The sequence below is a fragment of the Archocentrus centrarchus genome, chromosome 1 (assembly GCF_007364275.1).
Source record: "Archocentrus centrarchus isolate MPI-CPG fArcCen1 chromosome 1, fArcCen1, whole genome shotgun sequence".
NCBI lineage: Eukaryota > Metazoa > Chordata > Actinopteri > Cichliformes > Cichlidae > Archocentrus > Archocentrus centrarchus.
Genome location: NC_044346.1, coordinates 8,590,485 through 8,660,365, shown reverse-complemented (window position 1 = coordinate 8,660,365; position 69,881 = coordinate 8,590,485). Strand labels below are relative to the sequence as shown.

Sequence of the window (69,881 nt, the reverse complement as noted above, 5' to 3'; positions counted from 1 at the left end):
TTTGGATTAGGCCATGCCTTGATTTCAACTGTATTTATGCCTCTAATTGCCTCCTCCTGCTACTTGAGTTTTAATCTCTTAGAAGGAAGAGGCGCCAGGAGCGAAGAGTCAAAACAAATCAAGGTTCACTCCACATCTTACAGCAAAATGCTGCTGAGTCAGAGGGTTCTGATTTCAATTAAAGCCAACATGCAAAGTGTTAGGGAAATGACTACAAAAGAAGCAGGATTACATCTGAGATTCAAAATTCTCATTACCAAGGGACCAAATGACATGCAGAGGATCTGCAATGAAAAATAGATGTTAATATTGTGTATCATATAGTAAACTGAAGGATACAATATCCATGATAAGCAGAACAGCCTATCCTGTCCATGCAGGTTCTTTCTCACGCAATTCATGTTTTGCACAATGAGGTTATTTCAGTTCAACAAGTTAAAGTCAAAATATACAAGGTATAAAGTCACCAATTTTTAAAAATCATTTCCCTCCTGTTTTCATTTTATATATGTTGCATAACAAACCAAACTATGAACAAAAAAATGGATGGGATTAAAATCAATACATATACATGTAAGTTAGAGTACATCTGTAGCATCTGCATACTAGGGTTTAATATTTTTCCCGAAAATGACATGAATCAAATCCCGGGAAATGACGAGCCATTTCCCGGGAATCCCGGGAAAAAGTTTATTTATTTTTTTATTTTAATTGGGCCTTCTGTAGCCTGTGTCGGCCTTAACCTATTCTGATATTGTAGAGGTAGCTTTCCAGCTATGTCCTGTTATGCCCAGTAGGGGGCAACGTCGGCTTGATTAACGCAATAAAACCTACATCTCGACATTCGAGTGCTCGAGCTATGCGGTGTTGTATCGTTCCTCAACACTCCCTTAACAAATATAATTCGAATATTCCTCCATTGTACATGGAATTATACCAAGATATTTTACAACTGCTGGTGCAAAACAATACGGTTCATCTCCACAGCATTGATAAAGGCTCAGCCACGCTGTCGTGGCGACATCTGTTGCGCTATATCTCCACCAGTGGAACGCTGTAATAGTCATTGAAAAGTTAACTACCGTACTACACTATAATATGGCATAACAGGGCCTTGAGTAATGCACTACGACTTGGTCATTGCCATTCTGGCAACAGCAAATTTATAACACCGTGTCTAAGGGTTAAAGTAGGTTTGCTGTGAATCGTCTTTTGAAAAACTGGCCAATCCTTATAGCCTAAAAAATATACATTTTACTCAACTCCATTTAAAAAGCAAAATATGTTAAAGCAATCTATTTCATGATAATTTCTTCACACATTAGGCCCATATCCTAATTCATGATTGTTAGTAAGCGGCTGCAAACGAGGAAAAGAAACACTCGAAGTTACACAGATATTTCTTTATTGTTCAGGGCAGGCATATTTTATAGGCTATATAATGCAATATAACAATATATAATAATATAAAATTATATAATACAAAATACCTTAGGGTAAACACATTGCCTACGATTTCAACAAATTAAAGAGGAAAAAAGCACAACTGTGTAATACCTCTATTAAAACGCTTGAGATGAAGGCTGAAACCTCAAACGGAGGCTGAACGTGCCTGAAATGAAGAGTAATGCTTTTCGCATTAAACGAACCCTTCTCTCAATATTTCCTTAAATTTAACATTCTGAAGCTTTCTTTTCTTTCTGAAAGTCAAATCGACGCGCGCGACTTTTTTCCCGGTTTCCCGTCTAATGTTTCCCGGGAAACGGGAAATGGTTCTGATCGCATTTCCCGGGAATCCCGGATCCCGGGATTAAACCCTACTGCATACTGCACTTCGGTCAGATTTTCAGGGGATAGTTTGTCGGTTAGTTACTCATCATTACAGGATACTTCAGCAGCAGCAGCAGTTTGTACCTGTTGGTACATCATTTTTTTTTGCCATTGGAGCATCAATCAATTTTTGAATCAGTGTCTTTTTGTATGGAGTTCACCTGGGCAACTGGTCCTATGGTTTATGTTGTCCTTGTTAGGATTCCACAGTCAGGGAGTTTATTGACACTGTAAGGTTACCCCTCTCTGTTTTACTCACCCAGACACCATATTGTCAGAACATTTTTTTTTTGTTTGTATGTTTTTCTTTTGTTTTTGTTGAAACTTGTATTATTTATTGCAGTTTCTCCCTCAGGTTCTGTGCAGCTCCTTTCTCACACAATTCATGTCCTGCACAGTGAGTTTCAGTTCAAGCAGTTAAAGTCAGCATATACAAAGTATAAAATAGTCATATTTTTCTATCACGATGGATGAAAGCAGTGGCGGTCCTAGCCTGTTTGGCGTCCTAGCCAAGGGACATGGGGAAAAAAACATGGGAGGAAAAAAAAAAGAGGCAGTTTTGCGAGATCTCGCAAAACTTTTGAATATTAGTACATACGTTTCGCGTTAATCTTGATATGGCAGTGTCAGTGAGGATGAAAGGTTTGGCGAGAGACTGCCAGCAAAAGTCGTCTTTATTTATAATTCAGTTTTGTTACTGTTGGCCGTAACCACACCAACAGTACAGTTTTGGCGTGGTGGCCTTCGGGAGGTTTCCTGAACAGGTCAGAATATTTTTTTGCCCGTTGTACGATCGGATAAAAGGCCTCTCCAAACCAAGCTGAATTTTAGCCCACCTCTGTTTATGCCTGTACAGTTTTGGAGTGGTTACGGTTAACAGTAACCGCTGAATTATAAATTAAAGGCGACTTTTGCTGGCAACCTCTCGCCAATCCTTTCAACGTCCTCAGGAATGTTGCCGTATCAAAATTAACATGGAAAAGCATTCGAGATCTCGCAAAAGTTTTTAATATAAGGTCATGCGCTTCCACATTAATCTTGTTACAAACACATACAGCGCTGCCCCGCCCCCTTCTCCTCTCCGCTGTCTGTCAGACCATGGCAGAAAGCTACATGCACCACACAGCAGGCAGAAGGCGCCCATTACCCCACAAGAGGAGTAGTGCGGTAGGCGCTGCTGCGGCGATCGCAATGCGTTGGGGGGAGGGGGGCGGTCATGCCGCCCTAGATGAAAAGCCGCCCTGGGCGGCTGCCCATATGGCCCATATCAGAAACCGCCACTGGATGAAAGGGACTTGAACACTCTGATTGATTCACTGCCTTTATTGATGCAAACTAAGACCAGATTGCTGGTTTCTTTCCAAGATGGCTCTTTCATCGTGGAAGGCTGGCACCTTTCTTTCTTCTTTGGTTAGATGGTTGGTTATAGGTTAAGCACCTGAATTTCATTTGTTCTTTTTATCTGTTAATGATTAATAAACTGGCTTGGTTAAAACTGTTGCTGTTTTGGTCTCTCTTCTTTGTTATTTCCTAAAACGAGCCGGGCATAACGAGCGGGAGCTAAATCTGCAAAACCCTTGAATGTTTTCCTCCTGCTCTCGATGGAGAGGGTCGCATCTTTCTCTCTCTCTCTTGCCCTCCCCTTCCTAACCTGCTCTGCTGCTTGCTGTGAGTGCCTCGCTTTCACATCAACTGAATAAGAATCAATATGGATCTGGCGGTCCGTGTATTTTGCGGCCAACGGATTTTCGTTTAGGAATCAGAAAACTAAAATCGGGAAACGAGGCGTTTCCCGATTTTAGTTTCAAAGTTTAAAAACGGAAAACGGAAAACGAACCGTTTCCTGATTTTCGTTTCAAAATGGGAAAATAAAAAAATGGAAAACGAGCCGTTTCCCGATTTTTGTTTCCTGATTAAAAATTTAAAAATGGATTTTAAAAATCCGGCGTGGAAATCGGATTTCTCATTTTTCTTCATTTTTGTATCTTGACCCGGAAATGATCGAACTCTCGCGGCACACGCAGACATTGGCGGTACGTTTGATTTGATTAGGAGCCATGATTCACATATACATCTAAGAAGACATGTCGTTGCACGAATATGCAGATTTTATTGCAGTAAGCAGAATAAATGGCAAGTGTTGTAGCGAAATCGCATCAATGTTATGCACCCACTTCGGAACAAGACGGGGTTTTTCTGAGAGGAATGTGCGGAGATGGTGTGCTGAGCAGGGGCTGCTCACACAATTCTGTTCAGACAGCCAGCTTGAAGTTGAAGTCGCTGAAGGTATTGCTGAGGTAAGTTTTTCATTGTTATAATTATTTTTATGATGAATGCTTTTTGTGAAATATGCAATGGCTACATTAATATAGCTAAAAAGCTGACTACAAGCTAATGGGAAGCCAGACATCAGTCGTATGCTACAATTTACAGATTCAATTAAATGGCTAATACACTGTTAGCCCTGCGAGAGACTGGCGACCTGTCCAGGCTGTAACCCACCTCTCACCCCTCTGGCAGCTGGGATAGGCTCCAGCTGCCAGAGGGGTGAGGGTGAGAGTCTCCCACATTGAACTGGATACGTGGATAAAAATGCATGGAAGGACTATACACATAATTTATCCAAATAATATATTTCACTTGTCACATTATTAACATGATAAGTATTAACAGTCTTACTTCTCCAAACATTCCACTGGAAATGTAAAGTTATTTTTAACAGTATTCTTCCCTATTTAGTGCCTCTATGGATAAACTGTCAGCTTCTGTGCTTAAACTTTTTTTTTAAGTCACTATGTTGGGCTTTGCAAACATAACAAGCTTCCCATTTTTTTTCTCCAAGCATGTAGTGACCTGTGAAGTCTGTCTTCCCCCCCCCACTTCTAGACTGGATCATCTTTTGGTCGAAAAATGATGACTGGATATCTTTCTGCAAAAGGCATTAAAGCTTCTGAAGGCAGAGTGGGCAAAGTGTTGAGAAGCATTCATCAACCCTATCATGCAGCAAGACAGCAGGTAATGTTAAATACCAGTTTTCCAGTAGAGCACTGGTGTTGAGAATCTAAATCTTGCAAATATATTGAGTATTTATAGTTTGTTTGATTTTAGGGTGCCCGAAATCTCAACCCCATACCCTACAATGCAGAATACATGGGTCATAAGCTTCACTTAGATCAAAATGAAAAACTTGTTATGTTTGGAGTGACCCATGTCATGGCTATTGATGGTTTCAGCAAGAAGATTGTCAGTCATTCCACCATGCCGGTAAAAAACAACATCATCATTTACGAGGATGTGTACAGGTAAAATAACCTGACTACTGCTACTAGTATTCATTTATTCCTCAGTCTATTATTGCTCCGTCCAGTTTTAACTAAATACTTTTTTTATCGTTACTTTAGAAGTGGCTGGGATGCTTGTTAGGTTTAAAGGGTTTATGTTTGTGTGTTTTATCTTCAGACCTGCTCTGCTTTCTTGTGGACTGTGGGATCAGGTCAGAGTTGACTGTGGGAAGGAGTTTTACCTGGCACTGTTCATCCAGGAAAGGCTGGCACAATACAGATACAATTGTCAGAGGCAGCCCTACATTCAGACACCTTCTACAAGGGTAACAATGTGGTGGTAAAATATTTTCTTTTTTTTGTAAACTCATTTCAGATGAGAATAAGCCGAGTCATGCTGTTTTAAAATATGCACAGAACCATGTGATTGAGAGAATGTGGTCAGAGGTAAATGCCCGAGTCAACTATCCTCTGAAGACTGCTTTGGTACAACTGGTGGACATGGAGGAACTGGACATGGAGGACAGCACATCCAAGTACTGTGTGTCAAACTTGACATGCCAGATGGCCAGGATTGGTATCACTAATGTTGTAGAGGCATGGAATGCACACAGAATCCCAGGTATGATTCATTCCTTTTTACTGGCTCTGTTACAAGAATATTTTCTTCACAAAGCAATTTCAATTTAGTTTACCACTCTGTAGTAAATTTTGATATGAACTGCATTTACAAATGTGTAGCTTATTTGCATATCTGTATATTCACTACTGACTGAAATTTTCAATAGATGGGGCAGCTTCAATTTCTAAAATACCTCATCGATTTGTTCTGAATTATTTGGGTATTTTGCTATTTTGTGTAGATTTCCTTTTATTGTTGTATTTATATCTAGATCTGTTCAATGAACACATAATCACCCCTTTGAAGCAACACTAAAGTAATAAGATAAGCTCATATTTCTAAATGCTGTGAATCTGTTGCAGTTATGTTCACTTTACTATACCAAGTAAATTTTAACTCATTCATTTGTAAACCCTTAAAACACACTTGTGTGTCATGCAGGAAAAGGAATACCAAATGAACTGGCTAAAGGGGGGTGTCCTGCAAAAATTGCTGAGGAACTTCTGCCTAATGGTGCCGCTGCAGCTGACCTGTATCAGCAGGAGGTGGGATCAGCCTTGAAGAGAGATTCCATTTTTGGACTGGAGCCTTTCTCCTCTGAAGAAGCCAAACAGTGGACTGAAACAGAGTTTGGTTCTCATTTTGACTTGTTTTCACTTTACCAAAACGTGGTTCATCATAACTATGGACCCTTTAAAGATGCTGTTAGGTTTCTTATTGACATCACCAGATGTTGTGTGTGATCCATTAGTGGTATTCAATGAAGAAACGAGTAAACTTCTCCAAAAAAAATTTATTACAGAGAAAACTACAAGCTGTTTCAATTTATAACAGTTCAAATAATTTGTATTTACAATCTTGTTTCTGATTGTTGGCAATAAAGGAGAACTTGCAATTCTCTAATTCTTTTTTAAAATGGAAACACCCAAGCTTGTATATCATTTAAACAATGTAACATTTAATAATTACATAATGAAAACCGCAGTTACCGACTACTGTTCCACTCCCAAACCATGTTATAAACATCAAACTGGGCTTGAAACCTAAGGACAACCAAGTAAAAAAGACAATGTGATTACAGAGAAAACCACCCATCAAACAGGATGAGGAAACGTGTTACTGATAAGCTGCAGAGGCTGCAGGTTAGTATATATGCCAACACTACCCAAGCTGATTTTATAAAAGGTTCCTCTGTAGGAAAACCTGGTCAATTAAGCTGGTGTGATGTTGGCTTGAAATACAAACTCTGCACCCTCTTTAGCTTTGTAGTGACAAATGCCCATTTATATTCAATGTTAGATGAATTACACATCTATATCTCTTTGAGGAGAGAGAGAACAGCATGGAGACCCTTAACTTGGTGTACCCTACGATCAAATTCTTCAGCTCTGCATTTCAGACAGTGATCTGCAGTTAACAGCCACTGCTCCACACATGTTCGGCATCCAACTAGAGACTCGCAGCACGTGGAAAACATGGGTTCCTCCATTAGAGCTACAAGGTTTTAAAAAAAGAAATTGATGCAGAAAAATATGTGCCAGTTACTTTAAATATAAAATAAGAAAATTAAACACATTTATATTTGCTGTAATATGTAATGCATACCTTTGCAAACGAGGCAGGCAAAGGCATCCTTTACAGAATGCAGGTGGGCATCAGTCACTGCTTTGCGTGTGTGCTTTGCAAGCTCAGACAGCTGGTTTATTGCTGAGGTGATATCTTGGAGGCTCTCAGCAGCTTGCTTTAGTTGGTCAATTTTGCCAATGACCTCTTGTATACTCATACTGTCGTCGGCCCTTCGACTTAAATGTAGAACGACAAAATAGTGAAATCGCCAAATGCATGAATATTTTTCTTATATCTGCCTATGAGGCCTTCAGTTTTTCTTTTAAAAAATATTTGTCAGGTAAAATGACTTATACTGTTTGCCCTTGTGTAGAGAATTAGTTTGACTTTACATACATTACCTTGCTTTAGCTGTTCTTCCATTCTGGAACTCCACAAAGTCATCCTCAAAGATTGCATAGATTTTTCTGGAGTTCTGTTTCCAGTAATGGGAACCTTAGGAGAAGACAATGTATTTCTATATTTATTAATTTTAATGGTAAAATGTAAAAAGCAAGTTTTTGATCACTTAGCTTACTTCTTGTGCCCTCCGAGTCTACTATTTCATTTCCTTGGCTGTCTGTCAGGGTAATCACCTCATCACAGCCCAAGGCATCCTTCACCTTCTGTGTTATTCCTTCCACATTTGCTTCAGCTTCCAAAAAGCGAATGATGACTGTTTTGGAAGTACTGAGCTTGTCATTTACTATTTTGGCAATATGGATAGCCCTGTGGAGGAATTAGATCATTAAAAAAATAAGATGAAAAAATATGGCTGTAGAGAGATTTTACTAGTAAAGACAAGTTGAATATTTAACAGCTAACCTTTGGAAAGATCTTGCTGGGAACAGGTTGCTTGCTCGTGGCGTTCCAGCTGAAGGCCGTGGTGTGTCAGTCAGAGCAGAAGGTGAGGGTCGGTGCATGAAGGCAAATGGAATACCAGTAGTGGGTAGGGATCTGCTTGCAGGAAGTGGACTATGAACTGGATCTCCATGGACCTCATAATGACTGTGATGTGAAAGATTTAGGATGGAAAAATGTCCTGCTGGCTCTGGAAATATTGCAGTGTTTGCATCATCTGTAATGTACAGACTACTGCAATTAACCTGTTTAATTTGGCAAAATAAAAAAAAAATTATAAAGTGCTAATTATTCACAGATTTTATGTTATTTAGAACAAACATCTGCACAAAATAATATTGGAAACATTCAATTCTAAATCATATTTCAATGTACTTTAAATGTTTAGACATACCACAAAGTTACTTTTAGCTAACATTAGCATTTACTCGATCACATGCCATTAAGCTAACCAAGGCTCCGTAAAGCCAAAATAAATATTCTTATATATAAATCTATCAGTTATAAGTTGAACAGTTACGGCACCTGAAAAATCCTGCATATCTTGTCCACAGACATGTCATCTTCCTTAAGTGTAACACGTCTGCTTTCTCGAAAAAGGACATAACTGCCCGTTGCCATCCCGCAGACATCCAAAATACACTTGACAACGATGGAAACTGCAGCACGCCCTCTACTGTCATGAAACTGTCAAATGTATGGGGACAACTTCCGGGTGAGAATTGGGGAAAAAAATAAAAACTCAGAAATCCGATTTCCACGCCGGATTTTTAAAATCCATTTTTAAATTTTTAATCAGGAAACAAAAATCGGGAAACGGCTCGTTTTCCATTTTTTTATTTTCCCATTTTGAAATGAAAATCGGGAAACGGTTCGTTTTCCGTTTTCCGTTTTTAAACTTTGAAACTAAAATCGGGAAACGAGGCGTTTCCCGTTTTTCGTTTTCTGATTCCTAAACGAAAATCCGTTGGCCGCAAAATACACGGACCTCTGGCAAACTGGGCCCTCAACACCATTGATCGTATTTTCTCCACTATGAGATCAGGGAAAGGGGAGCCCGCATGTCCTAGTGGAACAGACCCCGTTGGATACGTAGTCGACTCGTGGAGTGTGTGGAGACCTGTGTGTCTTTCAGCTCTGTTGGATGAGGACGTGGAAGATGTATACATATTCGGCCTTTTGGTGGCGGGACCTCTCCTGTCTGGGCTTTACCGGGAAATTAAGAGAATCTGGGCAGCAGTTCGGCATTTGGCGAGACTGCACAACCAGACGGATGGGCTATGCAGAGCCGCACAGACTCAGACTCAATACCTAAAGGACCTGAGCCGCAGGCTGGATGCTCGCAGTCCAGCTGCGAACGTGCTCGCAGGTGGAAAGGATTAGATCTGGAGATAAGGGTACGGTTCTGTACAGCGAGGTTGGGCACTGAGCAAATTTGGACCACTGGATATACTGAGAGTGTCCCAGAGAAACTGAAGGCTGCCGAGAAAAACAACAAGGCAATCTGTCCCAAAACATTTGTATTATCAGGAATTCAGCTCCCTAAGCTGACCTTGAGGCTGGTAATCATATCTCTCCGGGATGACATGACAGCAGATGCACTCTCCCGCCCCTACCTTCCTTTTGTGATTTGTGTGATCTGGGACCTGGACTACCACGACCACTGACGCACGTCCATCACTATCAACAAACTGTTTAGGCGGGAGCTAGGTCCTGGCTCCACAATGCCCTGACCCTCTTGTCTTCTGTCACCCCACCATGTTGCTATCCCAGGCTTTGAATGTGCAATATGCTTTTGCTGAGGTGGGGTTTTTTTTTTTGGAACCTTGTAAGGTGCTCATTATAAGCACAGTACAAAATGAAATTTTTTTTAACATAACTCTCCCACTGTTTCTGTTTTCCCTTTCCTGGGATTGATTGTGCTGGCGGCGCCCCTAGTGGCTGCGGCTGCAGACACCCATCTTCCCTATATTAGTTTTGTCTGTCCTACTCTTGGATGGTTGTTCTGAACGAATTCCGTTGTATGTATGATGATTAATTTCATTGTATGTATAATGACAATAAAGTTCTATTCTATTCTATTAAGACTGTCACTGTGGATCTCCCAAGCCACAGTGACAGCCTTAAACAAGTTTCAGTTTGAGTAAGATCTGTGGGGAAGGTTAGCTTTCTGGTAAAGTTCTAAAATTTGCATATTAAAGATTAACAGGAAGTATTGGTTATACATTATGCAACCTTGGAGATAGTTTTGACTGGATAGCTTTATCTTGTGCTGTCTGGCACAACTTTCTTGCTTTTTGTAACAATTTGTGGAAATAAAACTTTGAAACGAATCCTGCTCAATTCCAGTGGATTATTTAAGGAAAATGGATTATTTTGATTTTTATGGATTATTTAAAAAAAGTGGATTTAATTGAGAAAATTTCCAGCTGGAGCCGGGGCCACCCTGAGGCTAAAAAGGTAAAAAAGGGGAACCCGAACCACGACCGACACTATGTCATTTTGCAAGTTCATAATTAAACTAGTTATATTATTACCCAAAAATGCCTATGTATATGTGTACACAGACCACGTAGCCATGTGTAGCCATATGCATGTTTGGCTACATACCTACCCATATCAAAGCACCCGAAGATACAGTTTACCCAATCCTCTATAGATCAGAGCTTAATGTACATGTATCTACAGTTCAGTAATAACAGAACATTCTATCTCATTCGTATTTATACACATTATTTATATACTCTTCATATTTTTTCTTGAATTGTGCAATATTTGTACTTTGCTTAATTTCCTCATCTAAACCATTCCACAAACGCACTCCCCAAACTGATACACACATACTTTTAAGATTGCTGCAAACACATGGTTGTACTAAGGTACATTTCCCTCTCAGATCATACCTCCTCTCTCTATTCTTAAAGAAATTCTGAATATTCTTTAGAAGCATACTGTTTTTTGCTTTAAACATCACCTGAGCAGTTTTAAATTTTACTTAATCAATAAATTTCACAAGTTTTGATTTAAAGAATAGTGGATTTGTATGTTCCCGATACCAAACATTATATATCATTCTTAGTGCTCTTTTTTGCATTATACATATTTTTTGTAGAGAACTTTTATATGTGTTACCCCAAACTTCAACACAATACTTTAAATATGGCAATAACATTGTACAGTAAAGAGTGTGCAAAGTTTTATTATTCAAGATATTATTCAAGTTTTTCCTAATAGCCCTGTAATTTTTGCCATCTTATTACACAGGCGTTTGATATGGGGTTTCCAACATAGAAGCATATGTTGAAAAACTTGTTCAATCCGTACATTATTAATTTCCAAATTTACCATTGTGTTAATTTCTTTATTTCCAAACAACATAAATTTTTTCTTAGTTAAATTTAAAGATAATTTATTTCTATCAAACCAATATTTAAGTTTATCAATTTCTTTTCCAACATCCTCCAAAAGCTGTTTCAAATCATCCCCAGAACAAAAAATAGTTGTATCATCTGCAAATACAACAAAATTCAAAACATTAGTTACTCTACATCCATCCATACATTCGCTTCCGCTTATCCTGTTCAGGGTCGCGGGGGGGCTGGAGCCTATCCCAGCTGTCATAGGGCGAGAGGCAGGGTACACCCTGAACAGGTCGCCAGCCTGTCACAGGGCCAACACAGAACAACCTTTCACACTCACTTTCACACTGTCATTCACACCTATGGGCAATTTAGATTTGCCAATTAACCTAACCCCAGTAAGTGCATGTCTTTGGAATGTGGGAGGAAACCGGAGTACCCGGAGGAAACCCACGCAAGCACGGGGAGAACATGCAAACTCCACACAGAGAGAGGGAGAGGCCTGGGCCAAGGTGGAATCGAACCCAGGCCTTCCAGATGGTATTCTATCTGTGAGGCAGCAGTGCTAACCACTGCGCCACCATGCTGCCCTAGTTACTCTACATATATATCATCAGAGGTGGGAAGTAACGAAGTACAAATACTTAAGTAGATTTTTCAGGTATCTGTACTTTACTTAAGTATTTATTTTTCTGAGTACTTTTTACTTTTACTCCCTACATTTTTACACAAGTATCTGTACTTTCTACTTCTTACATTTTCAAACAGACTCGTTACTTTTTAACACGTCAGAGAGAAGTTTGCATTTCCGGTCAGTGCGCCGTCAGTCATCAAACGATCTGAGCCTAAACGGAGGAATAATAACACATAAGAGACAATCGTACTGGCGTATCCTCCATCATCGGGGCTTATCTCGTACAAAGGGATTAAATACGCAAACCCATATAATTAATGTATCATTTATAGCGCTATAATCGGGCCGGACCGAGTCTGTAAGTTGCGCTGCGGCACATAAACAGCTTAGCTAGCGCTACTGAAGAGGAGCGAGCATGAAGGGAGTAACGTGTGGCAGGTAAATGCAACGTTTCTAAATGCTCAACAAATATCAGCAAACACACAAAGTGTGTGCAGTTTGTCACACAGTGTGTCTGCTAGCTAAAAGAAGAGCTGCTGCATTTCAGGGAGAGCAAAGAGAGAGAAGTTCACTCAGAGATGGAGAAAGGGGACAGGAGAGGAAGAAGAGAGGTTAGAATTAAAGGTAAGGACTGGAAAATAAACTAAGTATGCTGACTTTGATTCAAAGATTGTATGAAAATACTGCAGTTTAGTGTGTAACAAGCAGGTTAGCTTGTTGTACTGTATTTACAGTAAAGCTCTGTGTTGGACTGGAGCACAGTGTTTGTGTTCATGGTCAGAGTTACATCAGTGCAGCAGAGATGAGTTTGAATCAAAGCTGCTGATGCTGAGATTCATTCACTGAATCCAACATTTCTACAGCCTGTATGCTGTCAGTGTAGGGGATGGAGATCAGCTCAGAGAGCTGTGAAATACTGGGTTACATCTTTGTGAATTCAGTTCATCCACACAGAGCAGTAAACCTCAGAGCAGCAGCGGCAGGTCAGCTGATCACAGCCTGCACACCAACATCATTTACTGCAGCTCACAATAGAAAGTTGTGATTCTTCTCCCCATGCAGAGCCACTACAGCTGATCTTAGGGTTCCTCCAACTTCTGAATCCCACTGTAACCCCTGAGTATCCTCATGTTGGTGTTTAGGTGGAGGCACAGTCACCCTCTACTATGGAGGACACAGAGAACAGAGCTGTGTTTAAATTCCCTTTCACAGTTTGTGTCCTACGTAACAGATTCAAGCTGAGTGCATTCATTAGGATTAAAATTTAGATTGGAATAATGTTTCTATTCTCATGTAATATTATTTTATATTATTACAATAATATATAACGAGGTTCGGTTAGTTTTACACAAAAATAGCAGGTAGAAACATCCTCCAAAGAACTACTTTTACTTTCTTACTTTGAGTACATTTCAGAGCCTGTACTTTTTTACTTTTACGTAAGTAGAGAAGTTGAACCAGTACTTCGACTTTTACTAAAGTATTTTTTAACACAAGTACTTGTACTTCTACTTAAGTACAGAATGTCAGTACTTTTGCCACCTCTGTATATCATTAATATACATAATAAACAATTTGGGACCCAATACTGAGCCTTGTGGAACACCACAAATAATATTCAAACATGAAGATTTGGACTGACCAATTTGTACATATTGTTGTCTATTATCAAGATAACTTTTCAACCAATTTTTTGCCAATAATGTTGACCTGGCTGATCTAAAACCATATTGACTTTCCATTAAAACATTGCTTTTTTCATTGAAATTCTCGAGCCTTGCCACAATTTCTCCATTATCTTAGAGAATTGTGAAAGTAAAGAGACTGGCCTATAGTTATTAAAATCATGAATATTACCAGCTTTGTGTAACGGAATAACTTTAGCTATTTTCATTCTCTCAGGGAATGTATCTGTTCTGAATGATAGATTACACAGATATATTAAAGGGGGACACAATTCCATCAATTACCTTTTTTATCATATCAGTATCATCACAGTCTGTTGAAAGTTTATTTTTACATTTATTTACCATTTCAATAATCTCTCTTTCTTCTACCGGTTTCAAAAATATTGAATTTGGATTATTAAGTCCACAAAACTCACTTATACTATTCTGCTCAGATGATATATATATTTCCTTGGACCCACATTAACAAAGAAATGATTAAATCTATTAACCACCTAATTTCTATTTGTAATAGGCATATTATTTTCTATAAAATAATCAGGATAATTAGCTTTGGTTGATTTATTTCTAATAATACTATTTAGTATATTCCATTTTCCTTAAAACTTAAGGGACCTTCTTGGCCTGCTTGTGTAGCAGGACTCCTGCAAGCATTGGGGGGGGGGGGCTCGTTTGCCAATCAGTGACACTGGTAACACCTGGGCCCAATGAGTGCCTGTGCTGTAAGTTCTCACAGATCAGTTGATGTGGGGCTTTCCTCCTTGAGACACTACTTTGGTTTTTGGTTTGGTTTCTTGCAATTGACAACATTGTATACAGAGTACACATATTATGGTTAGTTTAAGGTCTGCCTCTGTTCCTATAATTTTAAATAAACAACTTTTTAACTAACACTTGTGTGCGTTTTTTTTTGTTTTTTTTTGTCATGGCCGTACGGCCCGGTTTATGACACCAGTGTTTCTCAAACTGTGGGGCATGCAGGGTCACTATAGGTGGGGAGAAAAGTCCATCCATTCTCTTCTGCTTATCCTGTTCAGGGTCGTGGGGGGCTGGAGCCTATCCCAGCTGTCATAGGGCGAGAGGCAGGGTACACCCTGTACAGGTCGCCAGCCTGTCGCAGGGCTAATGCAGAGAGACAAATCTATGGACAATTTAGAGTGACCAATTAACCTAACCCCACTAACTGCATGTCTTTGGCCTGTGGGAGGAAACCCACGCACACATGGGAGAACATGCAAACTCCACACAGCGAGAGAGGCCTGGGCCAAGGTGGAATTGAACCCAGGTCTTCTAGATGTTGTTCCAGCTGTGAGGTAGCAGTGCTAACCACCAGGGAGAAAAGTTAAATGTTGGACATTGGATTAATTCTCAGGCTGGAACAAGGAAACATTAATTTCAAGCTTATAGTTAGGGCTGGATCAGGTTATGGTCAGGTATAGTTATGCTGCAATACACCTAGGCTGCTGGTGGGTTCCCACAAGGTGTCAGTATTTCTTCTTCAGTTGCCTCTTTTCATTCTGTGTTCATACAGCACTCTGCATTTAATCAGTATTTAACTCTGGATCTTTTCCACAGCATGTTTTTTTTTTTGGTCCTGTCGCCTTCCTCTCACCACCAGCTGGTTGTGGGAGATAACTGCCCCTCCCTGAGCCTGTGTCTGCCTGAGGTTTCTTCCCGTTAAAAGGGAGTTTTTCCTTCCCACTGTCATCAAGTGTTTGCTCATAGGGGGTTGTCTTATTGTTGGGGTTTTCTCTATATTATTGTACAATATAAAGCATGGTGAGGTGACTGTTGTGATTTGGTGCTGTATAATTAAAAATGAATTCAGTTAATTGAATTGTTGATCAGTCCAGATTGTTCTCTGCCCTTTGCCCTATCAATGGTGTCAAATAGCCTACTTGTCTTCCTGCTGCTTCAAAATGTGTAACTAACAGGACTCTGTATCTCTTTATACCCACAATTGTATTTAGTGGTTGTTTTCTGAAAAAATTCTAAGAATTGAGAAATAAGAGACTTGAACATATTTTCACATTTAGCATTTGTATGGGGGGAAAGGTTTACAGATATTTACCACATATTTACATATTTCGCAAAGCAAAAAGTTATTTAAAACATCAAATACATCAGTTTTAGGCTACTTTTTAATGTCTCTGTAGTGTTAAGTTGGGAAAATTAAACCAGTCGATGTATGAAAGGAATTTGTTATAAAAAAAAAATATGCAGAATAATTTCCTGTCAAATGACTAATCATTTCGTTGTTTCTGACTAAACGAAGCTGATTGTCAATAAAAGGATGAAATGAAAATCTGCTTTACGCAGCAAGATTTATGTGGGCGGTGCTTAGACTCAGGTAAGCTGCTCACAGGTTGAACGGTGTCACACCCGTTATTAGTCCTCCCCTTCAGAGAGGGAAGTGTTTATCTTGGGAGTGATTAAACCAAAGATGGGTGACAGGTGTTTGCAGTCCTGTGTTGAAGAAACTTCCACTTCAACGATTCGATTTGATACCAAACACTGGAAAAAAGGTAGGCACTGCCTGCCATTAGCTTCATGATGCACTTTAACGGATTCGGTCCTTCTGTTTAAAACAAAGTCAGCTTATATGCACGAGGGTGACAAAATTAAATAAATGAGCGTACAGATCTGTCCTTGTGCGTGCGCGTTTCCATTTGGACAGTTAATGGGGTTTTTCTCTGCAAACGCGCTCCCGTCCTCCAAATTCACGGCCGAGACCTTTTTTTTTTTTTCCAGGAATTAGGTTCAACAAACATAAACATAAACTCTGCCGACTTCCCAGTTCCAGACCCGCTGATCGGAGTTAGTCCAATCAGCCCTGAGTATCTTCACTTTGAGTGGAGCTCCAATTTAAACGGGCAACGGGTATATAAAGCGCAGAGCCTCCATTTCAATTCAGTGGACAGAGAAATACCTCAGTGCTGAAAGGGATATTTATCTTAACCCTCTATACCATGGCGTTGGTAACAAACCACTTTTTGGCCCTCACACCCCCATTTAATTATTTTTTTTTTAAGTAAATCAGAAGTTCACAAAGTCTGATGATGAGTCTTTGAGTAATGAATTTGAGGTAGGTGTGGTTTTGAGCTTTTGTCTGGAACAGTTCTTTTTGGGGCCATACTGTAGCTGACTTGCACTTACTGCCAGCAGGTGGTCAGATTTCACTTTTCAACATGTTTAAAATTAAATAAAATTGCTTAAAAAATATCTGCAATGTGCACGAATATGTTTAAAAAAAAAAAAGCATATTTGATTGAGTGAATAAATTTTTTTTTGTCTGTATTCATATACTAAAATGTTTTTTTCATTCATTGCCTCAAGGCAACATTGCACACTTAAACCACTTTTATTTGAACAATGATATGCTTATGGATGGAGATGTGCAAGGACGAATAGTTATCAACATAATCAGCTTTTTGTGCTGTATTATCTACTATTGCTTACAGGAAATGGAAGCACATATATTCTGTGGGTGTACGCAACATGACCAAGCAATTAGGCTGTGACCACTTCTAATTTTATGCTTCCTAATTTTGAAATCAGATGTCCCATCTGATGACAATGAGTGGATGAGGCAAATGAGAGATGGAGGTCAAGGTTCCCAGCAGTTCTCCTGTGGTTCCATGGGGCAAGTCAGGGTGTGGGCCCCTGGGGTCTGCTGGTGGTCAGGGATCCAATTTTTCTTGACCCAGTCATGGAGACCCTGCTAGGGTATCGTGTAGGGATGGCACGATACCACTTTTTTATGTCCGATACCGATACCGATATTTTACATTTGGATATTGGCCGATACCGATATAAATCCGATATTTAAAATTGATCCAGGCATTTAAAAACATTAAAAAAAAAAAATGAAGTCAACAGTCTCTCTCACAACAAAATCAAAGTCTTTTAGTTGTCCCACATACAAGACTAAGGACCAGGGTGGGCAGAGCTTTTTAGGCAGTGGCACCAAAGCTCTGGAACTGTTTACCACTCCAGCTCCATTTAGCTGACTCTGTGGCATCAAAAAATAGTTGAAAACATTTCTGTTTAACAGGCTTTCTGGTTTCTGACTTTATTTTTATTCTTTTTCTTTTAATATGGTAATGTTATTTTTTTAACATAGTGTTTTCTGGGGGTGGGGGGGTGATATTGTGTTTTAATTATTGTACAGCGCTTTTCTGTCTGTGAAAAACACTATATAAATAAACTTTACTTACTTACAACAATAACTATCACCTGAATCCTGTTGCTTCTGTGTGAGAAGGTGATGCTTATGGCATGTTGCAAATTTCATTAGGGCTGCAACTATCAATTATTTTAGCAATTGTGTATTCTATTTATATTGATTACCCAAGTAATTGGATAAGAAATACTTTTTTCATATTAACAGTTCATCTGCATATTTTAACTTCTGTACTGCAGTTTTTCCCTGTGTGAAACAAACAGGGTGGATGGAGCAGCTACAAAGTTCTCTTTTCTTTACTTACTGATCAGGTGGTTGATGAAGGACCTCCAGCTGTTTCCCAGTAAAGGTTTAATGGAGGTTACAGGGACTAAAAGGCTTCTTTTGGACACTAGAAAAACATTTCCTTCTGCTCCATCTGAGCTGACCGGCTCCGCCTCTTTCCGCTTGTGGAGACTGACTGCACGTAAATCAGCTGACTGCTGCTGTTGCATCATCAGTGTTCATGTGAAAAACTAGGGGCTGCGTGAGCGCAATCTTGTAATGCTTTATATTTACAAGCATTCTCCTAAATACGTTTCTACTGCATTTCTATATTTAGTCACAAATCAGGGATTAAAGTATCAAAAATATTTTGACGGGGAAGGGGTTCTTCCGGTACCGGACGGTCAGCAGTGCTAATAGCTGCACTTGCTAGCAGTATGTCCGGGAGCTGAAGTAGAGAAAAACATGTCAGCGATGATCGCTCAGTGTCAAAGGGAATCCGTCGCAGCGACGGAGAATCTGAGGGGGTTGTTTTCTATCTCCTGATCCCCCACTCCATTCCAGTAGGTGGTGGTAATGCAGCTCTAAGCTGGTTTGGTCAACCGTAAACCGACAAGAAGAAGAAGATGACTGAGCCCTGTAATGCAGCTAATGTGAGCGAAACGTTATTTAATGTACCGGATTACATTTTTTCATTTTTTTCCGATATCCGATCCAGTAATTTAAGCCAGTATAGGACCGATACTGAATATCGGATCGGCGCGTCCCTAGTATTTTTCCAGGCAACAGTGAGCCAGTCAAGGGGACTGTGCTGGGGCACCATGGTGACAGTATCACCAGGTGAAGGGACCACCAATCTTGAGCCAGGGCTGCAGCATGGTCTGATTTTTATAGTTTCACAGAGTTTTACATCTAACTGAAACAAAGCAGGGTGGCATTCTAAGTCTTTCAGCTTGCTTGCCAGTGTGCCCTGTGTCATACTTGTTTTTCTTTAGTTTTTTTCGTGATTTACTGCAATCCGCACACACATGCACACCCTACACCACTCTACTTCAGTTGTTTAAGTTTGTTTAATAAATAATGTCCACCTGATTGTCATGGCCTCATGAACCAGCCACACCCAACTGCTGTTTTAAATATTGCCTTTGCAAAGGGTAGCCAAACAGCAAAGAGGGGATAAAAGGGGGCTTGTCCTTAAGAGGGCAATGGGAAATGGCTTGTTTCAGACAGTGGATGAGCTGCAGGGTTACACCAAGGCCTAGTATGAAAGAATTATTTTGAACTGTGAGTAAGGCAGAGCAACTCTAACATATTCAAAGAATAGAAATATAGAGCTTGAAATAAACATAGCAGACCCCCTTTGTGGCTCTTGTGTCTTGCAGAAAAGTAGCATATTGCCACACATTTTTCACAGTTTAAAGTATTTAATTATGTTAATTGTTAAATTGTGTGTGTGTGTGTGTGTTTTGTTGTTGTTTTTAATCAGAATATGTGCTGAACAAGTTCTTGTGATAAAATGACTTTCCTTTCTGTGTAGTCTTAATGGACAGCAAGAAGAGACACCTCAAACTCATCGTCATCGTGGCATCGGTGATACCCATTGTTATCTACTTCATTGCTAGCAAGCTGTTAATGTATAGGCACACTCCTGCTCACAAGAAGCCTCCAGCATCATCAGCAGAGCAGCACTGGGAGGATCCTGGACCATATCATGTGGCCTACCAACGAAACTACAGATTCATCATGGATGACACGCCAACGTGTAGGACCACGACTCCTTTCCTCATTCTGGTGGTTCCTGTTGCACCCAGTGATGTGGAGAAACGGAATATCATCCGGCAGGCATGGGGAAATGAGAAACTGGTTCTGGGTCAGCAGGTAGAGACTGTTTTCATAGTGGGCCTACCCGGGGGAGAAGAGGCTAGACAGCAGCAAGAGAAACTACAGCAGGAGAATCAGCAGCACCATGACCTGATTCAGAACAACTTTCTAGACAGCTACCACAATCTGACCATCAAGACTATGGTCATGCTGGAGTGGCTGGCTGCACACTGTGGTGAGGCTTCCTTTGTCATGAAGATTGACTCAGATGTGTTTCTCCATGTCCCAAATCTGGTCAAACTGTTGCTGGATCCTAGTACAGCTAATCAAAACTATATCACAGGGCTGGTTTGGTGGCATGGCCCTGTTTTAAGAAACCCATTCATAAAGTTCTACATGCCAAGGTCTGTGATTGCTGAATCAGAGTACCCCCCATATCCTCTGGGCCTAGCCTACGTCATGTCACTCGATCTTCCAGGGAAGATCTTGGGAGTCTCACCTCAGGTCAAACCGATCTACATTGAAGATGCCTATTTGGGCATGTGCCTGAAACGCCTGGGCATATCTCCTACTGACCCCCCTGAAAGAACTATGTTTCTCGTCAATCCCACACATCCTCTGAGCAGCTGCAGTCTTTCGAAGGTGATAGCTTCAACAACAACAGGAATCTCACAGATGAAGAGCTACTGGGAGAGGGTCAGACAGGGAGTTCACTGCTGAACTTTATCAAGTTTTTTCCAAGCCTGAATTTTGACTTATTGTTATTGGACCTTAGATGTGGCAACCTGAAACTGGCAGATAATAAATAAATAAATAATAAATAAGGCATATTCATTATGTGGCAAAATGGAAGCACCTTTGTTGCATGGTAGGATATAAAAAATGCCAAATCTGATCATCAAGTCAATAGCACTTCAAAAGAGTGAGAGATCCTTTGAAAGAGTTGAACATTGTGGCACCTAGTTTGTAAGAGGCTATTTGGTGGGTGGACTCTATTGAAGGTACATAGCAGACCTGAGCCCCAGGGAGTAGACGGGACTCTCTGGAGTCTACACTCTGGCAGTGGTGGAGATTTAAGGCCTTTACACACCGGACGCGTAAAATTTGTGCAAATGTTTCATGCATTAAAAATATTTTTCAGACTCATCTCTTCTTCATGCAGTTGTTCACACCAAACACATAATTTCACAGGATGATTTATTTTTGTCTGTTATGGAGGAATCTGAGGGACACTAATGTGAAGAAGGAGGAGAAAGACATAAGGAGTGGCCAGGCAGGTGGAAAAAATAGGAAGAGGTGGAAGTATATGGATGTAATGCCATTAGTTGACTGGTTTATTCAGTAACTCACTAACTATGCAATTTTGAGCTGATCTGTTTGCTCCTCACTGCATAAACTTTTCAATTCTGATTCAGTAGCACATACAACAATCTAGATGATAGATGAGGAAGAGACAGGAACAGCAGAGGAGCTATCTGATAAAGCAGAGAGAGTGAGGTGGAGCGAGAGGAAGAGGGGGCATGGTTTGATGAAGAGTCTGTCATCCAGGCAGGTAGATGCTGTGTGAAACCTCAATTTAAAAAACTGTTAAATTCTGAAACATTTCACCATTTATCCATAAGGCTTTGTCAGTCAGAAATGAAGGAAATGAATTACATTTTTAAAAAAATATGCTGTTATGAAAAATTGCTTTAAAATATCTTTTATTATGTTCATGAGTTGAAAGAAATAGAGTTTAAGCATGAAACATGAGCTATTTTGTGTTTACGTTTTTCTTTTTTTTAGATATTTTGAAATTTCACAGTGCAGTTTTTTTGTATGAACAATGAAACTCCAAATTAGACATTGAGTGTTTTCCCATGTACAGCACAAACACTGGAACTAGATACAAAGAGTAACTTTTTTTTTTTTAACATGTTCAGTGTAAACAGCAACACCACAAAGAACCTCACAATATTTTTGAGCTGTAAAGGGACAGTGCAAAGCATTTGTAAAGGTAACCCACGGTGAACATGGGCATACGGCCAGGGCAGTTGTCCAGCTGATGAAGAGAAGGACTGGAAGAAGGTTTGTCGTGCGCTCAGAGCCTCTACTGATGCTCTGTTTCCTCTGAGGCTTCGGATGGGAGCAAGAATACTTTCTGCATCAGCATCTTCACCTGGGCCTCTGCGGTCTGGATGCTCAGAATTGTTCAGGAAATTGGACAGATAGCTTTCACAATACTGTCAGCTACATCAGGGCAGACTTACAGCCTTCTGTAGTATACCCTCCAGTGTTGGATGAGACTTCCAAAGGCATTTTCAAGAACCTGGCGGGCACTGGAGAGGCGGTAACTGAATACCTGCCTAGCCTCCTGAAGGTGGCGTCCTGGATAAGGTCGAAGGAGGGAATGGTTTCACAGGGAACACCTCATCAGCCACATCCAGTATAGCACTGATCCCAGGTCTGGTGTAGAAGTTAGAGGAGAGGAAGGTGGGACATGGAGGTCATCTGATTGAAGGGATTTTCCAAGATGGGAATTGGCAAAGATGCCTCCATCGCTGTTGCTGCTAAAACTATCTGTTTGTGATATTGATATGCTGCAGAATTGGCATCTGATCAGATGTCCTCATTATGTTATTGCTTTAACACTAAACATCAAAGGAGCCATAAATGTCACACGTCTTAAAAAATGCTTTTTTATTTTTTAAAATGATTTCACATGGTCACTTATCAGATAGCAGTGTGCCTCATTGAACTGAAGAAGACTTTATTTCATCCACTTTTCTGAAAAGTTGATGAAGGCCAAGACTTTGTTTCCAAGTTGGAAAGCGATTGATTTTGATATTAGGCAATTATGATGTGATATTTTATGGCATACAGAGTAACTAAATGAATGCTGCAGTCTCTCAAAGAACATTAAATAACCACCTGTACTGTAGTGAATGTTCGATCCTCCTGCAAGGCTATATGGGGAATGTCATGTGACTACAAATAAACTGGTCAATAATGTGAATACTACAGTTGCAGTTTGTCGTACTTCCAGTAGATGGCAGACTTTGATTAGATAAAGTTTATGCTCCTAAAAGCTAAACAAGTACATTTAATGTGCTGCATATTTGTTTTAAATTCACAATATAATTTGTCTTCTAAACACAAGTACACAAAATACTTCCATTAAATAGCAATCATTTAATATCTATTTAAAACACATTGGTTTTATGTATTTCATGCTTGATCAAAAATGATGCCTCACGTGTTTGGAAAGAAAAAAAAATTATCCAAATTGATGGAATTTTTAAATGCTGTTAAAATACATAAGAGACAAACTATTATTAATTATGTTTAGCTAACAGTATCTTGTCAGATATTTGTGAGCAGTGACAGGGAGGTCTACATCCTGTTCTATGAGACTATACCATCAAATTCTGAAGTCCAGCTCAAGAGAAACTTATTAAATACAACACTATAACATTTATCAGAGGACTTTATTTACGTCTAAAGAAAATGGACCACAACACTTAGAGACTCGCACACAAGCTTTTAGAACCACCGACCTGAACACATCAGGAAGCTCAGGAGGAGTGCCAGGGTCCCTCTCATCATTGTGTCAAGAGGAGCAGCCATGCCGAGTCTGCTGTTAATCCCCTCTGTCATCAGTCTGGGGTTGGTGAACATGGAGACGGTGGTGGACAGACCCAGAAGAGCAGCAGGACACACACACAAAGTGGTTCACACAGATGGGACATGTTGAGCAACAAGACAAAGCAACAAATGGCTCTGGCTCATCAGCAGCATTTTAGGCAGGTGGTCATCAGGACATTGTACTGACATAATCAAAATATTAGGGCTGAATGCAGTTTGTTCAGGCTCTGGACCTTCAGTAGAAATTAACAGTGAATGCTGAAATCTTGATCCAGTGGGTTCCAAAAATGACTTGAAAGGAAGGACGTGTGCCTGATTGTCTAACTGCAACTTTTACAAACTGCACACCTTACACAAAAATATGAAATCTGTGCTGTTTCAAGTTTACAACAATGAATGAGAACATTAGAAGCAGCAAAGAGTTTCCTGCTTTTCTGTCACACAGTCCACGCAGCTCATCTGAGTGCTGTGGCTCGCTGCTAGTGTGCCAGCTGCATGAGAGCTAATCCTCAGCTCGGGGAACAGTACTCCCCATAGGTTTGTCATCACTTTTTAAAAGTTGTTTAAAGAATATTAAAGTATGTATGAAAGAATGCTGATCACGATTGCAGCTTTTTAAAGCAAATTACAATTTTTTAATAAGGGGGTAAAAAATCAGCAACTAACATGCTCACAACTAGTGATCATACAATGGTTTGCCTCTTTTCTTCCCTTGAGTGCATGTTTGTAATCGGGTTATGTGTTTTCATTCATTTCCGGCTCTGATCTGTTCTGATCATATGATCTGACCTCCTGCTGACTGCAGCCTGTAACCACAAAACAAAAAAAAAAAAAAATCAAATATGGACATCTTGTCTGCCATGCTCTCTCTCTCCCTCTCTTTCTTTCACACACACTTTTAAAAAGTGCTCTTGCAAAACACAGTGAGGTTTGTTATTTTATGCATTTTGTGACACATTGTGGAAGTGGTGACACACTGCTTGTTACATGCCTTATAATTAATTAATTACTTAACAGTTTTGACTCCAACACCTTAAACTGTCCTTGAGGTGTTGGACGTCCAGGCTTGGGATTGTGTAATGATGTCTGGATCCGCCTGGACCCACCTCTTTAAGACCATGACCAGTAATCACTGCCAAAAAAAAAAATTGGAAATCTGAAGGTCACACACACTTTGGCATGCTAGTGTGAGTACACTCTAAGTGTCTTGGGTTTTACACAGCGATGCCTTTTGTCACTTCTGATAGGTGATTCCAAAAAAAAAAAAAAAACTTAAAAAGCTGCAACTCTTGCCACTGCTGGGGCATCTCTCTCTACCCTCGCTCTCTTTGGCTTTATTTATTTATTTTTTTTGCTTCTTTTCAGACTAATTCCTGTCTCCGCCCCTTAGACAGTTTGTTTTAGTATGTGTGTGCTGTATATGTGTGCTACTAGTTATATATCGTGTCCCTGCTTCAGGTATAAACACAAACCCTCACAGAGACTATACAGACTTTCCAATTTGTGCACACACACAACACAGGAAATTGCTCATCTTCTTTCATTCCTTTGATGATATCAAAAGGCCTTGAGTTGATGGATCCCAGAATGATTTACTGCGTGTATTTTTTTTTTTCTGTGTGTAGCTTAGTTGAGGATTGGATATAATTTATGTTCCTAGGAAACAAAGGCTTTTCTCAGCAGTGTGTCGCAGGAGGAGGAGGAGGAGGAGGGAGTGTGTGTTTTAAACTTACTGACGCTAAGAAGAAGTTCAGCATACAAACAAAAAGACAGACATACCAAAGGCCAGTGAATAAAAACGATTGCAGTATTGTTAAGCATAAAAAGACAACTTTTTTCACAGATAAAGGGAAACAGAAGGATTGTGGTAATTATGCTCTTGGCTAACATGCAAGCTCGATTTAAACTTCATTTCCATTTAAGTCATGACGACCAGGCAAAATTGGAGATTCTCAAGGTGTTTTTTTTTTTTTTACACTTGCCCCAAAGTGTTTGAAAGTAGAAAATATATAAAATCCTCTCCAGCTGAGCTCTTTGCGGGCCAGGTGTCCTCACAGACTACCTCCCTCCTATGCCCCCTGCAGACCGGCTGTCCTCTCAGTCACCCTGAGAAAACAGACTGCACTGCAGGGTCATGCACTTGAGCTGGTCCTGTTTTGGCCACACACATTAACATGCTCCTCTACATGCAAAATCACAGTGTCTGAGTTAAAGCCAAGCAACTGTAAAGCTAGTACAATGAATAATTTCTAAAGTAAAAATGGATCCAACAACAATATGAAAAGAACGTGCCAATATGACATTGGACTACTTTGCTTTGCTGCACTTCTATCAGCTCATTGTTTAGCTGTGCAGCCCTCAAATATTGGCACACTCTGACCTGGCATGGAGACAGTAGTGTGACAGTAGAGTGAATACTTATCATTTGTCAGGTGGCCTCAAACAAAACTCTGAGTAAACACTTTTGTTTCTACCTGTTTCGTGGATGTCAAATGTGCACCAGCACCATTATCACAACAACTTTATCAGGTAACATCATGTCAGTTTTGTGTTCGCAGTTTGTTTCAGTGTCCTCATGTTGCCAAAACCACTTACAACTTTTGATAAATACAATCTTTGTGTATAATTGCTTCAGTTATAAAGCTCATCAACTTGGAATAAAGCTTGAGCTGCTACAGTAGCATGTAACTGAGACTGATTTACTACACAGAAACTGGACTACAGTTTATTATTTGACACATTTACATTGGCAGACACTTGAATACCAGTAAAGCACATCTGAATTAAAGAAAAATGTAACTATAGAGACACATATGGGATGTTTTGTGCTTTCTGTGTCATGCCTCCTCTCCCTCACACACACAAATACCATGAACAAACCATTAATGTGAAAGTTAGTCAGCCTTCTGTGGTGATTTAGGAGTAGCAGACAGTGTGAGGGTAAAGGCCAAGCTCTGGGTCTCATTCAGTCTCTCTCCATTCACCAGCCCATAAATAATCACACAGGCACAGACTGACACAAGTAAGAGTTTGAGATGAAGGATGGAGGGGAAAAAGACATAGAGGTGGTGTCTTTTGATGACTGAGAGAAGCAGACAGGTGTGGGAACAGAGGGAAAAGCAGAAGTCCTGCTGGTTCCAGCTCAGTGTCAAAGAGTGGAGAGGGACTTGGATCAGTCATACAGAACAAATGCTGTTTGGAAAAATTACAAAAACAATTTAGTTACCTCCACTTAAGTCTCTGCAGATGTGATTATGAGCTTGTGACTAAGATCATTATCATTATGAATCAATTTTTTCACCAATAAAAACAAAAACAAAAACACTTCACCTGAAAAATGGGAAAAAAAAAAGAAAAACATAAGTGTTCTGGACATAACATCAAAGCCATATTTAAGTCTGAAACACTGTAAACAATTTTAATTTACACACTGCTGCGTTTCTTGGTCATACTTCACAGTAATAATAATGATAAGCTATTAAAAATTCAGGGCTTGAGCCAACCATTACAAATAAAATATAACCTTCATTAGGTGCACTTTGCTAGTACTGGGTTGGACCCCTTTTGCCTTCAGAGCTGTTTTAATTCTTCATGGCACAGATTCAACAAAGTGCTCGAAGCATTCCTCACAGATTTAGGTTCACGTTGATGTGAGAGCGTCACACAGTTGCTGCAGACTTGTCGGCTGCACATCCATGATGTGAATCTCCTGTTCCACCACATCCCAAAGGTGCTGTGTTGGGCTGAGATCTGGTCACTCTGGAGGCCATTAGAGTGCAGTGAACTCATTGCCATGTTCAAGAAACCAGTTTGAGATGATTTGAACTTTGTGCCATGGCGTGTTATCCTGCTGAAACAGCCATCAGAAGATGGGTGCACTGTGGTCATAAAGGGAAGGACACGGTCAGCAACAATTCTCAGGTAGGCTGTGTCATTTAAATGATGCTCATTTGGTACTGAGGAGCCCAAAGTGTGCCACGAAAACATCCCTGATACATTACACCACCAGCAGCAGCAGCAGCCTGAACCACTGATACAAGGCAGGGTGGATTCATGCTTTCATGTTGTTTATGCCAAATTCTGATCAAACTGAGTGTCTGATCAGACACTCATCAGACCAAGCAACATTTTCCAATCTTCTATTTTCCAGTTTTGGTGAGCCTGTGTGAACTGTAGCCTCAGTTTTCTGCTCTGAGCTAACTGGAGAGGCACCATCTTTTTGCAGGTGCATTCAGAGATGCTCCTCTGCATCCCTCTGTTGTATCAAGTGGTTATTGGAGTTACTGCTCTCTTCCCATCAACACTGGCCATTCACCTCTGACCTCCGACATCAACAGGACATTTTCACCCAGAGAACTGCCGCTCACTGGATATTTTCTCTGTTTCTGACCATTCTCTGTAAACCATAGAAATGGCTGTGTGGGAAATCCCACAGATCAGCAGTTTCTGAAAAACTCGAATCAGCCCATCTGGTCACCCGTCTTCCCCATTCTGATGCTCAGTTTGAACTTCAGCATGCAGTCTTGTTCATGTCTCCACGCTTAAATGGATGGAAAGAGTTGCTGTCACATTATTGGTTAATTAGATATTGTTGCTTATGAGAAGCAGAACAGGTATTTACTCCCTGAGGATGCTTCAGTGACAAGGAGTCTAAAAGGAAGAAATCAAAGGATGAGTCCATGTTTTCCTGAGCAGAATTGTCAGCTCTGTGTACTCTGCTTTTTTTCTTCTCTTTACATTTAGTCAAATTCCTCTTCACCACAAGGACCCCTGCCACTAAGGTTCTCACGATCCCTGTCACAGAGTCACTCTGCGGGCTGTGAGAATCACTGGTAGCCCCTGCTGCTGGAAGCCTCACGCTGTGGTCAGCCCCCTCAAAACACACATGCAGTCACAGACAAAAACACACATAAACATGTCACAGATTCATGTATGTTGTATATACACAGAATTAAACAAGCATACATAATGGCATACAGTCTCGTTCTCCTGATTTCTCTCCAGCATCCTCTCTCCTCTTTCTCTCACAACAAACACAGCTGTCTGCACTGCTCTGCTACACATGTAAAACAAAAAAAAAAACTCCAGCATGAGGTGTGTGTGTGTGTGTCTTTGGTTTATCACAGGATTTATTAGATATCTCCTCGGTAATCACAACTTGTGTTATTTTATAGATGGTTGATATTAAAGTCCCGGCAATGAGAATAATTTCATATTAAAAGTATACATAATAGTCTTATAGTGACAGCAGTGAGAAAGTTATATTAGCAGAAATCAGGAACAGTATTATTTGAAGCGCAGCTGCTATAGTAAAGGTGGGTTCATAGTTGCATCTCATGGTGAATGCTTGCTGTATCACTGGTGCTTCCATGGTAGGAGTTAAATCACATCTGACTGTGATCCACTGGAAAGTGCACCTTGTAATGCAATCATTAAAAGGCTCCAGCGAGCAAACTGGTGTCACTAAACAAACAGAATATTCTTGAATCTTTCCCTGATCTACTTTCATTCTCCCATTTTCACAATACTTCACCTAGAAATACTTGATGTGCATTTCCTGGCTTCCAGTACTGCTGGCAATGATTTCTCTGCAATTTACACACTTTGCAAAGCCCCCCCCCCTCCAGCAGGCTAATATTTGACATCTGGAATACAAAAGTGGAGAAACCTAACAAAGACACAATTATATTCCTGCTCTCTACCCAAAGTGCCACAGATATACAGGCTTATCCAAGCTTGCTTTCTGCTTAGGGTGGCTCTGTGGCTTCCTTTTGTATTTTACTTTCAGCCAGACTTGACAACAAACATTTAAAACGATTCACATCACGATAATGTTTTTTGAAGTACGCGTGCAGCCGCATTGATGGGAAATCAAAGAGAATCAGCGTTAATGACCACTTCTGATAAACCAACCTTAAGGAGACACTTGATGTGGGATTTTTTTTGTGTAATTTGTCACTGATCTTTAATTATAATGAACCAGACTGGGCTCCTGTTGCTAATTACATGTTTTGCAAGAAAGCTGTTACCATAGAAAGGCCGACTGGAATTCAACCCCACCTGTTACCACAAAGACTCGCAGCTCTGGTTTCTGTTTGCTGTGCGCTGACTGGAGCTGCAGTAGGGTTAGGGTTAGTAATATTGATATATGTGAGGCCTTCACTCATCACTGTTGTAGTGGTATAACTGTAAAGTAAGCAAATTAGGTTTTGGCCAACATCTCTAAACAATTTTTAGCATGTTTTTGTTTCATGAGTGTTTTGGGAGTTTTTTTTTTTGTGTGTGTGTGTGTGTCTTTCTTGTGTGCTGGCGTCCATCCTCGCAGGACGTCTCACTGCAGCCCATTAGCAGCACTGATGACTCTGAGCACAAACTGCAGTGAGAAACGTCATTAACATCTGTTTGTGGTCCGCACAGAGAGGTTTAAGGCCATGTGAAAACAAAACAACAACACTGACGAGGCTAACAACTGCAGAGTCTGGGGCAGGGACCCAACGTGGTTTCCCATGACTAGCCCCCCCCCCCCCCCCCCCCCCCCCCCGTCTAACCCTCCTTCGCCTTTTCTGTTTTTCTTTCTCTCTTCTTCCCACTCACTGTCCATCATGAAATCCCACCCTGTCTTCCTCTTCTCTTCTTCTGCCCCTCACAGTTCCAGTCAAATGGTTTTTGCCTCCGTGCTTTCCCAATGTCCTGGCATCTCACTGTCACCTCCTCTTCTCATCTTTCCTTCTCTTCCTCCCGTTTGTTCTAAAATGAAGTGCCACAGTTTAGAAGTGTCCATATACAAGCCGCCAACATTCTTCCTCCCCTATGGTGTTTCTTCTGTATTTAGGTGTGACCGCAGAGCCCATATTCACAAACCTTCCTAATACTAAATACTATCATAATTCTTAGACTTACATTTTGTAAAAATTTCCCCTTAACTTTAGGATCAAGTGCTGGTAAAGATAAAAGCCCTACTAAGGTGGAAAATCTGTCAGAGAAGGAGAGAACTTTTAAGAGGCTTCAGAAATTCTTAAGCTGAGGAGAAAATAGTGTGAAGCCAAAATATAGAGCTCCAGGAGCGAACCGGAGCCATGACACTTTTTGAGGAAAGCCACCTTAAGCCACCGCTGCCCGTAGCTGACGGTAGCTGGCTCTTGCTCATGAGTATATCTGATCTTTACTTTGATATCACTGTGAGCATTTCTAAGATAAACCAAATACTCTTTCTATTGCAGCATCCTGAAGTACCATTTAGACAATATTACTGAAAAGCTGCCCCCATACTGTACACATACTGTACCCATACTGTACCCAACCAACCACACACCGACCCTTACCCTGACCCCCCCCCCCCCCCCCCCCACACACACACACACACACATTGCTGCATGTGTATGTTCCTACATTGTGTGTGTGTGTGTGTGTCTGTAGTGAGGGTGTGATAGGGTGCAGGTGGCAACCTAATCATCACTGCAAAGCGCTATTAATATACTAGAGTGAGAGGAGCACACACTGACACACAGGAAATATGAAACATATGCAGAATGATATGCAGAAAGAAAAGAGAAGTAGAAGAAGAAACATATGGAGTCCCATGTTCTGTATTATCAAAAAGAAGCAGTGACAAGTTAAGTGAAAGAGAAACTGGAATAAGAAAAGTAGCATGGACACTGTTCTCATTTTCCTTCAGTGTTCCTGGCTCCAGACCAAACGCAGTCTGCCTGCCTCCCATGGGGAGAGTAACTCCAGGCCTGAATTCCTTTGTGTTATTTCATGTTTCCTTGCTGCCGCAACAATCTTTGCTCGAAGAACTTTAGCAATCTTGTAAAACACATTCTACAGACAGCTATGTGCAGCATGGACGCTCATGCAGCCTGGTTGGCATGTACACACATAAACACATACAAGCATGCTGCGTGATACACAGAATGCAAGCCCATGTACACGAACACTCCTGCTGCTTTAGATGCCTGGTTTTCGTGTCTTATTCACGCTCCTCAAAGCTTCGGACTGAGGAGTTTGGGAGGAACTAAGAGAGAAAAGTTGCACACACAGAAGTCATTTCCGCTGTGCTGGGGAGGTCTTCGAAGGGTCAAGCCTTCCACAGCCACGACTGTGTGAATCACATAAACACTGAGTGAAACACTCCCACGTTGTACCCGACTGGAGCCCTCCTTCACTGCTCACACAGCAGGAGCCACACTTAGCCTACTGCACACCACTTTGTTCTGTACTATTAAGAGTTTTTCAGGAAGGAAATGTTGTTGCGTATCTTGAATGTCTCTTCACGGTTTGACAGAGGTGAAATTTTTTTTTTACCTCTTATGGATGTAAAAATAGATGTAGGAAACATCACAGCACAAATTCACACAGCTAGTGTTGGACTAGCCAGCAAAAGCATTACAAATACTCAGGATAATGCAGATGACATCAGGTTATTTTCTCAGACTTTAGAGCGTGCTTCCAAAACCACAGAAGATATTATACAACCATTTTCATAGGCTGAGTAGTGTTAACCAGCTTTAACAAACTGACCTATATGAGTAAAGCTAGTATTTGTGAAATGTACTCTAATGCCCTGATTACACTGCCAGTTCATGCTAGGTGAGGTTAATCATTTTGCTGCATTGATCTCTTCCCTTGAGAACGTCCCGCTTTAGTGTTTCGCTGTAAAGCAGCAGATCAAACATAGCTGCGAAGGATCTGACTCTGTGTGTTTGTTTTCTCGCACTCCCGTCAAAATCTGTTCCTCTTTCTCAGCCTCGCAAGTGTGCTCACGCAAACACGCAAGTGCAGGCTCACACAATGCAAAGCTGCTCTTTAACAGGACCAAACCCACAGAAGCCAGCTGATGTTGGTGAGAGAGTCGGGCCGGGGCTACAGGTCGATTCCATGTACAGCAGGTGAAAAATGGAGGTTAAATGATTAATGAGTCTTGATTTTGTTAGTGTGCCACCTGATGATGTTGTATCACATTTGAGTCAAAGCAGAAAACCATAAAGGGGAACGTTACAAAGTCTTAACATTATAGGCCAGTCCTGAAAATAAAAGTTTTGCAAATAGTTTGCAAGATGCTTTGACGGCCATGCGAAATGAAGAGTAACAATATAAAGATTAAATGAAGGTAAAAGTGTGATTTAAAACAAGAAAAAATGCAAAACACAAAATGTCATTATAAGAAATATGCATCGATAAAAGTAAACTAGAAAGACAATATAAAAGAGAGGACCTGATGGCAAAAGTATGGCTTTAACCCCTGACCGGAGCAAGTGTTGGATGTTAGGGGCCTCAGATTTAACCTTCAAGCTACACTGCAGGTAATGGAAGTTTTACATCATGAATAATTATCTATAGTTACCAAGTAGAAGTAAAAAGTACCTATAAAGCCAACAAAGTGCAGTGTCCTTGATGGGAACCATGTTAGAATTAAAGCAGCAAGATGCACCTGCTGTGGACTGCTAACAGGAGGTCATGGGTTACTTTGGGGCAGGCAGTTTCTTGTCCTTTAATTAAAAGAAACCATTTCTCCAAACTGATTGTGTGGAGAAATTGAAAAGTTCCTCAGACATGACTTTGGCTAACTGTGAGCACATTCCTTTGTGTTTTTACTGTGTGTGAGTCACATAGATGGATTTGATCTGGACATTGCTCACGCATGCCCAGGCTTGTCTGGCTGACCGTCTCAGTTTAGACTGTCAGATCTCCTAGAATGTGTTAATGTGTGCAGAGGCATCTGTGTGTTGGGTACAGCTGCACATGTACCATGCATGTATTCAAATACTATAATAAATGTGTTTTTTTTTTCTTTCTTCTGTTGGGTGGATTATTAATGTCTGCCTTGTTGTATATGTGAGTCCCACCAGTGAGTGTGCTTCACTGTCAGTGATGTTAAACCTATGTTACCAGGCTGAGGGCTGGTGACAACGGCGAGTTTCAGGTTTCTGTGGGTTCCCGCACACACAGCGCAGCGCCACACTTGAATACAGCTTCTCTGTCCACAGCTCATTTACAGCTTAAGTGACGGGCGGAAGTATTTGGTTAGTGGTGCACCTGCAGCAGCTTTCCCAAGCCCGTGTATAAATATAGGAGCCTAAAATGGAAATGCAAACGTGGAGATGGGACCGCATATACAGAGAAATATGATAGGTGGGTGAACTTCTGTGATGCAGTTGTCGTGGAAATGGCCCCAAGAAAAAAAGCTCAGAGGTGTTATTGCACTTCACTCTCTTATCATGAATGGTGCATGTATGTTTGAATGATTTTATAGCAGCTAATTATGACTTAATAGATTCCCTGCGTGATCTGTGCCTTTTTGTTACGTTTGAAGCGATGGAAATCAACATTTATGGCAGCTGCAGTTGACAGTCTAGTCACTACAAATCAAGTCAATATGTCTAACAGATCAATAAAAAGATCTGGATGAGACTGAAGAAAAAAAAAAAGAAATCTAAGTACAACAAAACTGGTGGTTCAGAAGTCAGCATTCCTCTCTTTGTAATCCCATAAGCTTTCCTGTTATAAGGCCATTTCCTGTAGCTGATGAGAGATTACAGTCTCCCTTCTATCAAATGTCCTCAGTGCTAGCTGTGAGGGGGAAAGAGAAGGCATGTTTGCAGGCATGTTTTCTCACTTGTTTGTGTTTCGTTTTCATTGCTTTTTGTTAAGAATGGAAAATTTAGAAGCTGAAAGCCAGCTATTTCCCCTAATTTCTCCACATATGTCCCTTCGCAGGTGCAGCCTGCCTCGTGGACGCGCGCGGTAACGCGCTCCGGCTCCGCACTGTACCTCCCTCTTGCTCGGCTCGTTTAAGTCCTCGCCTCCTTGCCTTCAATGAGCACTATTGTTGAGAAGTCTGTGCGCCGCTGAGCGCCGGCGGACCTGGCTCTCCAAGCACAGCCAGTGCGCTGCAGTTCCATGAGACACCTTCTGGTTTCAACTACGCTGCGCTGCAAGAAGAAGTTCCTCATCATTTTTGGGGGAGCTTTGCATTTGAGAGGAAAGCCCGACAAAGTGGATAAAAGGTCTGGGTAGAAGCTGCTCCAGCGTATTCCCGCGGACTTTGGATTACTTTGCCAAGGTAAGCCTCCCGTGCGTTTTGATAGTCATACCGAAACTCTCAGTGTGGACTTTCGTGCACGCTGAACTGTGCTGTAGCTCTTTTAATTCATGTTTATTTTTTTTTTCATTTTATCTTAGGGAAACCCTGCTCATGCGCGAAACCGTTTAGATGCTGTGATGTCCATTACAAATAGAGCTCATCAGTTCTCCTGTAAACTTTGACGCTCTTACACACTCATACTTAACCCAACGTCGGCTCCCTGTAGCCTTTACTCACCCTGCTTCGGAGGTGAAAGCTTCCTTTGTGGCTGTGATTTTGTCAGCGTATCCTTGCATTCCTCTCCCGGCGTACGGGTCAGTATCTCGGGTCAAGATCTGCTGGCCAGACGCGCTCAGGGAGACGCACCAGCAGGAAAGACACCGAGAGGAGTGTTTCCTGCAGAGATACGTGGAGAACAGGATTAGCTCTTATCTTGGTCGTTGCTTCAGTGTTGCATGTATCGGATTAGAAGTCGTTATCTGCCTCTTCACTGTTTCCCTCTCACCTCGGGCTGTTTGAGGCTTTAATCTGCACGAGTTGGTGATTCCCCGGAGACAAATCGAAGTATCATTTTCGGGACATACCGCCGGTCTACGAGCTCACAGTGATGACTTTATGGTGTTTGCTCTGCTGTTATCCTGCCAAGCCTGCATATATGCTGCTAGTGGTTTAGTTAGTGGATTAGTGATTGACAGGTGACAACTCTAACAGAGTTAATTAAATATATGAGCATCATCATGATAAAAACACATATTCCAGCTTCTCAAGTTTAAGGATTTATTTCTTGCTTGTCTTTGGTTGATGTCCCTGTAAGTTAAATACTTAAAAAAAAAATTATACCAATGACAAAACTTGAAAGTGGAAGGAACAGCTTTCTGCTTTGGGATCTTGTGGTGTGGATGTCTCACTTTTTTTCCCCCCTGACGTTTTAAAGATGAAGCAACAGAGACTCAAAGAATGTCTTTCAGATCGCCTGACATTGCAATGCATTCATTAAATGTATGAACAGCAGAATCTGAACTTGTGTTCTTGGTCATAGAAGACAGTGTGTCAGAGTCCCCCTGGGGTTTGTAAAGCTGTGCTGGGCATTTTACTATTTTCTCACTTTTGAAAAATAAAGAGTTATTGTAAACAATGAGAGCTCTCACAGTGTGAACAGCAATTTGTTGTAGTGGTAAAATGCACACTTATATCTCATCTCTCATCCACCTTTCTTGCAAAAAAGACCATTTTATTCATCTTTATTCACATTTAAACCCACTATAATAATCTGGTACTGCTGTGGTAACATGTAGAAGGAATGCCTGCAATGCATGACTGAGTTGTTTATCTAATAAATCTAGGCAGCAATATGCTGATTATGACCTCCTGTCTTCACTCTATCTTGCAATTTGCTGCCTTCGCTGTCCGCTCCGTGAGGAGTTTGGGGTAGTAAAGCAAACCCAGTGTGGAGTATGAGTATGGGAAAAGCAAAGAAAGGTGGAGACAGAGGGATGGACAGAAGTACATGGAGAGTAAAGCAAACATTCCTGACGCGGTGTCTCAGCGATTTAATTAAGGTTTTTGTGAGATGCTGCAGCGAGCACCTCGAGGTGAAGACTTAACCCCAACTCTCCCCGTTTCAAGCTTGGACTAATCCCAAGGGTCAGCTAATAAGTGTTCAGGTCGTGGCACCATGACAACTAAATGGGGGGGAACATGAAGGAAAGTTCCCCAATCAGGGAGTTAATAAGCTCGTGAAGGAAGTTAAGAGGCACAAGGTGAAGAGGACAGAGGCATGGACTGGATAGTGTGTGTGTGTGTGTGTGTGTGTGTGTGTGTGTGTGTGTGAGATTTCACTTGTTATCAGCCACACCAGTTAAAAGCCCCTCCTCCTAATGGGGTTTAAGTGAGCCCTGTGGTGCTCAGATGTTACCCAGCTACAAACAGTCATTTATCTGTGACTTCAGGGGTCATTACATTTGCTTGCATTTCCAGAAGTCTTTCTCTAACCTCAGTATTAATTACTTCTTGACTAACCTTAATGCTGAGACTCTTTATAAAAGAAGTGAACGTAGCCACTGCAACCAAAAAGTGACTGAACCTTTCTTTCTAATGGCCAGCAGGTGGCGACTCGTCAGGTTGCAAGAAAGAAGCCACATTCGACACATGTCTGTGAGCATCTTCTCCCTTCATTTCTGACCTCAGTAAACACTTTCCTGATGAGTTTAGGGGCTCAGTTGCTAGTTTCAAATCTTATTCAATACAGGATGATGTTAATTTTATAAATTATGATTTAGAGCACGAGACTAGAGCAGGGCATGCTTTAGGGTGTGGCTGTTGTGTGACTAACAAGTTGCTACTGTATGGGTGAGTCCTCAGGTACCAAATCAGATCCCACCCTCTGCTTTCAAAAATCCAAGCTGACAATCCCCCAAATACTCATGTCCAGGCTTCACAGCACTAGTCCAAAAACATTAAACATTCATTTTTATATGTTCTGTGCTGGAACCTTAAAATATGTCTTTCCTTCAAATGGCATCATTTACATTATGTAGACTTACCTTTTGGCCACTTCTCCATAATGTAACACATTTATATGTGCTCATGATGACTAATACCTAGATATCACACACACACACACACACACACACACACACACACACACACACACACACACACACACACACACACACACACACACACCCCTCCCTTCAGGTCAGAATTCGGTCACTGTACCACTACTTGAGTAGACTTTTTATAGACAAATAACATCAGTGACACAACAAGCTGTACTTATTTTCTAGTGCTTATAATGTGACGAAGTTTCCTCCAACATTGCGCTATTTTGTTTTTCATTTTTACCATTCTGCCCATTCCTTTCTTATTTACTCTGCATCCACTGTGTTTGACGTGTGCAGATGTGGCATTTTTACATTGCACAGACGCTCCTGTCCAGCCTCACCCTCCTGCTCCCTTGTTCTGGTTTCTGCCCAGTCTGTTATTCAGATTACTTTGACTTATATTTTCTCTGGATTTCTCTTTTATGTAGAACAGAATGTCCCACCTAGTTTAAGTCTGCCCTCATAATCAGTAACAATAAGAACCTGCAGAACGACTAGTACTTTCACATGTGGTCTCAAGAAAAAGGCGTTCGATTTGCTGCATTTAAAAAAAAAAAAAAACAAAAGCGCTAAAGGGGTCTGAAAACTCGCCGAACGTAGGTATGAAAACACCTTTAGTTGATTTAGAACTCCAATATGGGAAAAACTTTTAACAGAAAAAACGCCAAAAGTAATATGAGACTTCATTTGAAAGGAACATCTTTTATTTTTCAGCTTATTTGGCATGGGACTAAAACAGAACCCAACCATAACCCTTTTGAACGAGGCCAAATAATTTCTCACCCTTACTCTGCATTATGTAATGCTGTTATGGTGCCTTGCCTTAAATTTGTTTTATTAGTTTTATTTTCAGGCAAATCCATTCCTGGAGCTGCTATATTTGCTGCAACTAAGCATTAACTGAACAGTTGAATATTTGCATAGAATGTCTTCATACTGCAGCTTTAAACAAAAAGAAGTCAATGTTTTTATCTTTATCAGTTTGCCGCTTTCCAATTCCAACTGTAGTCTCTGTTGCTTAGTATTTGAGCACAAAGTGCACATAAAAATAGAGGGCAGAAATCATAATGTCGCCCTCTTGCTGCTGTGCAGATGTTCAGCGGGTTGTGAGGGTCACGCAGATGGAGCAGACGTCCAACATCAGGCCTCCGACTACTAATAAGTCATTCTGTTCAGTTCGGTCATTACGCTGCTCTGGATTTTCTCCCCTTGTTGTTTTAGCATTTGATGAATGCATTTCTTTCCAAGTTATCAAGTACTATAAATCTAAACTATTTCACTGTCTAAAAGTGCATCTTATATCACTTTACTATCTCGGTGACTGAAGTGTCCCAATTTCCACAATCATGAAATAACATCTCTGAATTGTTTTGTCTAAAACGTTAAAGGCAGCAAATGTTTCATAAAGTTTAGCACATCAAAGCTGAAAATACTCTTCTTAGAGTTATTTTTTAATCAGTAAAAGGGCATTAGTCGGCTGACTACTCACTTTACTTTGTTAAATGACTGAGGCACATGCATACATGCATATTACCTTGTCAGAACCTGTTGTTTGAATTATTGGAAGTGGATGCTTCTTTTTTCTTGCAGACCCATATCTATGCATCCTAGTCTTGCCTGAAGCAGTTTATTTGAATGATGGGAGTTGGGATATGGCAAAATTTGGTCTCTGTTTTCAGGGACATAAAAAGGCTCGGGTTACGTCTTTACAAGCTTCCTTGACAGCGGAGGAATTCAAGACTCAAACAACATGCAACACGCTGAGGCTTAACATGCTCACCAGAGGGGAACCCCTCCTTGAGCTCAAACCCTACCTACTCCCCTTCCACCACCAGGGATGGTTTAGGAGTTGTTACTCCTTTACTAAGCCATGGAGCGTGTCTCCCCCCCATCCTCACAGTGTGCTGTATAAACACTGGCGGCTCAATAGGAAGGTAAAGAGCGTGACACATACAGACTTCTTGTAACATTCCTGTGTGGTACCAGGAGCCACCAGGAGACCAGGATGCCTCCAGTGGTTCATCTGTGTCTGTATTGCCTAATACAAAATGCAGGATGAGACAACAGCTAATCTTTTGGTGACCTGAAATCACATTTTTTTTTTTTTCAATTTTGTAGCCTGTAATGTATGAGGGGGGTTAAAGAACAAAATCTCAATGTCCCATTGAGATTTATGCCTTATTAAAACAGCAAAATCAGTTTTTAGAAATATGTGCAGTTAAAGTGAACAAGTAATAAGTGTTTTTGTTGCCATTTGAGAGCTGAGAGAATCAGTCTCTGCTCCGTATAAAGAAAGCTTTCATATTCAAGCTTGCTCCCTAATCTCTCCTTAAGATAACACTTCCCCACTCTGTCCTTCAATGGCAGCCATACCTGAGGGCAAGTGTGTATCTGTGTGTGTGTTTGGATGGGGGTAGGGGAAAGCCCACCTTCCAGCCCCCTTCTTTGGAACCCCCTGCCTTTATTTTCCTGGGGGCACATAGTCTTGCTTTGCACACATACACCCTTTTGTTCCCGTTAAACAGGACAAGTGCACGCACGCACGCGCGCGCGCGCGCACACACACACACACACACACACATGCACTGAAGTTGCAAGCAGCCTGGGGGCTGCGGGGCCTCACAAAGCACTTCAAAGAGCAGAGGTCTGGGCCTGTGATATTTTCAGCAAGTCAAAGGTACAACAGGTGAGGAGAGAGGCCATTTGACAAACAGGCATTGTCACTTACCGTGCGCACTAAAGTTGAGACGTGCGTCTGACATGTTGTACACATCAGGACTTGTGAAAGATCATTGAGTCACATCATAGTTGTGTCAGGTGTTATTTTAAGGGACCTCTATGCATCTGCATAGAGGCGCATGTGTAGTATCTTGTTCCTTTCAGACAGGTGAGACCTGATTGTGTCTGTCTACAAGTCTGTGTTTGCCTGTTTGTAGCATTCATGAGTTTTTTTTTTTTTTTAGTTTTCCTGTGAAAAGCTAAAGGTGGTTCTGGGTTGTAGAACCACCTTTAGCAGCACTAACTTGTCTTGCTGGTATCTTTCCTGCTTGGCATTGTGTCACCACATAACCGAATGCTCCAACCCCGCAAACCGCCGAAACGTCTGCTTTGATAGAGGTGCTCGCACTTGTTGATGGAAAAAAAAAGACTTTAAAAACAGGAATGCAAGGAAAAACAGGACTTGTTTTGCACCATAATAAAGTGCAGACATCCACGCATCACTAGCAGTGTTGCCAACTTAACAACTAGTGACAAATCTAACAACTTTTTCCGGCAACTTCTGCACTTTTTGGAGACTTTGGGAGATAGCCATGAAAGTCGAAATCCTCCGTCCGCCGTGCCAGTAAAGATTAGAGGTTTTACAGTTTCACTAATGTTCACATGCACTGGTGCCATCTTGGATTGTAAAGTCAGGGTTGGCGGGGATGCTCCAACTTTCTGAGTTGGAAGTCTGATTTGAGGGGCTGTTCCAAAAAGTCCATCTTCAAATGGAACCCACGAGTAGCTCTCAAAGCATTTATTATCTTGGTCATGTTCTCTTCACTCTTGTTTAGCGTTGTGTTGTTGGGACTGTACATTTAACTCAATAAAGAGTTACTGAAGACTCGCTGTGGCAGAATAAAATCAAGAGTAGCTTTAGCACCCATTGGTAGCAAATTTTGTGTCTAGCTTTTAGAGCTGGACTTGGATGATCTGGTTTCAAGTTTAGCATTTTTAAATATAGAAACATAGGCTCTAACTTGCAGCCTGATATCTTAACTATTAATTACACATTTGTGTACCCTCCTATCAACACAAAGTGTTGCTCTACAAGTAGCAAAAGAAGAGATTACTGAAAGGAAAATCTCTTGTTGCTTAACCAGGATTTGGCATCTGCTAAGAGGGTATCCACAAAAAAACCAACAAACCAACTGTTAATGGATGTTAGTCTCAGGAGTCCTCTGTTTTAAATGCCAGATGAAATTAAACTAAATTGTAGATTGCACAGTGTTATAGTAATTGTTTGATGAGAGGAGAAGTATAATTAAACCCTGTGGGGCTCAAATGAGTTGTGCAACAGTTGTGTAAAAAGATATGAACAAAAGTTACTGTAAGATCAACTGAATCACAGCCATGACTGCAGGTGTGATGCTACACTTGTGAACAACGCAAATTACTGCTTCCTTGTTCAATAAAAGCTTCAGGCCTATTATTAGCAGGTTTATGGGCTGATTGTGTGTATGCCAAGTCTTGCAAGTTATGTCGTAACACTGCAGTTTATTATTTAACAGACATTCCTTCATGCAGTCGCATCTTCACACTGCTGCTAAGAGGATAAACGTCGCGCACATGTCAACCCACGTTCATGATGTGTAAAGAATAAAAACAAACCTAGTCAGTACAGATGTATACTGTACGCTAGTGCACATTCATATCTTGTATAGATATTTTCTTGCCTCTCTCACACACACGTGCATGCAAGTCCTCCTTGGGGGCCTCGCTGCAGCTGGCAGGGGATTACGGGGTCAGGAGTCAAAGGGTGAGTCAGTCAACCAGAAGACCGGGACAAAAAGCTGACAAAGCAGAAGAAACACAGGAAAAAAAAAAAGGATATACACAGGGGGTGGGGGGTGTTGAATCCTGGTCAAAATTGCAATCCAGGTGCTCCAAATAGGAAGAAATTGACTCGGCTTGATGGGAACTGTTTAGTTAAGTACAATTATGAGTGTTGCCGTTTGGCCAGAAGCCTGCTGTCTGCTGATACTTGGAACACCAAAGTAAGACAAACACATCAAAACATCTAGAAGAAGCTTGTGCAACGTCTTCAGCTGTTACATGCTCGTATATCACAATGAAAGCAAGTTAAGCAGTCATCAAGGTGTGTGGCCCTTTGAGAGGTGAAATTAGCTGCATTTAAGATTGGAATATGAAACCCACAAATTATTTTTATAAAGGAAAAGATAAGCCACTTTTTAATAAGATGATAATATATTTTTTTAAATATTGTTCTGGCTTCATCGGCTTCACTGCTTCACAGTGAGCAACAAATCGGGGTCGAAAAGAAAGGGAAAAGATCAAAGGGTCAGCTCAATGAGCCGATGTAAAACAAAGCTTCCAGATAAAACTGTGGAAACGAGCGCGTTTCTCTAAATTAAACAGCTTTGTCTCACTCTGCAGTGGCAAAAAAAAAACAGTCAAAGGCCCGGCGTGTTTCATCCAGTGCATTGCAGCGTTTGTTGTAAAACAGGAATTCAGATATTAAATTGAGCAGAAAGCTGAGAAGAATTACACTTAATAATTATTGCTTAATGAGAAATGTCTGTTCACATCAGCACTTTAAAGTTGTTCTTTCATGTTGACATGGATAAGATTATGAGCAGGATTATTTCCTGATAATTCCCACATGCCAGGGTAATAAAAAAAAAATCTGGACAACAAAATCTCAGCTTTTTATTTTTAAGACAAACGACTTTTAGTGTGGCCTCTCCTGGGCCGATAACATTTTTGGGTAAAAAAAGTGCAAATACAGGCAGATAGAAACATTTTATTCTGGTAAAAAGCGATAATGAAATTCCCTTTGTCTGTGCGTGCTTGAGTTTTTGCAGTCTCACATGCATCTGACTCGGCACTTTACACATCGTCGTCTCACTAAACCCTGCATAGCAGAATGTGGCTGCGGGCGAGCCTGTGGTATTTTTAATTTGGACATCTTGTTCACAGATGAAATCCACTTCAAAGAGCACAGAGGTGGATCAAGAGTTAGCCTGTAGCGGCTTAAACAACACTGGCAAGGAGAGGGGGTGCGTAGTGGAAATGCAGCCTGTGTTCTAAGTGCATGCGTATCCATGTCTGTGTATTAGAAAGAGCACAAACACAGATGGCATAGTCACAAAAGTAAATAGTATATGAACGTTAAACTTTAAAGGATGGCGTGCATGTATAAAATGGCCCTCAGACTGATGTTATCATACTTCTTGCTACTTTGGTCCATTACTGAGTAGTCAGCAGCTGTTTTGTAGTTCAGATATCCTCAATTTACATACATTATTGTATCAAATTGGAGGTGGGTTGCAAAGCAGCTTGCAGATGTGCCGCAACTGTAGGGAGGCCAAAGCAGCTTAAATATTGCTCCTTAGATCCTTGCATCCAACTGGATCTGTAGGAAGGTATCAGCAGAGCCACGAGCTGATATGGTGGGACTGCTGCAACTAATGCTGCACTTGATTTTGAGACAGAAAATAATAGAGCACATTGTATTAATCTTTAGGGTGCACAAGCTAAAAGTTGCTTTCGGGTACATTCCAGCCTCTGTTTTAAATTTGTAGATAGGAGCCAGTGCTGAATTATTAGTGTCTGTCAATTGTGCTCTAGTAGTACATTAGCTGTGACTGCTGGATAAGACACTCCATAAACACAGACAGACTAATGCAAGTCCAAAACAAGCAGTCAGCAGGTCAGGCAACTGCAGAAACGTTACTCCATACCTCTGATGAGGCCAAGACACACCAGACTCCTTTCCCCAGAACAGATGGGATATATTAGACAGGCTGAGGTCGCAAGGATTGATGGAGCAATTTTATAGGCTCAATCATAGCAGTTTGGTCTTAATATATATCTGTGCTGAGTCTTGATTGGGTTGCAGAGGTCTCTGCAGTTCAGAGGCTTCTGGCATTCACTAAACTCCCTGCTCAGTAAAATTTGATGGCTGCCATTATTCAAAGGAATGGAAAGGTGTGTGCAGCGTGGGGTTTAGGAGGTGATGTGTTTTCCTGCTAAACCCAGAGTTTGCCAATAAATGAAGGTGTAGATAAACACAGGCACCATTAACTTTAGCTGCTGTTCTTTAGTTTTCATATACAGTACTGTGCAAAGGTTTCAAGCCACCCCTTTATATCTTTACATTCATTCCTTCCAAGCAGTCAGACTTTCTTGTAATTTTTTAAAGCGGACTTGAGCAATAGTTCTTCAGGCTTTCTGAAAGCCTTTCTTTTCACTTATTTTCAATCCAGTACTTGTACCCGACCATTTTCAGAGGACTTTTTTTTTGTTTGTTTGTTTGTGAAGCCACTAAACACTGACCTATGAATCATTCAAGTTTTAAAAAAGCACTAATTCAAGGGATGAACCAGAGTTGTGTCATAACAGACGCCTTAGTAATGAACCAATTTTAAATTGTATTTTTAGGCACTTACATCCTGTTGCAAAAACACACAATTTGTCCCAGTTTCTTTGTCAAAATGTCAAAGCTAACACAGTTTGACAGACATAAAATAATATTTTTGCAATAAGGTGATTCCTAAAGAGCTATTAGCCAAAAACTTGGCATAGCTCAGTATGGTGTACGTGACACACACACACACACACACACACACACACACACACACACACACACACACACACACACACACACACACACACACACACACATGCGCGCGCGCAAGTCATGTCCTATTTTAAGAAAAATTCAACAGACCTGATATGGGAGATCTTCTGGTCATCATCAGATATAGTCTCAGTGGAAGGGTGGCTGTCAAGAAGCCATTCTTAAGGAAGGGAAACTGGAAGAAAAGGCTGAGGTACTTTTTAATTTTTTGTTCAAATTGTCATCAACCTATATGGAGAAGGAGAGAGAGGTACAACAGTGAACCTCTACACCCATCTATAAAACATGGTGGAGACTCTGTCATAGTTTTGGGGCTGCGTTTCAGCCAGTGGCGTTGGCGAGCTTGTCAAAACTGTTGGAATTTATGACAGAAAAGTAACGTCAGATTTTCATCCATCATGCAATACTATCTGATTGGCAACAGTAAGTCTAACCAGTAAGAAGATCAGAGACGAAGCAAAAATGACAGAAATCACCCGCTGCAAAATGAATTCATGCAGGACTTCTTTACAGTGAACATTGTTTGTCAGCTGGAGATAACACATCAGGATCACAACACAGGACAGCTGAATAAGCACACAGCATTGCACATGAAGGAAAAAAAAATGCAGGCTGACTCAGTCATTTTTTATAAATGGCACCTTGAAGAACAGCTTAGCACAGTGCATTTTATTAACTTTTCCTTTGGCAAAATGATAGGACAGTCTGGTCTGACCAGCAGTGATGTCTAGAAATAAAAGGTTTTAAATGTGCTGAATTTTCTCAAGGATATTAAAGGCAGTTATTTAAGTACAGTACAAGAAGGAATGTTCAGGTGGTGCAAAAGGATTGTGTTTCTGTTTTCTCCGAGCTGTGATCCATCTATTGCAAACCATGTTCATTTTTATGGACACGTGCGTTTCTCTGTTGCTGCTTTGAGTAAACTGCTTATCTACTTAAAGCTGTTATAGTCCAAGATAAATTGAATTGCTGAGGCAGCACAGAAACTCCTCCTGTGCTTGGTTGTCATGTTTTGTAGGTTCCCCGTTAAAATAGTGACATATCTGAAAAAAAAAAAAAAAATCTGAGTGTGCTTGAGTGCTTTCACTGGCAGCTTATGTGATGCCTCCATGTGAAACCGATTTCAGTTAAAAAGCAGATAGCATCGGCTTCATTGTAATTGGCAGCACTATACAAATGGATGGCAAAAGTGGATCATTCGTCCTGAAAGAAGGGTGGTGTGGATAACTGCAGTGTAATTTTCAACTGGGAAGAAGTGAGTTTTAGGTATCTGCAATAGATATCAATCCAAATGTTAAAAGGAGCTGGCATGCAAGAAAAAGGCCAGCATTATTTATGCAGTCAGTGGAAAATCAAAGGAGGTCACTTGTGGCTTCAGTGGGAGTCTGTGTGTGCGTTTGTACGTGAGTCTGTGTGTGCACTCCATTCATCTACATAAACACGACACCGTTTTTCTCCCCGTTCCTTCTCCAAACATCCCTACGAGCCTCGAGGCTTTTCTAAGTCGTGTGTCAGGGCCTTGCCTGCAGTGGAGCGTGTCAGCGCTGCTCCTTCACATCTGTCTTCCCTGGAGTCTGATTCCAACACACCACACACTGTGCAGCTCACTGCAGACGTATGGAACGGCATGTCCGTGAAAGAAACACTGGATTTGTCACAGGTAGGACAGCACAAGTGGACTTTTTAAAGTTAATTAAAGTTTTCACATCTTGTTCAGCACTCTCCAGTAGCTACGCTGTTCTCTGCTATTGCCCAGCAATGAGACATGTGACGTGTGTGTGGCTGCAGTGTTCGTATCTTTTGCTGGGTCTAATGACTTTCTGGCTTTTTGACTTATTGCTTTTGTGGATTTTTTTGTGTGACTGCTGTGAAATCAACTCACTGTCATTCTACACAAATCCACTTGTATTTGATTCCGCAGCATTAAGTAGCACTTTGTTAGAAAAACAAACTGTTAACAGTACAACCAAAAAAAAAAAATGATCATCTTTGTTTTCCACACACCAGAGGCTGTAGCTGTTACACTGATAAAAGTGCGAAGATTACCATCTTGTTTTGTGTGATTGCTTCGCAGCAACAGTCGCTCAGTAGAATGTATATTGATAGTCATTCTAACAGGCTAAATTCTTTATTGATTCCCTTATTGTTTGCTCATCAATTTCTTTTGTGCAAAAGCTGCAATGGACTGAATGGACTGAAGTGCCAAAGGGCCGACTGGTTGATGGTTGATATGCTCTTATTTGACCAGACAACTGCCAGTATTACTTTCTTGGGGAGAAAAATGCTGTGTCAAAAGCCCTTCAGGACTGATTGATGATTTCTGACAGTGGGAGCTACCTGTGCAAAAAACACAATATTATCATAAAGTAACTTGGTTTAAAAGTTCACAATCTGCAAATACTAGCTTTTTTTTTTTATCCCCATTGATAATTCATTTGGGCTAAAAAGGGCTAGCAGATAGAGTGCACTCCATACACTGTGGTAGACTTAATTGAGAGGTAACACCTACCCCCTCTCCTCGAGCAAAAGAGTAAAGAGTAGACACAGCTTTACTCGTCACTTTAGTCAACATTTTCTTTGGTTAGCTGCAGCAATACTGAAGTCATTGTTTTTTGCAATGTGTGGCCATCAGAAAAAAACACGCCAGCAGTGATAACAGAAATCAATTGCCTGCGTGGAGGCATCAATTTTTGATTAACTGAACAAAACTGGACCTGATTCCTGCTCCCCATTCCTCTTTCTCCATAGTTTACTGTTTAACATCCATCACATTCCTTCTTAAAAAACAAACAAACAGAAGTGGCAAGACAGAGTGTTAACATGACCTTTAACCTCATGACACTACATTATTTGCAGGGAAACATGAGCACTTTTGCTTGCAACGTTACACTTGGGGTGTACCACAGTGAGTCGCTTTACTGTGGACTGGAAGGAAGTTTCCTGTTATTCAAGGCAGATGATGATGAGCTTGGTTATCTGTCACTGCTGATAGCGAGGCATGCACAAACAGAGGACCTGGTTCCTGTCATGATAAATGGTGTGTTGGGAAGATGAGTAATCTGATGTGTGTGTGTGTGTGTTTGCGTATATGTGCAAACTGCTTTATGAGTTTAGGTAAACCTCAGCTGTGGTTTCTGCATGAAATTGGACCCTCTGGATTTTGTCATCAGTGATGGTTTTTATTGTGGAAAAAAAAAAACTTAATAGAAGCTGAAATTGCTGTACAAACTTCACCCCCCTGGGTCAGTAACATGTTGTTTGGCTAATGCAGGATAAAACTGCAAAAACCTAAATTAGTTCCATATTTTCCTTCTCTTGCAGGCACAAAGGCTTCTCAGCGGAGTTGCCCTCCCAGGACACATTTTATATGTCTGTAACTGCTTTCAAACTGTAGAAATAATGGCAGGGAACAGGTCTGGTCTTGTAAAGTTGATAGAGCAGAGGGCCTGGTTTAGCTCTGAACGGCACCACAAAGAGTTAAAAATCTGTTCCCGTGTAAAAAGCAGCCTTTGTTTCTGGGTCATGAACCAGTCAAGGTCAGTGGCTTTAACTGAGCCAAACAAACACACACACACACACACACACACACACACACACACACACACACACACACACACACACACACACACACACACACACACACACACAGTTTAGTTTACACTAATTGATTCCCCTTCCAGAAGGGACAAGAATGGGAGTATGTGTGTGTGTGTTTATGTGTGTGTGTGTTTATTTTAAAGGGTCTGTCAGGAGGTAAAGTAAATAGATACGTGACAAAATAAACACCCATCCTGCATAGATGCCAGAATCTTTCTTCAGGGATGCACTTCTGCCTGCAAAACATCAACTGTGCCTTATATTAATAAATTGCTCTGTTTTTCCCAGTTTTTCAGAACGTGAACTCATTTTCCAGTTATAATCCAATTATACTACTGATGCTTCCTATAGTCTCTCAGCAGTAAATCCATCCACACTCCTTGTCCTAACCCTGGGTTAATGAGGTGACCCAGCTGCAGGGGACGGTTGGTAAAGGCTTTTGGCCTGTTTCAGTATATGTGTGTGTGTGTGTGTGTGTGTATGGTTCATAAATCACATTTGAGCTCTACAAATATGATCTTTATAGCAGTATGACTATAAATAACAGCACCGATTGTTGCTGATTTTCCAGGGCACCGTCTGCTGCGCCACTGAATTTTCAGCACAAATTAACAAGTATGTTTTGGGGCAGAAGTCAGACAATCCCACAAACAGCACTCCAGCATCCAAGGCCTGTGGTCAAAATACGTTCTGGCACCTTCACAGAACAAGTTCAATGCAGATGAAGTGAGATACAAATGCATTCTATTCTCAGGGAGTATCTCGAATTTTAAGTTTATCAACAGGCAAAGCTTGTAGCGAAGTCATAAATGTTCTATGATTAATAAAACAATGCAGTGCTCGTGAACACAGTAGTTGCAGTTGATAAAAATGTGCACATCATAACTGAAACTACTGCTGTAACGTACTGGAAAACGAGGCAGTGAGAATCAAAGTGAGCCTAATTCATATATAGCTTACCGTATTCTTCAATTAGTAGACATGAATAGGTGTAAATCAGCTGTACAGTTAAAGTATTTAGTGATGATATTTGCCGGCTTCAGTTTAATTATTTCAGGCTGTTTTATATGTGTAAAAATGATTAAATAGAACCGTAGTGCAATAACCTAACTAATGAGCATCTGTCAAAAATAAATAGATTCCCAGCACTAGCTTATTATGGGCTGGTAGAAATCCAGGGATTTACTTCAAGGTTTAGGTGGAAAGTCTGAATACAGACTTTAATCGACTTTCTCCAGTAGGCTACAAATGTCATGGAAATGAGAACCCCAGTTTCCACTAGACTGACCAAATGAGTATTGCTGTGACAGTGAGTAATGATGGCTGCTCTTAACTTCATATCCTCAAATTTCTCCAAAATGAAACTATAACAAAAAAGCAGTCAAAGCAATCCTGAATCAGATAAGTGGTTAACAAAATGGTTGGAGGGATTAATTCTCTTAACCACTCATCCAGGTTAGAGTGGTTTAGAGTTGGATCCCAGCTGGAACAGGATAGAAGGCAGCGGTACACCCTGGACAGGCCACTAGTTCAATGCAAGGCAACACAAACTGAATCAATTCTAAGTTCAAATGGAGTAGATTCACCTTAGATTCAGATACAGGTAAACATGCTTAGAGATGGTTCATGTGGACCAGTAAAGGGCTAAATAAGACAGGTTTCAGTTTGAGGTTCGGCTTTCTTAACACTGTGTCTGTGTGTATGTTTGTGATAATTGAACCAAATTAGATTAGCCAAAGCCAAACCTGTACTTGATGTTTGCAGATAAGATGTGAATTTGGTATCTGTCTGAACTTGCACAAACCGGAAGGTAGACATCTACCATCTGAACGTTTCCCCTCACAGTCCAGGCAAACCTGTGCCCTGCCAGAAGCCTGAACTAGCATGAGGGGGGGGCCCTGTTGGGTAAGAGTGCCTCAGGTTATCATCAGTCAGTAACTGGTTGGAGGTGAGGGGAGATGAATGAGGAAGCACCAGTGACAAGTGAAGTGGATTTAACATTAAAGTTGTACTGTGTAATAAAACAGTGCTTGTGAGGTGCAGATAGAGGATATAGGACGACTTTGTTTAATTGAAAGCAATGGCCTTGAGAACCTCTGCCTCTATTGTGGTTCCTGTCACTGTCGTATAGCCTCAGCAATTCTGTTTACAGCAAACAGCTCATAAAAATGAGCGACAAGTGACGGCATGCCAGGAACTGATACATAGATCTCAGGAAGGTGAATGAGGAAGCTCACTACTTTAGGGTGAAAGCACTGTAGCTTCAAGAGTTTAACTCTACAAACCTTTCAGAATGATAATAAGTTATGTGCGTATTACTCAGGTAAAGTCATTTTAGGTTTTGGCAAAAGATAACAGACTTGTTTTTATGAACTAACTTCAAGAAACTAATTGGTCTGTACTCTGTTCTAAGGAAAATATCCACAAAAGGCACATCTGGAGGATTAGAAACATCACTGGGAGGATTTAACAAAATTTGTACAAGTAGTAAGGGGGGGGTAGACATGCTTGATGGCAAATGGCAACAGGTACAACCTTGTACCTGTTGCCATTTGACTGCTGACGCACCTGTGTGAAGCTGACTGCAGGTGACATGCTTATTTCCAAGTGCTGACTGACAGGATGGGCTCTGAGCCACTCAAGTGTAACGACATGCACACAACCTTCAAATTCATGACTGTTTTGCTGCTCTAGTTGTTACAGCAGAATACCCAACTGTGCTTGTGGTGCCTCGTGGCACTATGCTTCACCTCAGTGGAAAAACCGGTGTCACCAAGATTCACCCTGAGTCAAGGGGTGCGGCCACTGTACCACAAGTAAACACAACAAGGTTGGCTAATTCCTCCTCTGTATGTTTGCATACACAGTGTCTAGCTACCTAATTTTGTTAAGAAGAAACCAAAGCATTTGTCAGCTTAATTTGTACTTATGCGACCTTTCAGGATAACAAAAACGTGACTGTTACCCATATGCCACTATCCATTTTGTTGTAGTTAAAAAAAAATTACAGTCTGTATGTGTGTTTTTTCACTTACAGTGTCCAAATTAGACACTCTTTAGTGAGAAAATAAGAATAAAAGGTTGGAGTTGAGTCTGTGAAAGCTATTAGTGCTGTGTAGGACTATTGCAATAAGTCAGCAGAAGCAAGACAGAGTTTGTGAATGAGAGGGAAAAAGGTGATCATGCAAGGAGAGGTAGTGAAGGTGGATGAGTTTAAATACCTGGGATCAAGCGTCCAAAGCAATGGATAGTGCACAAGACAGGTGAAGAAGAGAGTGCAGGCAGGGTGGAGTGAGTGGAGATGAGTGTCAGGGGTGATTTGTGACAGACTGATAGCAGCAAGAGCGAAAGGGAAGATTTACAAGAAGGTAGTGAGACCTGCACTAGTGAGACGGTGGCACTAACAAAAAAGACAGGAGGTGGAGCTGGAGGTGGAGGGCTGAAGATGCTTAAGCTTTTCACTGGGAGAGACCCGAATGGACAAGATAACAAAAACAAGTACATCAGAGGGACAGAGCAGTTTGAGTGATTTGGAGTCAAGGAGGCTGAAGATGAATCTGCCAGGTAGGTGGAAAAGAGGAAAACCTCAGAGGAGGTTCATGGATGCAGTGAAGGGCATGCAGAGGGTTGGTGTGACAGGAGGACGCTATAGGGACAGTGTGAGATGGAGATGATCCACTGTGGCGATCCCTAAAGGGAACAGCTGAAAGAATAAGGAGGACTATTTCAATAAGTGGGTCCTGCAGTTTGCTTCTTGTGTTGCAGAATCTGCTCATGCATGTATGTTGCATGCATGCTACAAGGATTTTGATGAATGAAAATTTGTTAAGCCCAGTGACTTTGAAGAGCCTGCTGCCTAATGTAACACAAAATGATTTCACACTTCCAGCATGAAGAAAAAGAATCCAGTCTATAGCAGCCAGAGAGCACCAAATCACTGTTAATCTCATTCACATGATACAGCAACGAGTGATACAGCCTACAGTAATCCATAAGTGGACAAAAGTAGAACAAAATCAGCTGAACTGGTAAAAAAAAAAAAAAATTGTCATGATATTGTCTTTTTTTCAAGCTTTATTTTTTTTCCAAGGTCCTTTGTACTGATAAAACAGCTTATGATAACATTAGGCTTATAATACACGTGGGCTGATGTTGAAAACAGGGAGTTTGGGCTAACTTAGGCTCAGCAGAGCAGTGGGTTTGTAATCTCATTGATGGAAACTCTGTTATTTTCAAACTGTTAAACACTACAGAGGCTTCTAATTGTGGTGATAATTAGGGGCAAAAGGAAGCAATATGTCAGTTAAAAAGCAAGCAAGTCTTAAGAAAATAAACTGCAGATGTTTCATGAAGAATAGCCTACATTTAATGCCTTTTACATTCACACAAATGTCTTCTTGGAATCACATTTAATTTGCATAAATCTGTTTTAAATGTCAGCCGTAAAGAAACAGACTGTTATTAATATCATTTAATGTTATAAGTGAGCTTCACAATGGGTGGTGAAGCTGAACATTCAGCATGTGTATCACGCTTTCCCCTTTTTATGATCAAATATCATTATAGGTATAATGGCACAATTGTAATTTAATTAGTTTCAATTCAATTTTATTCATATAGCTCCAATTCACAACATCAGTCACCTCAAGAAGCTTTATATTGTAAGGTTAAAAACCCTATAATATTAGAAAGAAAGCCCAACAATAAGACAACCCCCATGAGCTGTGTTTCTTTAAGCTTTGCCAGAGTCCTGGCACAGAGAGACCAAAATGCAATTAATGAATTATCATTGTTGAAAGGTATATCTGGGGGCATACCAGATATACAGTACCTATTAAAATTTATGTTCTAGTAAGGCCTGAGAATGGCTAATTGTCCAAGTTACAAACAAAACAAAAAGTAGACAGAAATGAAGGGTAATAAAGCCAACTAACAGCCTCTTGAAGACATGAAGACTGGCCAAAGTATCTGTGCCTGTTTAAAAACAAAGTCCTACCAAATACAGAACAGCACACGCACTCCTCTGCTGTCAAGTACTTGTCAGTACAGCTCTGTTTAGAATTACTCCAGCAGGAAATCAAAATCTGTTCAGATATTCTTCTGTTGGCTTCTGCCCACAAATAGCTCAAGCTAAGCTCACCTTCTAGTATTCTATTGGGAAGGAGACTGGATCTGCTTACGGAAATGTTCCTTAAACCCACAGATGGGACTCCAGGCCTAACAAGCAGCAGCAGTACACCTAAATACTGCTCTGCATTTGCAACATAGCAGGAGCATAGCTGCCATCTCTTCCATACCTTAAAGCACAAAACCAAGGTGCTGACGATACTGCCAGAGGCCAAAACAATCCACAAGCAACAGCGGTTACTTTGTTGGGTGTTTCTACTGTATAATGTTTTATATTGGTAATTACACTGCTAAAAAAAACAACCGGGTTCATTGTAATTATGTGCTGGCAGACTTACAGTCACAATGCTTTCATCGATAGATTCTGTACACTCTTAGCCTTGTTTACAGGATACTTTAACCCACCTATTGTAACATACTTGAGAGCAGACAGTGGATCTCTGTTCTTGCCTTTCACCTCTAAATACCATTTATATAAGATTTAAAACCTCATAACGTATCTGACGCTACCTTTACCAAAGACAGAATAGTTGTCCATGCTTATATTTTAGCTAGTTTGTAGCAGCTTCTGTTAACACAACAAAAGCAGGTTTATGTTCTGTCCTTGCAAATCATTACATTACCTAACTTTGTCTTCGTCGCTGGTTGGTTCACTGGGATTCACAGCAAAGATCACACAGCTCCTTGGTTCTTCCTTCAGCGCCTTTAAGTGCAATAATGGCGTTTTTGATGTTTTTAATTGTTTTAGCATGCTCCTTTTGAGTGTCTCTTCATCCTAATATAGATTGTCAGCACGAGTGGTGCCAACAACTTCACAGACATGACTAAATTGGTGGGGATCTTTAGATCATAAAAATATACTATTTCACATTGAAGCGCTCATGAGATTCTGTGGGTATTGAAGAATGGAAGCAAAGGCTAACAGCACAAGCTTGAATATTTTTCCTACAGTTCTCAGTTACTAAATGGTTGATAGATGCCAAAGTTTGGGAGAGCATGTCAAAAAAGGCTCACTCATTGTCTAGATCCAATTTATGTTATGGCATTTGTATAATTTAAATAGAGTCACATGATTTGATTGCGTTGCTGTGCAAAGCAAGAAATATGAGCTACCGTCACCTTAGAAAAATTGCATTTTTTTTTTTATCAACTCCCCGCCCCTCCACAAAAAAGGAAAAAAAAAAGTACTGCTGCCATGAATAAAAGTCAAATCTATGGTAATAGATCTGCAATATGCAAACATCTCCTTGACTACTTCTCCTTTAAATCTTTGTGGCTTCTCGATGATTTGTATCCTAATTACTTTGGTGATCCCAGAGGTTTCCTCTTAAAGCACCATAAAGCCTTGATTATACTCTTTTGTGGACACAGACATGGACAGCTGGAGACACAATTGTCATTTCTGTTATACTTTTTTAAAGTCTGCTGCCAGGGGCACGAGTGTAGTTGATGCATTGTAATGTAAATTCTCCGTGGACAAGTCTGCACGGTGGGAGACATGAGGACGTCCGCATGGACCCTTGCACTTGCTATCTGTTGTAGAAACTTACATCACTCAGACCCGAGCGGATCCTCGCCGACTCTCGGATGCGCAACATATAATCAATGAGTTTAAAGTGATCTGTTTAAACTGAGTTATCTGAGCGACAGCTATGAAATCTGGTGATGATATTCTTGGTTACACTGCGAGACTAGATTTACTAAAGCAGAAAGGACACTCAGTAGACTCAATGGGTTTGTGTGGAAACATTGTTTGCAGCAAAGCCTGATATCAATATAACTCCATAGAGCTGAAGGCAGCACGCCTGCCCTTTTATCCAGATAAGACTGATGCAACTGTCTGATATATGTTCCAAAGCCAAGATAGAAAAGACGTCATTTGAGGCTCAGATTAACAAACTAATCCTTGAAGTCATCATAACTTTTAAGGTCATGGAAAAATAGAGAGACTTGCTCAAACACAAAATCCTTTACACCCCTGAACTTTCACACAGTGCACCCATCAGGTCAACATTTCTATTTACTGTGTGTGTGTGTGTGTGTTAAGCCTTAATCGTTTTTTATCCTTCCACGTTTGTCTATGTGCATTTACATTCCTGAGCAACACCAGTACAGTACACATACAGTACACTGGCTGTACTTTATCTTCTTACAGAATAGTTGTGGGGTAAGAGTTTTAGAGTGATGTGTTAAACTGATTTTACTGGTAAGCTTTTCAAGCATGAGGTAACACAATATTTCCACTTTGGGGAGTTGGTACCAATAAATCATGTCTCCTTTTTTTCTAAAAGAAAATGAAGTAATCTCCCTGCAGAGCTGCTTTTTTTAAACACAATTTATGACCTGCTCTTTACTTCTTTGTACCCTCACCTCTGATGCTTTTTCTTTCACCAGTTTCTCCATCATCCAATCCAGTGGCAAAAAAAAAAAAGTCATATACAGCTTATCCAATTGATCCAAATGGGTGCTTTTCTGTTTGGCCATTTACTCAGCCAGTGTGATTGTTTTTGTCATTTGTAGTTTCTGTTTTTAATGCTCCCCTCTGGTATGAAGTGTAAATACGTTAATACCAGAATCTGCTTCTGGATAGACTTCAGTTAGCTGTCCTGCTGATATCTTAGTACTCAAGCCTAATGGGAATAAAGAGGAAAGATAATATAATTAAACAACAATGGCTGACATTTAATTCTGCCCTGTTACACTGGTTATTCAAGGAGTTGTTTCACAACTTGTCATTGATGTTCTTACATGGACTGGTATGCTACCGATACATACGAAGTGGTTTCACATTATCCAGCTGATGAACAGGTACCACGGATGTAGCAGCACTCACCGTAGTGCACCAGCAAAGCTGAGTCAAATACTGCAAGATAATAAATATGGATGTTAAAAAAACAGGTTTTAAAATCATTTCAAGAGTCTTCCTTTAAAATGTTTGAATGTGGATGAGCATGTAAAGAACTGACAACTAGTCACAGTAAACTCTTGGTATTTGGTAACTGAGTTTAATATTGTTATGCCCTAATCAGCACCAGAGCATCATCCTTAAAGGGAACTGAATATGCTCCGAATATTGGATATGACACCAGAGTAGCTTTGCAGGATGTACAATTCACAATAATTCTTACTTATCTCATACTTATACTTACTGGCACAACCCCCTCAGTTCATGCACCTTTTTTTCTGATTGGCTGCCCCTCTTAAACAGAAGGTTTAAACAGGTGGGTGTGGCTACTGTGCTAACAGTCTGTGTATCTAAAATGACCATGTTAAGGATATCACACAGAGCCAAGATTAATATTATATAATATAGTCTAAAATCAAGCCTTTAGAATGCCTGAAGCACAAGGTTTTGGCTCATGTGTATGTCATTCGCTGAACTCATTATTTTCAACTTTGGCCATGTTTAATATGAGTACAGACCACGGTAATAGAACACAAGAAAAGCACATGTTCCCTTTGAGGAAAATTACTATGGAGTTTACTTTTTTACCTCATTTATTATACCATTACACTTATCAGTTTAATTGCAAACAACTGGGAAATAGTGACATAAGTCCAGTGAAGTTTGATGGAGCAGAAATCCTAGCAACAAGCCAAAAGTAGAGTAGGATGTTTTTGTCTAAAGCTCCTCAGCTTTCTTGAGGTCGTTATTATGAATAAAGTGGATCCAAATTGGACAAATATATTTCATAACTCAGCTTGTGTAGGCCATGTCACCGCTCTCCAGATTTTCAAAATAACCTTCAAGTTGCAGTAATGCGGAGCGTCTTTTAACTTTTCTTAAGTAGCCAAGTCACGGTAGTTGTGTTTCAGGACTCCCTGCATCTTGCTTTGAGAGAATACACAACGCTATCATATCTGGGTTTTGTCATGCACTTTGGGTGTAGAGGAGTGAGCCTTTGTTTACAGCAGATTGTGAATGAATGGTGGCAGTCATCAGCTGCCAGCTATTTAAACACCATATTTTTCTGTCTCTGTCACTTCTGTCCTTTCCCCTTCAGCTTACCTCTCACACTCGTTCTCTCTCTCTCTTCACTCTTGCTGCCCATCTCTTATCACAGGGGAGGACAAAGGTTTATGTGGGCCTCTCATTCTGTCTCACAGTGAGAGATGGCTGCAGTGTATTGTGGGTAACAGAATCCAGCTGTGTTGTAGACTCTGTGTTTGTGTGTGTGTGTGTGTGTCTCTCCCGGCGTGTCAACATGTGCAGGAATGTGTACGTGCTTGTGTGTATGTTCAGAGCTGTGTGCGGTTCTGCTCTGCAGGTTGGTGTGTGCTGAACTGTTCGTTGTCATGTTTTGATGAGGACGTTCCTCTTTCAACATGCAGCCTTATTGCATTCATCTAGCTGAGGATACGCTGCATGACAGCGGAAAACAGTCTCATTTAATTATACCTCTACAAACGAGTAAAGAGAACTGGTTTTGCAACTCCACGTTCTGGGACTGCAGCGCGATGCAGGACTGATTGTGTGCACTGTGTAAATCCTCCCCGGTTTTTGACTGCTGTGCTTAATTTGGTGCTTGGCAGATTCTTGGCTTTATGATGTGGGCACCCAGTTAATATCAGACAACAGAAGACAGGGAGGGACTTAAAGTGCTTATGTTGAGATTGAACTGTAAGCTTTCTTCATTTTCCTCTTATCCTGTCATTTCTTTCGAAATTTCAAAATACACGAGGTGTTTGTGAAGCAGAAATTTAAGAAGCTAACTTGTTTTCCATTTACTTGACTGAAATTAGTGACGGCCAAAACTTAAAGATGTCGAAGGCAAAGCATGTGCGTTCAGGTTCCAGCAATTTATACTGCAGTTAGGTAAATTTCATAGGTGTTGAAAAAGTGATTGTGAAAATGAATTACACCAAATCGAGCACAGTATTGAACGTACAGCTGCAGGACAGCAGCTACATCATCAGCAAAGCTTATTTTAAAAGTGATTTAGTAAACAGGCACAAAGAAGCCGTGTATTTTGTATTGTATATTTTCTTATTGTGAAACATGGTGAATGGAAACAGCTCATGAAATGCTTCTACAAGCATCTAAAATTCAGAGAAATGTGAAAATAGGACTATTAATGCTGATAAGACTAAACTAAAATTCATAAAAAAAAAATAAGCACCTTTCAGACATGTACTACTTGGGATTATTTTGACTGAATGTTAATGTGTGTCTGTCTCATGTCTGAATCAGCATCTGAACAAAACAAAAACCAGTACACAATCAAAATAGGAATGCTACAAGGTCAAGTGCAGTAACATTTACAGCATTTGCATCTGTGGTACCTCTACCGTGGTTCTCTCCATTACTGCTGAGATGTCCGAATAAAGGTGTGAGGAACTTAAAGTGTTCCAACACCATATTTTAATTCTAAAAGTAGTACTTGCACAGAGATTGTAAACATGCATGTCCTGACGTTGGTCTGTTGGCAACAGCAAAGCCTCAAGATTACACACACACTTGGTTTTGCAAACAGATGTTTTATAAAAGCTTATAAAGGCTAGCTTAAATACTGTAATACTGTAAATACTATTACTCTTCTACTCATCTTCCAGTCATTCCTCTCCTGTCATCACACTATTCACTTAGCCAGTGTGTCAGAAGTAGCACCCTAAAGGACTGACAGGCAGCAATAATATGACTTCACACAAACAAAGATCCAGATTCTGGAGTGGAGTGTCTCTTTAAATCAAGACATCCTCCCCAACAAAGCCCATCATAGCAGGAATAGTTCAGTGGAGCACACTGTCAGCTTGTAGGCCTTTTCATTGTATCCATTAGGGTGTGAACTGAGGTTTGTGTCTGTAGCTTAATGTCTTTGTTTTTGCTCCCACTGGTACTGGTTTGGTGACAAAGGCAAAGGAATGCCAGACATACATGTACATATTTTTTTTTACTGTCAGTTAGCATATAGGAGGTAAGTTATCCTGTAGTTACTCTGATTGTAAGTTTTATATGTGAACATCAGAGTTAGCAATTCATGATCCATTATGCAATTTATACAAATGTGATGTGGAACCTGGAAGCCTTCACTGCTCATTCACAGCACCAGACTTTATTTTACTTTACTACTGAAGCAGTAGCTGTCTTTTGCCGAGCACGTGATTTTTATTTTTTTTTAGTATAGCTAAAATAGAGATTATCACATAGTAGACTGGTGACCTCCAGGGAGTACCCCACCTGTCATCTTGTGATAGCTGGCACAGGCTACAGCATCCCTGTGACCCTCAATTGGATAAGCAAAAGAAAATATATTGTTTTGTGGGATAAATGGTCCAAAATGATTACTCACAGCAGTATCCTTATGTCTGAAGTCATCTCTTTAAATTGCTCTTTAGGTTTTTCAGCTCAAAGGTCAAACACAAGTTAAAACCACTAGGATATACAGACTCACAGCTTTGCACAGCAATTTAATTCATAATGAAGTCTTTTGTCTTATCGGGAAGTTTTCTATCAAACAGCAACAGTTTTGTTCCCTTTGTCAAAAACTAGTCAAGTAAACAGCTTCCCGTGTAGATACAGTAGACCACCAAGTGACAGTAATGATGCACCTTACAGCTTGATTTTCAACTCTGATGAAGTTTAAGATTTAAAAGAAAAGTTAATGTGCTATGAAAAAAAAATGTATTAGTATTTGACACACTCATTTTTTCCTTAATAGATTTCCCTGCCATTTTCATGTTTTGGCCCAAGCAGACACATGTTATAGTAACAAAACTTTGTAATTCCCAGCTTTCTAAAGCCAGACATTACTCAGTGGTTTACAGCAAGTTACACACATAGAGAAGCATGTTATTCACACTCAGAATCAGTTGTAGCCCACCTCAATGTTTGTCCTGTTGTCACTCACATGTTTGCTGTCAGTGTGCGGTGGTGTGTATAAATGGCATTAAAAACATGCTGATAACTGGTACTCAGAGACCAGTTGGTTAAAATGTGCCTCTAGGTTAATAGAGAATCATGGGAGGAGCAGGTTAGAGTATCTTCCTTACCAGGACAATTTTGGTTCTTAATACACCTAAATAAATAAATCAAACTCCTGTGTATTGCTCAAAAGTCTGTCAGCACCACTTCTTTCCCCTCATGTCACAACATAAAGAATTTCCCAGAATGTTGCAAATTCCTGCCTTGCTCATGTTATGAGGTGAAGGGAATAAATGGAGGAGACATAGGGCAGATAGGGAAGAGAGGTATGGGCCCATGTGTGTACTCCTGACTTTAATAAAACATCTCAGGTTTCTCCTTGACTTCCGCCTCAGGAGTCCTGGAAAGGGCAGGAGTGTGAGCATTTAACAAATCCAAACCAGGCCAAGAGAGTGGAGGGGAGAAAGAGGGAGGTGAACGAAAAAGGTCTCATGAAATGGTAAGGATGGGGACTAAAGCACACAGTGACAAATTATGTACTATATTAGGTGAATTGTAACATAATTTTAAAAAATAACTACATAATTATCATTTTAAACAATCACACATCAGAAATTATTCCATACTCGATACAGGCACACTATTAAAACTTCTTTACTGACTAATCAGCAGTATCCTTAACATAGGCAAAATAATTTATTATAGTAAAACAACCTTCATTTAGTACAAATGAAACATTTCATTTACCTTGGAAATCAATGAAACCTTCACTCTCCATATGTTTACCTTTCTTAGCTACATTATATTGCCAAAAGTATTCACTTGTCTTCCTTCACACACATATGAACTTGAGTGACCTCCCATTCTTAATCCATAGGGTTTAATATGATGTCGGCCCACCCTTTACAGCTATAACAGCTTCAACTCTTCTGGGAAGGCTTTCCACAAGGTTTAGGAGTGTTTATGGTAATTTTTGACCATTCTTCCAGAAGCACATTTGTGAGGTCAGACAGTGATGTTGGATGAGAAGGCCTGGCTCACAGTCTTCACTCTAAATCATCCCAAAGGTGTTCTGTCAGGTTGAGGTCAGGACTCTATGCAGGCCAATCAAGTTCTTCCACGCCAAACTCTCTCATCCATGTCTTTATGGACCTGCTTTGTGCACTGGTGCGCAGTCATGTTGGAACAGGAAGGGGCCATCCCTAAACTGTTCCCACAAAGTCGGGAGCATGAAAGTGTCCAAAATGTCTTGGTATGCTGAAGCATTAAGAGGACCTCTCACTGGAACTAAGGGGTCAAGCCCAACTCCTGACAAACAACTTTGCACCATAATCCCCCCTCCACCAAACGTTACACTTGGCACAATGCAGTCAGACAAGTACCGTTCTCCTGGGAACTGACAAATGGAGAAGTGTAATTTGTCACTCCAGAGAACACATCTCCACTGCTCTAGAGTCCAGTGGATTTTACACGACTGCTTCCGATGCTTTGCATCATGCTTGGTGATGTAAAGCTTAAATGCCGCTGCTCGGCCATGGAGACCCATTCCATGAAGCTTTCTACACACTTGAGCTAATCTGAAGTTTGGAGGTCTGTAGCAGTTGACTCTGCAGAAAGTTGCTGACCTTTGCACATTATGTGCCTCAACATCCGCTGCCCCAACTTTTACATGGCCTACCACTTCATGGCTGAGTTACTGTCAGTCGCTTCCACTTTGTTATAATCCCACTAACACTTGACTGTGGAATATTTAGTAGTGAGGAAATTTCACAACTGGACTTGTTGCACAGTGAGAGCGACCCATTCTTTCATAAATGTTTGTAGAAACAGTCTGCATGCCTAGGTGCCACAAGGTTTTTATACACTTGTGGCCATGGAAGTGACTGGAACACCTGAATTCAATGATTTGGATGGATGAGTGAATACTTTTGGCAATATAGTGTATTGGGTTATTACATTAAAGGGACATAGATCCTGATGAAGTGCTTAGTGTTTTTTTATGCAAATAATTTGTTATTTTTGGTCAGCTGCATAGACAGGACGTATCTTTATTCTTCCTACAGAGTATGAAAATTTATTTTCAGTTGATTTTCTCCACAGTTTCCTGTTGTGGTTTTTTTTTTTTCCAGTACGATAAAATTTGTGTAACGTGTCTGTCAGCAGGGCACATGTGCCCCGGATATGTTTGTATGTAGTAGACTTGTGGTTGTGCGTGTCCTGCTTCATTGCAGCAGACTGGGTTTCACGGGCTAAAAACTATGCCTTAAACACAGGAAAGTGGCTGAATCGAATTCTTACCTACCCAAAAATAGTCACAGTGGGTGGCCTGTGTTAACTTCTCACTTAATCTATGGGCCCTGATCCTTGGGGAGGATGATCATTACAGATATGAAAAAGCAAAACCACTATAATGAGGCTCTACATGGATTTGTGTTTATGGAAGCAAGGAGAAAGGGTTTGTTATTTAGCTTAAGTACATGTGTGTCCATCTCATTGTACTTTTCTGTATGTCTGCGTTGTTTGAGGCTTGAATTGCTTCCTAGGGACATGTTTTATGGAACTTGCATTTGTAGTTGAACAAACAGAATTAGATTTTGAGTACTAGGTTGAAAAAATGACTTCTTGCATAATGTTCATTCATTTTATGCAGTAGTGATTTAAATTAATGGTAGAGCTGTTTACAATTGATTGTTTTTTATGTTTCAAATTGTCTTTTAAACATGTCCAGCCCAGCAAGCAAATAATGATTGACAAAACCATTTTTATATCCCTCTTATGTCTTTCAGAGTTGCAAGCCTTTCATCGCCATGTTACAATACTTCCTACTCGCCGTCCTGTCTTCTGGACTGGTGTTATCCTCTGACTGCCCAACAGACTGTAACTGCCCAATCCAGGGGTCGATATTCTGCATTCATCTTCCAGCACTCATTGTGCCCCATGTCCCAACCACCACAAAAAATCTCTACATCTTCAAGAATGGCATCAAGACTTTGTCCCAAGAAGACTTCAGAGGTCTGGTGGAGTTGCAGATGTTAGATCTGAGCCAGAATGAGCTTACAGAGATTCCGGATGGTGTATTTGAGATGCTGTCAGATCTGAAGAACTTAGACTTGTCCTCTAACCACATTACCCACATATCCAAAGGCAGTTTTTCTGGGATGGTACAACTGGAGAGGCTGTATCTCCATGCAAATCGTATTCAGAGCATTCATTTGGAAGCTTTTGAAGGTTTAGAGAAGTTGCTAGAATTAAAGTTGCAAGGGAACCAGCTAACCTCTCTGCCATCTCTGCAGTTCCCCAGTCTTCTCCTTTTAGACCTCAGCAGCAACAACATCCCAACCTTAAATCCTTCAGACCTCCAGACTCCCCACCTGGAGACACTTAAAGTGGCCTCTCTAAAGCTTACTACTGTGGATGAGGATCTCATAGCTTCCCTGAAGAATCTTCATGAGCTAGATATTTCATCAAACCAGTTAGATGAGGTGCCCTGGGCCCTAAACCAGGACTTCCTAAAAGGGCTGACCAAGTTGAGCCTAGCTGGCAACCCACTGGGTGAGCTGAGGGTGGAGGACTTCCAGAAACTGTCTGGGCTACAAGAACTGGATCTCAGTAGTCTTAATCTCCAGGGATTCCCCCCCAGTTTTTTTCATATATTTCCCAAGTTGAAAACCCTGACAGCAGCTGAGAATCCATTCAACTGCTTGTGCCCGTTAGCCTGGTTCCCTGTCTGGCTAAAAGAGCGGAAAGTGACTCTTGGGCGACATGAGGAGACCAGATGCCACTTTCCTCTAGTTAATGCTGGGAAGATGCTTTCGGAGCTGGAGCACAAAGATTTTGGATGTCCATCAACCACAACAGTGCAGATGGGCTCTCCCATTGGAAGTACTCCAGTTTCACAGATGCCATACACATCTCCAGCGACCCATACCAATGCTATTCCTCCTCCACTACTACCTAGTGAAGAAACTATCTCCCCAAAAACAGAATCTCCAGTCTTCCCGAGCTCCACCAGTGGGGAAAACGAGCACTTTTGCCCACCAAACATCTGCCTTAATGGTGGTACTTGTAATTTTGACCCAGTGGGAGAACTTGGTTGTTTGTGTCTACTGGGCACATATGGTCTCTACTGTGAAAATCTCAATGAGGTTCCTGAACCACCAGAACATTCAGCAACTGAAGTTTCTGTAGTTACCCCCGAGATGCCTGACAAACTTGATGCTATCAGCTCACGTCAGGTGACCTCCACATCAATCCTTCTTGATCTGCACCGCTTTATTGAGACACAGCCACATATTCGTGGAATCAGGTTGACCTACCGTAACCTCTCAGGGCCTGACCGCCGCCCCATTATATTGAATGTTCCAGCATCCTACCCTGAATACACTTTACGTGGTTTGAGACCGAACTGTACCTATTCAGTCTGTGCTAGTCCTTTGGGAGAGAGAATCAGCTCTAAGGCCAACAGTTCTGCTGAAATTGGGTCATGTACAGAGGCTCGCACTGATGGGGTTCCAGTGACATCCTTGGAGCCATGGGTGGAGACAAAGTCATCTATGACAAATACTCTCATCCCTGCTTTAGCTTCTCTGGCACTGGTGCTGGGATTGGCTGTGGTGGCTGGGACGATCATCTGTCTGCGGAAGAGGAGGCATGCCAATGCTGGATTGGAGCTGGAGCTGGGCCCTGCTGATCCTGATCCCATGGAACTTGAGGGGATAAAGGCTTGTCTGGAGAATGGGGGAAATGGTACAATACCCCTCAAACAGCCGGAGATCGATCATTGTTTCACTCCACAGCCGTCTCCATATTTGCAACAAAATGGGGGGTTGGACTATGAAGCACCCTTAGTGCAAGGACACTGCCCTTCAAATAACAATGTAACATTGTTGAAACCATCTTATTTTTAACTCTTGGGAAGATTTTGGAAAGACTGTCCATCTAAAGTTCCTGATCTTGCTATGGCTCACTTAGTGATTAAAATCAAATTTTCATTCCAAATATCCCAAAATTGAAAAGTGGCACTTACACAACGAAATGGAGGATTTCTTTTGGAGACGCTGAATAATGAAATTAAGATGACATTATATTGGAAGTTTGCTAAATCACTGTGGGACAAACAAATTGGAAGTTTTAAAGTCATCAAGCAGGGTTGGATGGTGGTGATTAAATTAAGTGCAATTGACTAGAAAGGTCTTAGTAGTGAACTGAAAACGGAAGTGCCTTTTGCATTGACACAACTGTACCTGACAGTTCTTTTTTAAATGTCTTTGTTTATAAAAAAGAAACAATGTGACTGAGTCGTAATCCTGTTGCTGGATTTAGGAGATATGGTATGGGGCTGAGCTTTTGGGCTACAGAACTGGATCACATGTCATTGGTCTACATGAAAACACTCGGACCACACGTCCCAATACAAACTGGAGTTTCAACCAACCCCAGCTCTGCACCATGGGGATTCTAAAAAAAATCTTGCACTGAACAAAAAAAAAAATTCAGATTTTCCTTTCCAATGTTCCACTTGCAGACTGTCACAAGGTTAATGCTCAAAAGGAAACGAAACTAATAAAAAATTTGCAATAAGCTGAAGACCATAGGAGCTGTATGAACTCTGTAATTTGTTTTTGAAACAAAACTTGCAAGTTTCCTGCACACATCTGGATTGTTCTGACTCAACAACTATAATTCTGCCACATCTCACAGCATTTGGCTATTGTGGGAAATATATTTGCTGTGAAAAGTAAAGGGGAATGAACTTTGCCTGCATTGTTCTGTGCCATCACTGGCAGATTGTTAGGTTTAGTTGATATTATGATATTCCATTTTTGTTCTGTGTTTTTGTATTTTTAGCATTTTTTTTAATTCACTATTGCTAATATGTGTTTAAACAGTGATTGTCTTTGCCTTAAAAAAACATGCATAAATCCTTGATTTTGATCATTTTAAGGTTACTTGTAGCTAAAACTGTCCCAAGCTGAATGGAGAAGTAAATAATGGCTTAAGTTCACTGAAGACCAAATCCAAAAGCAGCCAGCAGTAGTTAAAACTCTCAAAAACTCAACCATCCTTACATTAAGTACAGATTACTTTTTACATTTTTTTTTTACCAACATATGTCTGAGGAACTCAAAGTCAATGTCAGATACTTTAGTTTCTCTGCCAGGTTTGCCGACACTCCATAAAGACACAGTTTAAACAAGCCTCAGACTGTTTTTGAACAACAAAGATTCCAAAACTGTTTAAAGGCCTTTTGCCTCAGAGCGCACTCCTATAAAGCAGCACACATGTGCCAAGAAAAGAAGTTTAGAGATTTGGAGTTTAAAGCACTAGTTTTCTCTTGGGGCTGCTGACTGTATCGTCTCAGAGATATCGTCTAGACAGTGGCCCCTTTAGCTTTTTGTTCACTTGTACCCTCTTACTTGTCTGCCCCTTCACTTTAATCATCATCATCATGTGTTTTTGGTCAGCAACGATTATTGGCTTGTGTACTTGCAGACTGTTTTGCTTGTTTACTGCCAACCAGACTGTGAAATGTAAAGGCTAAAAGCAATATAATCTATTTTCTGTCTTTATTTTTTATTTTCTGTTTGGGGCTAGGGTTTAAATGTTTTATTTTTGCCTTTGTGTGTGTGTGTATATTATATATATATATATATATATATATATATATATATATAAAAATTTTTTCTGAAAAAAAAACATGAAAAGGATTTATATTATATCACTGAGTATAATAGGTTTACACAGAGCAACATTACTGCAGAGCCTTACTGATATCTTTTTGTGTCATATTACATGCTGATGTGGATTTCAAGAACAATAGAGCCTTTATTTTGTCTCACAACATATGGCATTATATTAAATTACAAACTAAAAATGAAGCAGTGTGTGTGTGTGTGTGTGTGTGTGTGTGTGTGTGTATCGCTTTATTTGTTTCTAACTCCATATATTGTCAAGTTCCCATACAATACTCCCAAAATCAAGCTTCCATTTTCTGGTTCCACTGGTTTTTTTTGTCAGTTTTTCAGAATAAACCAAGATGTTCATTTATATCTTTTATTCCAACATATCAACTGAAACGCTCACTGTGTTACTTTGGACAGTTTGCGGGGGAAGGAAAGGATTGAAATATTTTCAACATGCTTGTTACACTACTTTCCCTGTTTAATTTAGGGAAACTTGTATTTTTGTTACTGTTGTATGTTTTTCATTGTGTCTGTCAGTAGCATTTCTGTGTACATTTTTGCCATAAAAGCAATGCTGAGGAAAAGAACAGTATTAAAATGCCCTGATGATAACACAAGTGTGGTTTTGTGTTTGAGATGTTGGCTGAAGCCTCAAGATACTTTTATGTAATTTTTTTCACAGTACAGTAATATTCTCAGTTGTAAGGGCTTTAGCAGTTTATCCCTCCTGTGTGGTTTAGAGGAATTTGGGCCCATTTTGAGACTGTATATTAGTTTTGAATGTACACAAATGTTGTCATAGATACATAACAACCAGAAAAGGATTTCTATTAACAACAGAGACTGATTACACTCAGCCTGTATCTCCTAATTACCTCATTGCACACATGCATACACATGCGCACACTTAAACTAACCTAAACCACAACATGATTACTTTGTGACGTCGTGTTGGTTTGTAGATGGAGGCCATTTGAAATATTTTCCCCTAATAGCTAAGAACAGATGCCAGTGGAAAATTTTACACACTAACACACAAGTTTCAAATCAGACATAAAGTGACGTTAATCGGCTAACATTAGCAGGCTTTGTTAGCAAGCTGCAGTCTATAAGGGTGTCTCATGCAGGCTATTTAGCGGTAGCATACAAATAAAATACTAGAATGTTGCTCACCTAAACTAGAACACAGTTTGTTAGTACAGTTAACTGAGCAATAAGTCATAGTCTTTGTCAGACAATTGCATTAAAATGCTTCAAAAAGTACAAATACACAAACATAGCAAAGAAGTGTAGTTGATTCTAATTAGCTAAACTGAGGGCTAGCAGATGGCTGGAGGTCTTGTCAGCATCTCTCTACCACTCAGATCAGCTTTGCAGTAGTATTGATAACTTTAAGCTTTAATAAAATTTAAGTTAAAAAAAAATCACCCCTGTTCACTTCCCACAGAGAGGAAAATTAGTGATAGTGACCAAAAGCTGCAAAGTTGTGCATTTTAACTTCTAACATGGCTGCCTTATAAAGCCAAAATGGCTATTTATTCATTTATTTTTTTGGTACTTCTGAGTTGGCTTAATTTTTCAGTCCTGTAGATTGCACCTTTACATACACCAAACTAACTAATCCAATCTAAGGACTAGAATGGACATTTATTTAGTGCTTTTATAACCCTACTTACTGACCTCTCAAAGCACTTTAGACTACAAGCAACATTTAACCATACATTCATACTCTGTTTTATTCTGTAGCCTGACTTTATCTACCTGGCATTCATAACCAGTTTAGAATGAACTCAGCAGGGAAAAAGCTGGAGCCCATGAAGGAGAACCATGTAAGCACAAGGAGAGCATGCAAACTCCACACAGGAAGGCCAAGCTGCAGAGGTAATTATTTTATTGATAACCAAGTGGATGTTTAGATTATTAGGTCTGGTATAAAAATGAAAAGCATGCTTCACTGTTCTCTTACTGATTAGAGTGTATCCAAGCAAACACACCATAGTGACTTCACTCCTGAGGTATGACTGTTCTTATCTAAAAATACTGGACCTGCTGCCCAGCATGTCATGGACATTAATAACAGACAGAGTGCCCTTGAAAGGAAATGTAACTATATTAGTTACCTTTCAGATGTCTCATCGAGCCTTGACAGTGAGCCAGCATGTAAAAATACCAGGGTCTTTGAACAAAATGTCTGAATGATATTATTACACCTATTATGCTGTTTTGACTTATATCAATGACTGCATCTTTCCTACTCAGTTTATCCAATCCTTGTGACCCAAGTTACAAAATTGCAAACTGTGCTATTTGGATACAGTCGAAAAGAGAATTAAATACAGGATTCAAACTAAAGAGATCCAAACTAAATGCACCTTCACTGAGGTCAGTGAAGGGTTGACTAACTAAACATAAAGGCAGGAAGTCTATACAAAAAAGTAAGTACCTAATTATATATTCATGGAACAGATTACAGCCTTTTGGAATCTAAAACATGGAAGACATTAAAATTGAGGGGATTTCTTTGAAAGAGCTGGAGAACTGACAGAAGCCACTGTGGCTTCTTGGAAAGCAGGCTTCTGTAGATCATCATTCTGAATTCCACAGAAAATTACTGGGAGGGTAAACATTTTTGTTTGGATTTTAGTGTGTTTGCTAAAACCATGTTTGATAGGTGAAGCCTTCTATGGAGTTCTGTTGCTGTGCTTTTTTAGAAGTTAGTCAATTAATGTAATAAAATGATCAAGATGATAGGGAAGACCAAAAAAAGCTGTGCAAAGTGAGTTTGGGAATG

The 69,881-nt window shown here is 40.5% G+C and overlaps 3 protein-coding genes across 8 annotated transcripts; all 3 read left to right on the top strand.

Moving 5' to 3' along the window:
• Nucleotides 1-3,706: 3,706 nt before the first annotated feature.
• LOC115794830 (uncharacterized) lies at nucleotides 3,707-6,633 on the top strand. Of its 6 annotated transcripts, none has more exons than XM_030750909.1 (6): nucleotides 3,707-4,127; nucleotides 4,769-4,845; nucleotides 5,064-5,132; nucleotides 5,290-5,399; nucleotides 5,488-5,733; nucleotides 6,175-6,633. In XM_030750909.1, the coding sequence occupies exons 2-6, from the start codon at nucleotides 4,829-4,831 to the stop codon at nucleotides 6,474-6,476; spliced, it is 744 nt and encodes a 247-aa protein (XP_030606769.1). In that variant the 5' UTR covers nucleotides 3,707-4,127; nucleotides 4,769-4,828; the 3' UTR covers nucleotides 6,477-6,633. The 6 variants fall into 6 exon arrangements, with proteins under 6 accessions (XP_030606769.1, XP_030606618.1, XP_030606391.1 ...); XM_030750758.1 differs by having other exon boundaries at nucleotides 4,717-4,845; XM_030750531.1 differs by having other exon boundaries at nucleotides 4,717-4,845; nucleotides 4,939-5,132.
• A 13,236-nt stretch (nucleotides 6,634-19,869) lies between these two features.
• Nucleotides 19,870-20,881, top strand: b3galt11 (beta-1,3-galactosyltransferase 11). The gene has a single exon (XM_030741278.1). The coding sequence runs from the start codon at nucleotides 19,870-19,872 to the stop codon at nucleotides 20,866-20,868; it is 999 nt and encodes a 332-aa protein (XP_030597138.1). The 3' UTR covers nucleotides 20,869-20,881.
• Nucleotides 20,882-34,611: 13,730 nt separating this feature from the next.
• LOC115778729 (vasorin-like) lies at nucleotides 34,612-67,032 on the top strand. The gene is made up of 2 exons (XM_030727046.1): nucleotides 34,612-34,834; nucleotides 63,194-67,032. Exon 2 carries the CDS (start codon nucleotides 63,215-63,217, stop codon nucleotides 65,312-65,314), a length of 2,100 nt encoding a protein of 699 aa, XP_030582906.1. The 5' UTR covers nucleotides 34,612-34,834; nucleotides 63,194-63,214; the 3' UTR covers nucleotides 65,315-67,032.
• Nucleotides 67,033-69,881: the final 2,849 nt, after the last annotated feature.

Coding starts and splice junctions, on each gene's coding strand:
- LOC115794830 (XM_030750531.1), top strand. CDS start 3,915: ATGTCGTTGCACGAATATGCAGATTTTATTGCAGTAAGCAGAATAAAT. Junction 5,400..5,487: donor GGCACAATACAGATACAATT/GTCAGAGGCAGC, acceptor AACTCATTTCAG/ATGAGAATAAGCCGAGTCAT. Junction 5,734..6,174: donor GAATGCACACAGAATCCCAG/GTATGATTCATT, acceptor TGTGTCATGCAG/GAAAAGGAATACCAAATGAA.
- b3galt11 (XM_030741278.1), top strand. CDS start 19,870: ATGGACAGCAAGAAGAGACACCTCAAACTCATCGTCATCGTGGCATCG.
- LOC115778729 (XM_030727046.1), top strand. CDS start 63,215: ATGTTACAATACTTCCTACTCGCCGTCCTGTCTTCTGGACTGGTGTTA.